This window comes from Amblyomma mixtum, chromosome 6 (assembly GCF_055824585.1).
Source record: "Amblyomma mixtum isolate Tamu chromosome 6, ASM5582458v1, whole genome shotgun sequence".
Taxonomy (NCBI): Eukaryota; Metazoa; Arthropoda; class Arachnida; order Ixodida; family Ixodidae; genus Amblyomma; species Amblyomma mixtum.
Genome location: NC_143017.1, coordinates 121,305,244 through 121,377,332, shown reverse-complemented (window position 1 = coordinate 121,377,332; position 72,089 = coordinate 121,305,244). Strand labels below are relative to the sequence as shown.

Genomic DNA, 72,089 nt, shown 5'->3' with positions numbered 1-72,089 from the left:
CTATCTATGCGTTGTTTGTCAGGTATATAAGAGTGAGTTATCTGACAGCTTTGAAAGCGATAAATAAACTCAGCATGACCGGTTAAAGTAGCGGAGTGGAAAGCTAGGCGAGTCAGAGTGTATTCATCTTCGAAGTGGCGACACACGGAAACCGGAGACGAGGCTCTCGTGTGGTGTTGCCCCTCTTCCTGGGTTCTTGTGTTCCGTGCTTCTTTGAAGATGAACTAGTTAAATCTTGTAGAGTGTATAACCGTGTTTGAGAAAACATTGTACATGTATATTTGGTGTTCTGTATTCGTTTAAAAGCATACCAGTTCTTTTGCTCCCTGTTGCTCTAGCCCAGTGATATAACAAAGAAAACCAGTCGTGAGAATCATACACATAAACCTGGGGATTTCTTCCTATGTAGTGATCTCAGAGCATGGTCTTCTCTTTGCAAATTTTAGATAAAAGGCAGTCCCTGCCGGTATGCACCGCGCCTAAGGTCGTTCCAGCAGAGGCGAAAACTTGTTAAGCGTACTCAGCACAGTCCTCCGAAGAGGTAATAATAATGATCTCCGCTCGCTATGCGCAGCTCTGGAGAAGACAGAACCAGCGACAAAACAAAGAACAAAAACCTTACCCCGACTCCCTGGTTGCTGTTGTCGGTGTTCTACTCGATTCAAATGGCATATACACACGATGATGGACCTGACAGGGCTGGTGTAGAATCTCTAAACGAACAAAAAAGTGCACGCAATATCTTCTTCTTCTTCTTCTTCTTCTTCTTCTTCTTCACCTCTTTATAATGGCACATACCCACGTGGGGGACGCAATATCTTCGGTATGGAATTCTTCTTCTTCTTCTTCTTCGTCGTCGTCTTATCCTTCTTCTTCACCATATGAAAATGGTAAAGAAGAATTCTTCCTTCCTTTCTTCTTCGTCTTCAAATAAATGGTTCCCTCGGATTGTCACTTTCGGGCCAGCATAGCGTCGCTTCGTAAACAGAGCTACCGGGTTTTGAGTTTTAGAGGCCATCAATCTGGCGGACAATAGAAGCACCACAGAGTAACGAGCACTATCAAAGCAAAAAGACATGTTGCGCCACCATTCTTTTTCCAACGTTCTTCATACATGTGCTTCGCCGCTCTGAGTTGAATCAGCGCTCGATGCGAAGTGTGCAGGACAACGAAGCAATGATTACACGGTCAAAAAGGGCCTCAGAAGAAATCACGAGAAAGCTTCCAGATTTCGCATCGCCTCCAAGAAGCGAATGGACGCCACGTATTTCCCAAGAACGCTGAACTAAATGCAGTCCTTGTTGCATGTTTGTCGCGTAATGTTAAGTGTGCAACCGCGTTCCATTCGCCGGTATTTTTCTGCCTAAAAACGAAATATCTTCATAAAATAAATAAATAATAAACTTCTTGCGAAGCATTTCTCCACAGTTTCTCACAGAAGCTCGGCCGGCTGTCCACGAACCGGTGCCAACATTCTCGACTACGCTCCGACTGAGTCCCATTCATACGCCGAACTCTTTCACTGCGTGAGTGAGGTGGCGACGTGTTATGTAAATCCACATTAGGAGAGTCGGCCCAAGCCTTGAGGAGAACTAAAGCGCCCCTTTCTTCGGCAGTCTCGTTTCTCCCGTGGGCGGCTTTCATCGGCGCGTCCGGTTGAACACAGTTCTCTAAAGAACGTGCGATATAAAAAAAAAAAAACACTGTCAGCCTGCTGCGACGATGTGTAGCGCTGCCAAGCTAACAAAAAATGAACAAATAAGCAAAAAGAAAAAAAAAGAGACGGCCGTTACTAGGAGCTTTGTCTCGGAATACGAATGAACAGCTTTCCTTATGTCGGCTTCGAAGAAGAGGCTGGGGGCACTGCTGCGGAATGCAAACACAAGCGTACAAAAGGTGGAGGAAAAGATAAGCCGCGCAGCTCTGCCCAGCTTCACTGCAGACACACACACAGACCCTCCTTCTTTGCACTGCTGTCTTGAAAATTAAGTCTGAAGAAGAAGAGAAAAACAGAACTGTAAGGAGGCTATAAAAAGTTCGTGAGGAGGCATAGCCTGTAATCTCCCCCGTCGTGGCTCCAAGGTCCGCGACGGTGGGCGGCCGGGTAAAAGTGCGAAAATAAGAGCGTCACCAAGGATAGGCAAGAATGGGGCGCGAAAGATACGGCGTACTCGAGGTGGAGAATACGAAATTGGAGCCGTTCCGCCTCACTTGGTTGCGTGAGTCGGCACCGCCCTGCCGCTTGTGTAGCGAACACGTGTGCCCAGTGCTGGATGTTGCGCGCAGCGCGAGCGGAGTGTACGAGAATAAAAACTATCGGAATCTTCGCCTCCCTGCCCGAGTTACTTGGAGGTCCTAGGTAACTAAATTTCTGTATCTCAAAAGACTCTTCATGCGCCCCTTATGTGAGCCCGTCTCTAGAGAGAGAGAAAGATGAAGCTGGAAGGCAGGGATGTTAACCAGAAGGATGTTCCGATTGGATACCCTCCACCGGGTAGGAGGGAGGGATGAGGGGATTGAAAGGGAGAAATCGGGGAGGAGCACAATCGAAGTTTGTCATTCAAGCCAGTCGCTCTCACGAATGGCGCAGTAAGCCTTGAAGACGGTCGACTGCTGTAGCCACTGTCCGAGGACCACTAGCTGTCTCTAGCGGTCACTAAAAACAGGCATGCGTGCGACTATTACGGCTGTCATCACATTGCCCATATGCGTATACAGCCCGTGAAGGTGCGAAGTGTGTAGCCCGTGAATGTGAAACGCCAAGTACCGCACGTAAGTAAAGCAAGTACTGAGGAGCAAGCACAGCACCTGCTTGGGGAGGCAGTTACAGTTCCTGCTCCGGTCGCAGCGTTTCCTTGGCGTTTCCTTTGGCCTGTTTTAAACGTGAAATGTTTTTTATCTCCCATACTCTGCAGACTCAGGCGAACGTCGTTCGGAAATCACAGCGAATCTGAAACCGAATATGATGGCGAACTTATCGAAAAACTTAGAAATTTTCCGTCAGAACGATACCAAGCAGAAAATAAATTGACAGGCGATCGATGGGCCACCATGAGGGAAATGAGCAGCATTAGACTTTCATTCCCGTTGGCATCACATGACACATCACACCCATTTCTTTAGGTCCATCCTTTATTGCACACTTCGTCTTGTTCGTAGTTCTTGACATTTGACTCTCGTTGGTCTTCTATTCCATGTCCTATCGCCAGTAGCCATCGACACTCGGTTCTGGAGGTGACTCGCACGCAACGGCTTCAACGGAAGAGTGGCATCTGGCGACCGCGCACCACTCTGCTGTCTCCGCTCCTCCGATCAGCTCACTTTCCCCCTCACCTTCCAACTTCCACGATAGCCACTCGCCGGACTGTTCCCATGGCAACCACCCTGAGATTGCGCATTTCGCCGCCCGCGTCAGAACCTCCTCTGTCCACGGTAGCCACTCTCTGGGCTCTTCCCGTCGCAGCCACTTTCCAGCCCCTCTCTCCGCCAGATGCAGCGGGGATTTCCCTGTCGCCATTTTGCCACCTACCAACCGTGGCAGGTGGTTCTCAGAGGTTTCACACAACTCCAGACGCCGGACCGTTTTAACGCGATAGCAGAAAACTTGTTCGAATTACGGGGAGTTCAATATAAGGAGAGCCCCGACCAGGTTCTTATAAGAAGTGATGTTGATCGCACCAAGCATCACTTCGAATAAACCGGAAGTTAGAATCAAGTGAGCCCATATTAGCCAGAATTCAGTTGTAGTAAGTACTTCCCGCAAGAAGTAATTTAACATTGCACTTACGCCCCGCCGCGGTGGCTCAGTGGTTACGGCTCTCGGCTGCTGACCCAGAAGACGCGGGTTCGATCCCGGCCGCGGCGGCTGAATTTCGATGAAGGCGAAATTCTAGAGGCCCGTGTGCTGTGCGATGTCAGTGCACGTTAAAGAACCCCAGGTGGTCGAAATTTCCGGAGTCCTTCACTACGGCGTCCCTCATAGCCTTAGTTGCTTTGGAACGTTAAACTCCCATAAACCATAACATTGCACTTACGTACGTGTAGGACGGAATGAAGGTGTCTTCAGGCGTATACTGCGATAAGGGCACAGTGCTACGATATTAAAGGCGCCTATCAATGAACTGCGATGTCGTCATACTCGCCCTAAAGCAGGCTAACTCCAAAACTGCAAAAATCCGAAACTCCAAAACTCCGAAACTCCAAAACTCCAAAACTCCGGCTGTTCCCACCACGGTTTCTTTTCTCCGGTAATCCCATAGGCGGCTTCCACAAATTCTGCATACAACTGGGCCCACCACGCAGCACAGAATCTATATTAATCTATATGTAAGAGCAGCGTCCCCGTGAACTGAGCTCGAAGATGCGCAGACAGCACAAGGTCTCTCCACTCGTCTTTAAAGGCCGTTCACACATCATCATCATCATCATTTTATTCCAACATCAACATTACAGATGCTGAGGACCGTGAACAAAAAGCCTCTAGCTGGGCTTGACGGGGTTCACGGCCCCTAAAAATCATGGCATTGGCAACAAAACTAGGATACAAAACACAACGCATCAGACATGGGAGGATGTGGCACAAATTCAGGACATAAGCAAAACAATTACAAGATTAGTAGAGTGTTTAATGAAGTATACAATGTACGGTGTAATACAGAAAAAGGTAGAAAGTGCAATTATTGTGGCTATGGTATATTTACAACAAAAAAAAAACAGTATTGTGGCTATGAAACAACTCGTTTGTTTAGAAGCGACGGGAGCATATTATGTAGCATCTGGTATCCATAGTTAGTGCGTGCTCGAGGTATTTCCCACAGTTCAGTACTGCGGGTATTCCGTGTTTTTCGTTTAGGTGTCAGGTTTGCTATGCCGCCTAAAATGTTTTTATTCTGTTTAATTCCGTTAGAATAACGCTTAAGGAGCATTGTTTTATAAATGTCAGGAAGTGTGATAATGTTTAGTTCCCTGAAGAGAGGTGCAGTATGACTATCGTATGCAGCGTTTGCAACTATACGAATTGCCTTTTTTTGTAGGAGGTGAAGTTTAGTAATATTTGACAAAGTAGTTGTACCCCACACTAGGTGACAGTAGTTAATATGTGAAGTAAAAAGGGCACTGAAAATAAGGCGTTTAATGCAAACAGGAGCCAAATATCGCAATTTGCACAGGATCCCTGTAATGCGACAAATTTTAGTTGCAACTGTATCTATGTGAGCATTCCAGGACATATTTTTTTCGAACAGAACACCAAGACATTTAACTTGCGACGCTATCTGAATATTTGCAGTGCCGAGATGGAGTATGGCCTCGGTCTGTATACGTTACCTCTGTTCTCGAAAACGACAAAAAAGGAAAGTCAGTGGCATCTCGCTCGAACGCGGCCAATAAGAAATCTGCGATAAGCAGGGGATGCGGAGAAGCGCGCAGGCCTTGGGCCGCCGTCTGCGCAGCTGTTGTCTTTCGCACGCGCGATCGTATCGGGAAGCTCTGTACGCGTAAGCCTGCCTCGCGCGACTAACAGCGACCTCTGGGCACCGTTCCCAGTTCACGTCGGCGCGCCGGGTGCGGAGGCGTCGCGGCGTACGTGCCCGGCTCGGCGACCGGAGATATACGGGGCGGGCCCCAACAATTGAGATGCCGGCACGACGACGAAGACTGCGAATGCGGCTCGCTGAAAGCGGCGATGCCGGGCGGTGCGCCCCTCCGACGGACGCGACGAAGAAGCTCTGCCACAGAGTTCGGAGCGAGGTGGCACCGATGGAAGAGGGGAAAAGACGAAGACGCGGATTGAGGAACAGTGTACGCAGCTGGTGCAAACGAAGCTAGGAAGAATTGATTGTGAGGACGCTACGAAGAAGCTCTGCCACAACGCTCGGAGCGAGGAGGCATCGATGGCAGAAAGACAAAGACGAAGGCGCGGATAAAGGAACAGTACGAGCGCCACGGGATTCTCGTTAAGCACTATTTGCGGCTACCTTCATGATTACATCATTGCAACTGGGCGCTTACCCTGTTAAATCCATATAAAATTCCACTGAATGTCCAAAAGCGTATTTTATTTTGTTTCCGGATGTATCTAATTTGCTTATTATTAACACTTCTAACAATTCATACATATTTTCTGATTGCAAACATTCTACTATTTTACTTAGCTTTTTTCCCGCACTCATACCTCCTTGGCGTTCACCACCGCTCCTTGGCCAATCCCCCCCGCGTGGTTATGTGCCATTTTCATATGGTGAAGAAGAAGAAGAAGAAGAAGAAGAAGAAGAAGAAGAAGAAGAAGAAGAAGAAGAAGAGAAGAAGAAGAAGAAGAAGAAGAAGAAGAAGAAGAAGAAGAAGAAGAAGAAGAAGAAGAAGAAGAAGAAGAAGAAGAAGAAGAAGAAGAAGAAGAAGAAGAAGAAGAACAGTACGCAGCTGGTGCAAACGAAGCTAGGAAGAATTGATTGTGAGGACGCAACGAAGAAACAGTCAAGGGATTGGTAGCTGCGATGCGAGGATGCAGATAAGAGTTGGATACTGAGACTGCGCCATTCAATAACGGTTTAAATGTGACAGCATTAAGGGTCATTAAGGGTCCCATGTCGTAGAAAAGGCGGCGTCGTTGGCCGTTAGCGAAAAATCCACGAAAAATGCCCCGAGAAGCAGCCTGAGTGGCCGCTAGGCCGAGTACTAGGTCACGTGACCTTGTTAAGATCTCACACCCTGCCCACCGGATTGTGATAGAACTGCCCATCGTAGCAGGTAGTAGTTAGAATAACGACTGGTCGCGAGAGATTGCTGGGGAAGAGCAACCTGTGTCTCACAAGCCCCACCGGTGGCAGCACCTGCCATCGCAGGGCAGTGGCCCACCGCTTAACCGTTTCAACACTCCGCCAGGAGAGATATGAGGACTCCCAGGGATCTATGAATGTAAAGTATAGAATGACCAACGCCACATATATGGGCATCACTCCATTAACGATACCACGTCTTACCCTTAAGGCCGAGCTTAAGTACCACCTCCAGTTTTTTAATTATATTAATTTAACTTTTTTAATGGGAACTTTATTGCGATAACAAGACTTGCACAAGTACTGATTGGAGCGATAGCTACAAAGGCTGGAGGCCGGTGCAATACAAAAATTACTGGCAGTTCAGCCGCAGAGTGCGGAAGACTAAAGAGTTAATCATGACGTACAAGGTGGATTCGATAGCAGAGATAGGTAGGTGATGGCGTATTGAATACAGAGCAATGCTGCGCTAAGATGTAGCCAAAGTTTGATAATGTGACTGGCCCTTTTCAATAATATTAATGATGTTATTTCATTATTCAAAATTCACAAAATATAGTGCGGCGCCGCCAATTCGCTTCAGCGGCCGCAGTGATGTTCGATTCGGGGAATCTTGCCTTTTTTAGAGAATTTTAGGAATACAATATGGCGAAAAGAGAATCTTGAGGGATTTCGGGGAATTTTAAGAACCGAAATTGTCTCACTTTTTCCTAATCGCTAAGTTTTCTGCTACAGGAAAAACGGTTTAAATAAGGGTTTTGGTCTGAGGGAATTTTCGGTTACAACATTGAACATCACTGAGTGGCAGAGCCCGGCGGTTGGCTGCACATCAGCTGAAACGAATACTATTGAGAAAAGAAAAATTATAGACAAAAACTGATACACTAACTTTAAATTTTTTCTATTATATTTTCTCTTTTTCTAGTTTACTTTGTTTCTTGTAGTGCAGTTCACTTGCTTACAGAGGAGAACTGGACAAAAAAAAATTCAAACATTTCCAACTGTTGCGGCGGAGGAAGACTATGCACAAAGCCAATAATAATTGTAAATATGAGGAGGCCAAACTTCATTTGATTTCTTTTCCATCTAAACAAATCATACAGCCTCTGAATTATAAAAGCTGTTTGCATACGCGAGCGTTTCGCGACTTCACTGTCGTTTTTGCGACCGCATCATCGGTCACACCTCATCTCCGTCGGCAAACACACTGCCGCCCGCCGATCACAAAGCGTTCAAACTCAGAGAAAAAGGTCAGTGAACGAGACCCTTGATTAGACGACTCCGCTTTCGTAGCCTCCATATTTGTTGGCACAGAAATGGAAGACAGCTAGCTAGAAGCAACCGAACTCCCGAAGCTGCTGTTGCGGCAGAAGGGTCCGTAAATGGCCGACTGCTTTGGTTTACATGCTCCTGGCCACAAGAATTGGCCGAAATAACGGTGGCACGAGCCAGACACAAGTCGCTTTCAAATGCGGCATGCTTTAACCCTTTAAAGAGCTTTGTATACGATTCCGCACAAAGCGGACTGGCCGCTTTTTCTGCGCGTGTGGTGCACTTATAGCAGCGATTTTTTTGTTTCAAGTGACCTTAGCATTCTTCAAGTCGCCAGTGGGATATTCCTTTATGCCACCTAGAGAATCCAGTAAATATTTCATAAAACAGGCAGTTTAGCAGCACGTAGTCTGCCATTTTCACACAGGTAAGTTTTGCCACTAGTCGGAGAATCACACTTCTTTTTTGAACTTCGACGTAAAGCGCATTTTGAGAGCAGAGGGTGATTCCACGATCCCTCCGGAATTTATTCGACAAATACTGGTATTTCGATGTTCAAACTGTTTTCCACTGTGGCACTTTGTATGGAAACGTTCATGTCCAACATTCCTGCTTTGAATATTGAAAAATTCTAAGGTAATGTTATGGAAATATTAAAGGCGATGGTCCATTCTTCCGATGTGTAGCAAAACCTTTTAAACTTTTCTCCATCGCTCCCATGGAGCAGTTAAGACTGTCACAAAAAACCAATGGGGAACGCTTTTAGCGATAGTAAAGAACTTTAATATCAAAAAAATACAAGCCTGTCGAAAGGAAATCTGCAGATATATTCTTGTTTTAGTGAAATCTTACATTATATGAAAAAAAAAATGCGTCCATTAAAGGGAAGCTGAAACACTTTTTTGAGAATTAGAGATTATTCAAGAATTCGAATCTATCATGCTTCTAGATAAAGCATGAAAAGTAATTTTGCACTGGCATTTTAATTGGCGTCATAATCGTCGATTAAAACCACGACGACGTTTAGGCTTCTCCTCACTACGCCGGAGGAGTGCGAGGAAACTCGGCAGTGACGTCATTGTTGCCGAAATTTCAGATGTCAGCTGCTTACGCCTGCATGCTGCTGTGTGTCGTCAGATGGCGCCAAACAATGCATCGTGAGCTTCACCTTCGATGGCGTCGGTTTCCTTCTGTGGAATAACCGTTTCTTCGCTGGAAACGTAGTGCCGTCATACGTGACGTCATTATCGGGGCTTCTGCCCGTCGCTGTGCACTTCAGAGAAGCCTGAACACCGACGACGACTTTATTCGGCGATTACGCCACCATTTCAAGTGCTAGAGCAAAACGATTTCATAGGCTTTACCTGCACATTTTGCACATTCGGCAACCATAAAATCATCGAATTCTAAAACCGCTTCAGTTGCCCTTTAACTCTTTTAAGTTCAAAAATGCTTTTGTCCAGAATTTTTGGGCATGTACATGTCTGTAAAAAGTAACCTGATGGTGTTTTGGGCTGGAAAATTAGCGAACCGCATTTCTTAAGGCCTGTGTGCACTATATGTGAGGAAAACGTTCGTTTTGAAACGAAATAACGACTATAGCGCCTGAAAGCATCCAGACATCGGCTGTAGTTTGCGCGCATTAGCTTTAGCTTTAACTTCTGTGCACATAAACTGTGAGGCAGATCATGGCATTTCCTGTTGGAACGATGCGTGGCGAAAACTTACCCTTTGGCATTACAAGGTTTTCGTTCTCACGCGTATTTCTCTTCTCTTTCACAAACACGCGCGTTCAGATCGAAGAGCCCACGGTGCTTTGTGAATTGCAGTGGAAGGAACAAAAAAAAAGGAATTGTCCCAAGAATAGGGACTTCTTGGACATCTACGCTGGCTCCCATTCGTAGAGAATGCTGCTGACTTCAGCGTCCATCGCACACAGAGGCTCGCATTTCAAGCGCAGACGACGGCAAAAGGGAAACCTTGTGGCGCACTCAAAAGGCCAAAGCAGCGCGAGGCCGAAAGCTTCAGTGACAGTGGAATATAGTATTGCCCGTCGCAGTTATCTCGTTTTATTTCTTCCCCATGTCGGATGCCGCCGTTTTCCCCGTCAGATGTTATCCTCTCCGCTTCTTTCGTTCTGTTTGTGTCTGACGCGTTTACGTATGGAAGTCGAGCATGTTCGCTGCTAACCCTAACGGCGCCACTTGTTTGGACAAAGAGGCCCGTCAGTACCAGCTCTGGTTTCAGCCTTTTGTGAAGTTGGACAATGGGCACGTATGTCCAACGGCGCTTACTGTTTTGCCAGCGCTTTTAGGGAAGATGCAGATGTGTTTGTGGCGTTCCGTGTAACCGCAGTACACGCATGACGCTGCAAAAAGGGGAAAAAAATTGCTGGTTTTCATTTCAGCCCTGTGGATTTGACTCCGGACGAAAGGTGACGCGAGCCATTCGCGTCTTTCAGGTTTGTCCCTGATTTTAAAGGAAAATTTCAGTTTGGCGGTTACCGGCGAACTTAGTCTATATGCCGTATAGTTAGCAGTCAAACAAAAGTTTATGTCCTCTTAGGCAACACCCTTAGCTTAAAAGCTGGAGTGAAGACAGGCCCTCATTCGGGATCTTCATTCGAAAAGGAACATTGCCGAAAATAGCAGATTGTGAACATGTATTTCCAAACGGTACGTTTGCTAAACAAGCCGCTGGACAAAGACTTGAAACAGAAACCCTTGGCAACTACAGCCACTGGAGCCCTTAAGCCAGTATAGATGATATCTTGGAATAGTTAAAAATCACGCATTAACTGCTTTCTAGTAAATCAACAAAACAACCTTGTTTTTTGTTTGTTTGTTTTTCGTAAGTGCTATTACCAAATGATACGGTGAAATAGCCTAGATTTGAACAGGAAACGGAGGAAACTAGAGAGGAAGAAGCCCATCAACGAGTTAGTGGTAAGAAGGCAAGTAGAGCGAATAGGATCTCGATGGAGAACAGATATTCGGCTTTAATGGAAGACGAGGATCTTAATTTTTCAGAAGTTTAATGATAATCTGATAAATATGATCACTGCATGTTTAAGCAATAGAAGAACGGGGATATGGTAGCTAGACAGGATACTGGCAAGCTCTCTCAGGAGGCGAAAGACCTGTTTAAGAAGCACCGAGGCATTAAACCCCGCCAACTCCATAGATACGACAGAGCTGTCAGAACTGTCAATGGCTGTCAGTAAGAGTAATGTAAGCGACGTAAGAAGTGTAGTATGCAGAGGATCGAGAAGGCTCTAAAGAAGGCAGGTAGCCGAAAAGCGTTCAATAGGAAATTAGTCATTGGCAAAAGTCATATGTACACCCTAACAGAACAGTAGCACATTGTCATCACCAGTATGGATAAGATATAATTAACATAGCTGAACAGCTCTACATAGTTCTCTTCAATAGCCGAAATAACCAGGATGATATTGATGAAGCCAGTGATGCGGACGAATTGGAAAACCCGTCAGTAACGACATAAGAAGTAAACGATGCCTTACATGCAATGCAAAGAGGGAAAGCGGCTGGTGAGGATAAGGTGACTGAATATTTGTCGAAAAACCGAGAAGAGGGGAGGGGGGGAATTCTCCTAGAAAGAGTTGCCATCCTGTATTCGCTGTACGTGCCTCACAACCTCGAGAGCACTGCATTCTTTGAAGAACGCTAACATCATCTTATTCTATAAGAAGGGCGACGTCAAACACTTTAAAAGCTGCGGCCTGCCTGATCAGCATACTGTCCGTTGTTTGCAAGATATTTACTATGGTAATCGCTAATCACATAAGATCAACCTTATATTTCAGTCAACTAAAGTACCAGGCTGCTTTCGTAAAGGCGAGTCGAAAATAGACGATATTCGCACAATCAATCTGATGATATAGAAATGCGCAGAATATAACCAAAGTCCATGTATAGCCTCTATATATTACGAGAAAACAATGAATTCAGTCGAAACTTCAACAGCCACGCAGGCGTTGTGTAACCATGGTGTAGAAAAGGCATATATAAAAGTATTCGAAAATCCCTATAGCGGCTGCTCAGCGATCAAGGTCGTTCAGAGGGAAAGTAATAAAATAACAAACAAGAAAGGTACCAGGCAGGGAGACACTATCTCTCCAGTACTATTCACTGCGTGCCTACAGGAGGTATTCAAAGAACTTGAATGAGATGAGTTGGTTATAAACTTAATGTAGAATATCTTAACAATCTCCAGTTCACTGATGATATTGCTTTGCTAAGAGAATCAGAGACCGAATTACAAAGCACGATCCAGGACCAGAAGCAGAACGGTGGGTCTAAAAATCAATGTGAAGAAATTTAAAGTAGCGTTCAGCACTCACGGAACGAAACAATTTAGGACAGGCAACGAAGCATTAAAAATGATAAGGGAATACATCAACTCAAGACAGGTAGTCACCGCAGATCCGGACTACAAAATGTAAATAACTAGGATAATATGATTAAGACTTTTTTTTAATTGCACAAATGTGCCCTGCGGCATGGCAGTCATATATATACGTGTCTGTGTCAGGTATAAATACCGACAAGGCCGGGTTCTGGGAACTTGCTTGGTATTTACAGCCGACACATAATAAGACACTTACAGAGTATATTCTTCATGGGTGTACTGGCGGACAGCAATGCACCTGTCAGTTTCAACGATGTGCTGCCGCTTTCGTCGCTGTAACAACACACGCCAACAAAAAAGATTCCTTTCTTATATCTATATATATATATATATATATATATATATATATTAAGAACGAACCGTGACAGCAGGCACATCGGGTATCGACGTGGCATTCAGAAGCCAGATGAAAGACTTGACGGAGGGGAAGGGGGAGCGAGGTTTCGAGCAATAACTACTTCCGCGTTTCAGGTAGCCACGTAAGACTCTGCATATATACACTACGCACACACACACTCCTGACCTGTCTTGTTGGCAGAGTGGTTTCCCCTCTGCTATGGGGTGCGGTTTTCCGAGCCGCTACCGACGTATTGTGTGCATTTCCTTTTCTCTTTTCTCCTTGCCCGTCCAGTACGCTTTATGTCTTCGCTTTTTATACGTCCTGATACTGACCAATAGCGTAAAACTGGGGCGCGAAGCAAGCGTAGCTCCTTTCCCAATTGAAAGTTTGCAAGGTAATTCCATCGCCTACACTCAACGGCACACCTGAATTGAGTGAGTACATGAATCTGCCACAATCTAGTTACTGTGCGGAAGCAACGCGAGAGCTAGGAAGTGGTGAGGGTAAACATGTTAATGAAATGAGAAACATACAGATTAGCATAGCTATATCATGGCCGAAAGTTATGCAAAAAAAAAAAAGGCAGAACGCCTTATTATGACTTCAGCTGAAATGAGCTCAGGATGTGTTCGGGTCCGTAACATGTTGAAAAATTCCAGTTGTTTGCGAAACGGTGTCGAAAATCGGGCTCGCGCGCATTACTAAAACGCGCTACGTTCCAGCTTCGGGCTATTACAATACTTGAACGCGCTTCTCCATAAGCTTAAGCACTCTATAGACGTCGCTACGCATTTAAAACCTACGCAAACTTCTGGTATAGTTTAACTTAGTGGCCCTCTGTCGTCGCAGGTGCCCACATTTAAGGGAATCTTGCAGGTCAGAACAAATATTGAGTGAAGAAGCGATCGGCGCCGCATATTTGCCAACATTCACCGTAAGGTCATACACGGGTGTGCGTGCACCTCCCGTGATCTAATCTCTGTTTTCGTTCGCCCCCTCCGCCCTCTCGCTTATCAGCGCCATCTTATTTTCCCGCTCGTAACAACTCCAATAATAGCATTCTGTTCGAACCGAACCTTCTGATGCTGTATCAGTGCGAGAAATCATTTAAGTGTGGCGCTTAGGTGTGGTTCAGTACGTAGTGTGTATCTAAGTGTCCAGAGAGTGCGTCAGAGTGTATGAATAATGCACCGAATCTGTATGATAGACGACGAGAGGCCATTCGGCATGGCGAAAAATAAATCTAACAAATAAGTCTCCCGACACGTCCAATAATGTCGTCCTTACACAGCATAAAGTAAGTACAAGCTATCGAGGCAGAGACGACGCGTGGAGATGGAACAGGGCTGAGCCTGTATAAAGTAACGGCTCTATTTTTCGCCTATTCCATTGTTATTCTTGGCGTCCATCTCCATTGCTTCAGTCTGCTCTGCGGCCCCGCTAGCGACGGGCTCTGCCATTCGGTAGATAAGGATGTAAGAACACAGAAGGAAAAGTGCAGATTTATTATACAGACCAATACATTTCCTTTGACACTTTTCGCACCTGCGCCTTACGGTTTCGGGAAGACGCCAAGTGGAGAGTGAGTGAAGGACGATGAAGCGCTCAATATGCTATCAAGGTCACATTTGGCGTAAAGGTACTTTATTTTTCTCCCACACACTCTTCCGACACTAAACTGGAAGCTAGAGCCGGCATCATCGTCAAACCAGAGACGAAAGCTTTAGAAGCGTTCGCACGCTGGAACTGTCCGTGACTGGCTACGCTCGGCTACGATGTTGGCTGAAGTAGCGGGATGGAGCCAAACCCGAAACATTTTGCGTGAGAAACGCTTTATAAATTCGGCACCTTACTACCTGGCGCCGGCTCTGCACTGTTCTTAAGTGCCAGCAAATTCTGGTACGGGGCATATACACGCAAGGAACGTTTCTGTAATCATGAGGGACGGTACTCTCCTACTGCAGCACCCACGGTGTTTTGAAACCCAGCTCAGTGGACAGAACCTTCCTCACAGGCTGAAAAATAAGTTCAGAATTTCTGGCGGAATTGTTGGTTTCTTACCCGTTTTGCACACCTGCGAAATGACAGTCAGTACAGTCTTTCAACTTGTAGTGATTCAAATTGAAGCCTAGTTTTGTCTGTTTTTCCTTTTTTTCTTGCTTTCTTGATCTTTATGCTGATTTTTTTTTAATATTACACCGTATTATCTTTCCCACTTGTACTCTCCTACTGTCGAATTTTATATAGAGGATGCCGGACCCCGTCAAGTTGCAACACTCACGCGGGTGTTACGTATCACCAATTTTGTGCTTCAAATACCAAATACAAATTTTATTCGGTTTGATATGACTTGATTTGTCGAAAGTGTACACCCTAAAGGGTTTGTTTCTAAGCGAAGCATATGGCGGGCTCTCTAGCATTCCTAGAAGACTCGAGCTCCGGAGGGATGAGGACCAGAGTTCCTCTCACTTGCGGTACATTTGGAACCCTGTCGATGCGAAATGATCCGCATGGCGCGGCCCAGAAAGGCAGCACTGCCTGCCCAGCTCGATAGCAACCTATTCGATCTGCTGGAAAAAGCGGCATTTCTTGGATTCGACGCCGTAAACAGTGGAAAAGTTCCTCACACAGCTACTACTCTAAAGATGGGAAGATGGACACTGACAATGGGAACTAAGGGTGAGCAAGGATGGTGGTGAGTCGATGCTGTGGCGACGTTAAAGCAAAGAGACTCTTCTTCGCTCCTTTGCCGAACCGTTGACATCGGACTGCAGCGTAACCACTTTCGTTCCCGTCCAGCTTTTCAGCACAACGTCATAATATTTTTGGATTGACCATTAATGATGGAGAGCGCACTGCTCACCTCTGATGGTATCTTTGTAACTGTAACCAAATCATGCACACCGGCAGGCGTACTAGGAACTCGAGGTTTTAAGGGCAGACGATCAAAACCATGTCCACATCAACTCATATTCATTTAGAGGCATTCTAGCCTGCTTTTAACGCGATAGCGTTACAGGCATTATTCTCCAGAAAATCCGGTGTCGGTGTTGTCCGCGTCGGCGTTGTCGGCGTCGGCGTTGTCGGCGTCGGCGTTGTCGGTGTCGGCGTTGTCGGCGTTGTGAGCAAAAAAACACGAGCATGGCTCTGGCAGGTGGTCCCCAAAGAGCAACCTAGGAGGCAGGTGGTCCACCTAGACCACGTGACCTTGCAGCGTCATCACAACCTGCTCACTGTGGCAGGTGGCCGTTAAATTAATGACTACGTCGCTCGGGAAGAGCAACCTGGGCCCCACAAGGCCCACCGCTGGGAGCACCTGCTATCGCAGGGCAGTGGCGCATCGCTTAAAGGTGCACTGAAGAGGAATCTGAACTCGTCTTTTTGCCGCGGGAACTCAATCTGCACGTTCCGAGAATTCTTAGAAACTTCGATTTATTGCCCTGTGTGGCTGATTTTCCTAATTAAATCAAATTAACGTCTGGCTCACGCCTTTTTTTTTTTTTTTTGAATTCTCCCTCGTACGGTGGGCGGAGTCGACCAACGCCTGGAGTGCCTTTCAACCAGTCCCGCGGCGGCTTGCCGCTCTGCCATCGGCGGAGTAATACGTAGTAGTCCGCAGAAGCAAATAGTCCGCGCGTATTTTTATTTCTGCGGGCTTATCTTGCGGCTATATTATTTGCGAATGAAACTATTTATTCACGGAAACCTAAAAAAACAAAATAAAGCGAAAGCAAAGCCTCCACGGAGCTGGGTGCAAGGCACTCCACGCGTTGGTCGACTCCGCCCACCGTACGAGGGAGAATTAAAAAAAAAAGGCGGGAGCCGGACGTTAATTCGATTTAGTTAGGAAAATCAGCCACACAGGGCAATAAATCGAAGTTTCTAAGAACGCTCGGAACGTGTAGACCGATTTCCCGCGGTAAAAAGACGAGTTCAGATTCCTCTTCAGTGCACCTTTAACCTCTGCACCACTGCGCCAGGAGGTGTATGAGGGCTCCCAGGCGTCTATGAATGTAGAGAATGACCGTCTGCACATACGGGAATTAACCCATTAGGCTATCGCGTCATACCCTGATACCTTAAGGCGGAGCTTAAGTTTCCACCTCTATTTTTTTTTTGGTTTTCACTTTAAAAATGGTTTCAATTAGGCTGTTTGCATCCCTCACGCTCTCAATGCGGTTGATCCCCGCCGTTTGCGGCGGACGCATTTCGATTGAGAAGCAGCGCAAAACATGCCCTTGTGGTGCGCGATGTCAGATGCACGTTAAAGAACACCACGTGTTCGAAATTAATCTGCAGCTTTCCACGGCGACGCTTATTTCCCTCTTCCTTCTTTTAATCCCTCCTTCGTCCCCTCCCTCACGGTGAGGTTCAGTGTCCACCAAAAGCGCCACATTTACCTGGTATTTCGTTTAGATATAAAAGATTGCCATTTTTGGTGGTGAGAATATTTGCGACGCCATAGCAAAGACCGTGATGAAGAGCTCAGGTGGTATTTACGCTGACACAAGCCTTCTGTACCGCTCGACTCATGCTGGCTGCCGCGCAAATTGTAGAGTGTATTGTTTATCGTCCCGAAAAGCGACACATAGGCGATGCGGAACGCTGTAGGAGAGGATTCGGGATAAGTTTAGTCCATCTGGAGTTCTTACACAGCACAAGCACAACAAACCGATGTTTTTGTATCTCGGCTCCATCAAAATATTATGTGGTCGGGGTCGAATCCGTGACCATGGGATCAGCAGCCGAACGCCAAAGCTACTCCGCCACCGGGGGGATTATGGCTACTGCACAGGTATATCAGTCAATACTGCAAGGTGGTTGTCTCAATCTGCAATTCGTTAATATAAGCAAGCAGTAAGATACGAACTCCACAGAAAAGTTTTATTTTTAAACAAGACCTCTGGAGCATGAACAGGTAACACATTAAACATACAACTTATTCTACAGCACGCAATGACAATCGAAACTCGCTTCAGTGGTCCGTTAATACAAGCCACAAGCACGAACCGTTCATCGGCGCGTTGCGTGTCCTCTACGTGCTTCCAGCCACCCAGTTTTCGCTCCGCGCTCTCGTCGGCAGTGGTCCAGAACTGCCACCGGCGGTGGCCGCGGGAACGCGACGTCCGCGCAGCCTGCAATTGCCCACGCGCACACACACCTAACCGCGTCCAGCGAAACGAACCAAGTGCGGATAGACAGAAAGAACAAGAAAAAAAGTAAAGCACGAAACGACACGAAAAACACGGGACACCACCACGGCGGTCCGCTTGCGCTTTTGTTCCTAAGTGCGGTATAATCTCGTTTCCTTGACAGGCGTCGTCACCGTTGCCGCAGTGCCGTTCCCCTGACAACAAAAGAACCGCTGCAGCCAGCAACGAGCCAAGCGGGCGCCTAGTCGAGGCGGCGAAAAAGCGCCTGCGCTGTCAACTACCGCGGGCACAGCGTGGATCGGCGGGCTCGATCTGATTGGAAAGTGATCGCCGGGAGGGGAGGCTTCGGAGGTGAGTCGACAATCTCTCGGCATGCTGAGCCACTCCTCTTCGCCACGTTATTACCGCTCTTGCGGCTACTGGTGCGGTAGAGCTCACTAGCAATTTCCCGGCAGTGGCGTGGTTCTTCGCCTGCACACAGCCGCTTTAAGAGGCTCTCCTGTGGTTGCTCGCCAAGGCACTGTCGGCAGGAAGCGCGCGTTTTCGGAAGCATGTGCGGTGACGCTGGCGCACTGGAACTCTTGTGTGGTCGTCTCCGGGACTTCCGCTTCGCGCTTGTGCGTAAGCTCATCTTAATTCAAATCCTCACTCAGCCCTCTTCTCTCTTGTACCGGCTTCTCTTTCCTTATATACTTAAAAGCGTGCCTTATCGTGCTAATCGGGACGATCTGTAACCTTAATTTCCTTCATAAAGCACCCTCTTATTTGCATATGCAGGCACGGGGGTTGATGGCAGGTGGATAATTATACTCTTCAGTGAACTATTCACTTTTCTTAGTGCTTGCAGATTAGTCGAAAGCGCAGCAAACGGGTCCATCCAGGTACACGTAAGGATTTTTGTGCGGCTAAGTCAAAAACAAAAAAGAAAACACGGAAAATTATTTATGAATAGCGCATTTGCTTCTATAAAATTGAGTGCAGTGTGTCTGCTTGCATGTTCACTTTGTTTAATGCAGGTTTAACCTGTTTTATTTAGTTTTGATTTCAGATAAAAGCAACTTTGATGAGTCCGTTCGTATTTCCCGTGCTCTAGACTCCCCGCCAGCAGGGTCTCACTTCCGCTTCCGGCGCACTAGTCTCTGCATGCGACCTTAAAAGAATTAAGGCGGTTGTTGACACCAGCGGGTACAGCATCTGACAGACAGGAACTCATGTCATCGGTCATCTGGCCGTTTCTTGAGATGAAGTAACGTTGAAAGATGCGCACCTCGCGTCCAGGCAAAGTGTCATCAGCACATTGCGCTGTTGGTGTCGCCATCAGTCGCCGTCGTTCTTCTACGAAATGAAAGAACATCCCAGGAGGGAGTGTCACGTGACAGTTTTGAAATCGAGTCACAAAAAGCAAAAGGGAGATAGCCGGCCCTCGCGTGACGTTTCCCGCTCTTCATTGACCAGGGCCAGGCCTCATCGCCCACATTGGGCCGACTTCGGGGTGTTCGGAATGAGAAAAGGGAAAAGCAGCTTTAAGGGGGCTTGGCTGGCTTGTGGAGGCCGGCAGCGGACTTAACGCTCCGCCGTCAGTTTTTGGTCTTGTTTTCCCGTTGTTCTACGACCACATGTGGAGAATACTGCGCCGTTAGCGAAAGTGTATCGCTTATTGTGAAGGCTGTCTTGAAAGGTACGGTGCTCCTAGAAGGGAGGACTTTTATTTCAATATTTTCGTGTAATAAAAGACAGTAACAGTCCAGGAGGCAGAAATTCTTGAACATCCAACACACAAGGGTCCCAGAATAGTTAGCGTAGAAAGTGGCTCAGCCGGGAATGAAGGTGCCATGGATTGTAAGCAGTCGCGATCAACCGGATAATGTATGATTGATTTTGGTTTGGTTTGGTTTATGGAGTTTAACGTCCCAAAGCGACTCAGACTATGAGAGACGCCGTAGTGAAGGGCTCCGGAAATTTCGACCACCTAGGGTTCTTTAACGTGCACTGACATCGCACAGTAAACGGACCTCTAGAATTTCTCCTCCAAAGAAATTCAACCGCCGCGGCCGGGATCGAACCCGCGTCTTTCGGGTCAGCAGCCGAGCACCATAACCACTGAGCCACCGCGCTGGCGCTAATGTATGATTGAGTCTACAGAGTAAAGCCTAAGCAAAGAGCATCAGGTATGCATTGCCGCTGTGTTAGCTCCAGCCTCCTTACTCACAAACCTGTCCTCACGTGAGATCTCTCCCTTCCTGACTGGGCGGTGCCTTTGCTGAGGTCTTATCGCCCATCGGGATTTGCCCGAGTATGGGTGCCAGCCAACTAGTCTATCTTAAGCCCTAAAGCCTACTAAAAGCTTCGGCACCAGGGCTGCAGTGTTGCACGCCATCTCCAGCTGATCGCGGCACATGGCCAGCCAAAGCGGGCTCGTTGTCTCCGCCTTGCGACAACTCGCGTCGTTGCCATTGCAAGAGCGCCCCAGTGCCCCGACTTCACTTTCACCGGCGCTTACGATTCAGACAGCGTCCCTTCGGTGGCTGTCGCGCTTGCGTTCCCGGCGTGTTATCGGCCAGGGCGCTAGCGTTGCTCCACCATGCTATCCGAATACCCCTCCCCCGAATCGAATCGCGACTGGCGCCCCAAGGACGATGACGGCGCTCCAGCGATGACAGCGACGTCACTGCAGTATCAGAACTGGACGAAGAAGGCACGCACTGCCTTCACTGTCCAGCCCAGACGTCGGCGCAAAAAAGAAAGCAGTCCACCAGGGGCGATTTACATGTGTGTGTGGGCTGCATGGCGAGTGGTAGGCCGGACGAACGCGAATCTCTCCTCCCTCCCCCCTACCCTCCTCCCCCCTCTCGGCCGCAGGAAGAGGCGCAGCAGCAGAGCGGCGGCAGACGACCCGGACCGGTGGAAGTCACGTCGATGCTCCGGGGGAAAAAGATTCTTGCGGGGCGGCCCTTATTTCTGCGGCCCTTTCCCTCTGTTTCTCAGTGAACTGCCCGCCAGCGGCGGTGCCGGTGGTGGCGGGGAGAGAAATGATTATCGCGGCGCCTGGGAGCAGGCAGCGGCAGCTTTGTCGGACGCTGGCGTGCTCCGGCTACGGCGGCGGCAGTGGTGGAGGTGGACGATGCGGATGCGCTGTCGCCGCCGGCAAGGCGCTGCTGCTTCCGTCCGTCGTCGCTAGTGGCTGGCCGACCAGCTGGGAGGACGACCGGTGCGCGCCCCGGGCGGCGGCGGCGGCTGGCCGTGCGCCGGCTGCGGAGAAGAAGCCGCCGCGAGAGTGGAATATGGGACGAGACCGCGATCGGCCGCCGATGAGCGCGGGACGCCGCGACGGTTGGCGCCAATTCCCGTCGCGCCGCCAGCTGACGGCGAGCGACGCGTTAAGCTTGGATGGTCGTTGCTGCTGCGTGCCTTCGGCAGGCGACGGGTCGCCGCCACGGCCGGATCAGCGGCGACGACGCCGTGACTCACTTGGGGCGCACGGAGGTTACGCAGGTAAGAGAGCCTATTATGTTGGAGCGTTACTACCGTTACCGCTTAGTTCCGCGCGTGCAGCGCGCGCATGCGCAGTTGCTTGCAGGGTCGCTAACGGCGCGATGGTGCGGTAGCTCTAAACTATGCGTTCTGCAAAGTCTGCGCGTGTGCTGTACACGTCGTAGGTAGCGCCTAAAGGTTGCGGTGCATGGAATAACGCTGAAGCTACTGAAGCTGCGACTGCTACTCGCCCTATGAGCGAGTTAGATGTCCAATGCAATGGGTTTGCTGTTCTGGGCGTCGACTCTGCGAGAAATGCGTGCCCGTGGAGGCTATATTATGCAGCGACGTGTAGATTCTGGAAAAAGGCTTCTAGATGTGCGTGGCTGTCTGAAGCAATCAAACGGATTCTCCGCGTTAGTGCAATGCGTTTGATATCATGCTGGAGCTCTAATAACTGCTGAAAAGTACAGCTAGACTGCGTGATGAAGCGTTGGCTTCCGGAAACCATACGATGGCAAACATGGACAGTGGGTCTTTTGTTCACGATTTCAAACAGGGACTCGCCAAACAGTGGGACGACGACCACAAGGGTCTTCACTCTTTTGGCTCAGCGATAAGTCGCTCGTACAGCGCTTTTTGTTTTCCGCATGCAACTGGATTTTAATCATCATTGTGGCCTACTCGCATCTTGCATTCGTCATCAACGATCAGGTTTATCCCACTGCTATAAGCAAAGGACTTTACTACTGCTCTCCACTCAGCACTGGCATTAGCCAGCCGTGACCACTCCATCTGAGCAGATTTCCTAGTCTTATTGCCTCACCTGCCTCTCTGTCGCCCTCGACTACATCATTTTCTTCCTACTGCACCAAGTCTGTTGCCCTGGCAGACCACTAATTACCTACTCTGGGTATTACAAGCCCTGCCCGAAGTTAATTTTCTCTTGTACGATATATCACTAACACGCCTTTTGTTCTCCAGTCCACACCAGGATTTTTCTGCCCGTTAAGGTTAGCACTGTAACTTTCCCTGCCGTAGCTGGTTAAGGTTTCTAGTCGCATTTCAAGCATTTCGTTCACCTTTAAGTTTCGGCCCCATCCCACATCTATGTTCTGCTGTTTATGACCGTTTAGTTTTTTTGCCTTATAAATCTCTGCGTGCAACGGTACGCCGTCTTGAACGACCCATCAGACATCACAGAACGATTCTTGTTTCTCTTAGATGTACCGTACCGATATTGCACTCTCCGCGTTGCCGACAGTTACAGTCAATGCCAAACGTTTGCAAACTCTCACATCTACCGCTGCGCGTCCTATTGATTTTGTTTCAGCGAGTGCGACGCCAAACGCAGATAGAAAGCTGATAAGTTACACTGCGCGGTAATGCACTGCATGCAGCCTTGCTCGCCAAAGCAGGGGAGTGATTGACTCTCAAGAAAAATAGCAGTACAGAAAAAAAAAATTGTTGGCGTGCTGCTTAGACAGCGAAGCGCTCGATCGCGTGCTGTCCGAAGCCTCGCGAGTTCCCTTAAACACCGGCGCATAGCGTGCCCTCCAGACTGTGTTATTACAGCTATTCCCGTCACCCCCCTTGTTATTATATCGCTACTGTCGCTCCCGGCGCCGGTCGGCGAGTTTCGACTGTGAGCCTTACAAGACGGCGGAAACTGCGAACGTATATACTATGGCATATCGAGGAAGCAGGAAAAGCGAACCGTACGCGGGATAAAGACGCCCGTCCATGCATGTCATGCGTGTACGCGTGTATAGATGTATACATACATATACCCACACTCAACGAAGACCCCCGTCGACCCCCCACTGGACCGGTTCACGTGCGCGCCTACGCTGATCCCGTCACGTTATACGAGAACAGGAACAAGGCGGCACTGTGCGGTAGAGGATCGCGTTCCAACACAGTTACACGGAGAGGCACAATTTACCTTACAGTTAACCTGACTCCGACCGAAGCGCGGGAATATGCGGTTGGACGATGTGATAAACCTAACGCACTCGGACGAATGAATTGGTCGACTCCTCGTGCTAGAGAGGAGTTTTTTTAAATAAGGCAGGGATGGACTTTAGAGATTGAACTCCATGCTTTCACGGATCGTACTTTGCGTCCACGCTGCACAGCTCATCTGAGTAACAGTCTAGGTACGAGCTCACCTGGACAGCAGTAAAAACAGCCCTTGCCTTGTAGCTACACTCTGTACGGACCATAGAGTTTCTTACTATTACCTAGAGGGGAAGCTGGCGGCACTGCACTTCAGCCACCATGGACGCCCAAAGCACCATGGGGCGGTGAGCTACTTGTTGCGGCACAGTCGTAGTTTTTTGGGAACATGAAGTGGCACTACTAAGACGTTTCATTCCGAAAACGCTGTTCGTGTGTGCGCAGACGACTTTCGCGCGAACGCAGTGGGCAAAACCCATAGTAGTGAAAACGCGACGACGCACGACGCCAATAAAAGGTTTCACTTTTCCGAAATGCCATTAAAAAACCTCTTATAGTAATTAAGCAACAGCATCCTTTTTGAAAACATATTTACTTTTAAAAGTGCGCCTGCTATTTACGAAATATTAGTTTTTATAGTGTTCACTACTTGGCCAATAGGAGAGCGAGTCGTCTCTTATTTTGGGCAAACTTTGCACTTAAATGCTTTTCTGCTCGTTTGTTGCAATCTTTAGACAAGATATTGAATATTAGGACGCTTGTAGTTATCAAACAGCTTTATTTTTCTATTATTTTTTGGCCAAAAGTTGCAGTTCCGCAACAAGTAGCTCACCGCCCCATGATGCTTTGAGCGCCCATGGTGGCTGAAGTGGTCTCGAGGGGTCGCCATGCAAACTCCCATAGACGGGCTGCCAGCTTTCCCTCTAGGTAATAGTAAGAAACTCTATGGTACGGGCGCATAGTCTGACGCGATTTGAAGGTCACTTTAGGCTTAATCTTCTTAGGTAACGTGCTATGACGCAGTTTATTTTCGCAAGAAGGCTGGAAGGAATGCATCAGCGTATCCAGCGGAGTGGTTTCTTTAACCTGAACCGTCATTTTTATTATAACACAAAGCGACTGTCGTGGTAGTAAAAATTTTTTAAGCCTGTTCAGCTGAAACGACTGCGATAACCTTCAAACAGCTTTAGAGACGGTACACATAGAGCGCACACTGCATACATTGCCGTGTGGATAGTAGATAGAAGGTTATATAGGTTACGCATGTTATCCAGCTAAGCATATCAAGAATGGGAAAAACTAGTAGACAAACATAGCCTCGATTTAATGCATGGGCTCCTACAGGCACGATCCGTGGGAGCGCATTTCTGGAGCAATCGCACACACCGTGGCACGTGTGTATCTGTCCTCTATTTTTCTTTTTTTTTTTAGCATAAACCTTGAAAGCGCAGCGGTTTGTTACGGTGAGAAGATACTGTTTTCTGCATTACACTTCCGCACAGCTTATCCCTGCTTGAACGAAGATGTTTATCGCCGTTCCGGATTAAACTCTTTCTTTTCTTTCGACGAGACTCCGCATCGCATGGAAGTGAAATCTCTCTGTAAATGAGCCAGTCTTGTAGCAGCAACAAGGGCGTCCGTGTCGATTATGTCCGCTGGATGGGAAACAAAAAAGTGCTCGAGCAATTGTTTCGGCGTTCGCGTAATTGTAACGTCTCAGCCGCTTTGCGCTGCTGCGTAGGCAAGCTCCGTATAGTTCGCCTCGCTGCCGACTCCAGCCTTTCGAGAATCGTGACGCAATTAAAGGCTTTAAAAATGTGCCAAAAGCTCAGGCCGGCCTCGCAGCACGCACCAGGGATAATTGGAGGGCATATTAAACCATTTAGGGTGCACAATACGCACAATACCACACCATATCTCCGCACTTCATATTCATGTCGCGTTTAGACCATCGATGTGCCTATCGCGAGCACACACTGAATAACTGTACAGTTAGCATACCTATGTGAGGTGAACCATAAGATTCCGCCGAGCTCCAATGTGGGTCGTTTTGAGGGGGGAGTCTTACTTGTCTGTACTGTCACTCCTACAAGTATTTAAGGGACGGTAGACTTGAACCCGCGGCTGCGGAGTGCTGCTGTGCTTGATGGCCGAAAGTGAAATGCATTTCTCTGAATCCAGAACAGCGGGTGTGTTTGTCCGGCGTATTCTCCTCGCGCTTCTGAACGATTAAGTGTCGCTAGCAAATATGCGTAACGCATAGAGTTTGTGCGTCCAAGTAGATAGGTGTCGCACCGTTGTCTCATCGCCGAGAAAAAAAAATAAGCGTAAGCTGGCCAAAAATGTATAAACGCGAAGCACAGTGGCAAGGACAGGTGTTTGAGTTCGCTAGCGAAAGTTTACAGCGAAAATTCGTGGCACGTTTGAGGCCTCCAGACAGAGTATACGTAATTTCCTTTCATTGTTTTCTTTCCTCTGTCTTTGTTTCTCGGCTGTTGGTAACAAAAATAAAAATATTCCCTGTGTGAAAGGCATTAAAGGTGCACTGAAGAGGAATCTGAACTCGTATTTTTACCTCTGGAACTCGATCTACACGTTCCGAGCGTTCTTGGAAACTTCGAATCATTGCCCTGTGCGGCCTATTTCCCTAATTTAAATCGAATTAACGTCTGGCTCCTGCCTTTTTTTTTTTTTTTTTTTTTGAATTCCCCATAAGCGGTGGGACGAGTCGACCAACCTTTCACCCAGTCCCGTGGCGGCTTGCCGCTCTGCCATCGGCGGAATGATACGTAGTGATCGGCGAAAGCAAAGAGTCCACGCGTATTTTTATTTCCGTGGGCCTAATTTGCAGCGATGTAGTCTGTGACTAGACCTATTTATTCAAGGAAACCTAAAAGAAACAAACTAAAAGCGAAAGCAAAGTCGCCACGCGACTGCCTGAAAGGCACTCCATGAATCGGTCGACTCCTCCCACCGTATGCGAGGAATTAAAAAAAAAAAAGGCGGGAGCCGGTCGTTAATTCGATTTAATTTGGGAAATCGGCTACAAAGGGTAATAAATCGAAGTTTCTAAGCATGCTGGGAACGTGTAGCTCGAGTTCCCGCGGCAAAAAGACAAGTTCGGATTCCTCTTCAGTGCACCTTTAAGAGGGCAAGCTTACTTATTTCCTCTGTCCGGTTGGCTAATAGGAAAAACTTTCCAACAACTCTATTTCTTGCCTGCGCCTTAATTCACTGACTCCTCTTGGCAAAGCGAAGCGCAGCGCATCCGCGACGGCGGAAAAGCGGTGGCGCGCCTGCACGATGTTCGCGGGTGGGTCGTATCGTTTTGTGCGCTGCCCGCGAATAACGTTGTCCCTTTCAGTAATGTGTTGGTTTTAACTGTCAGCTTTTGAACAAGTGCTACACAGGAAGAAAAAGGCGAACCGTTTCTTTACCCTTGCTAGTTGTCATTGCCATTGTGCCGCAACCAGATGCGGAGAAGATGATGACTGGTGTAGAAAATGAAGCTTTCTTGCGCGTGTTGACGTTTTGAAACAATAGAGGAGCTAGGCCGCCTGTTCTGCCTACTATAGTCGGATACAACTCTCTCTCTTTTTCTCGAAAATCGGCAAACTCTTACTTCCCTTACCACATTAATAACAACATATTAGGTCGGGCTACTCAATACAAATACTTAGGCGTTCACTTCTCACCGAACCTTTCTTGGACTGCTCACATAAACACCATTGCTGCCAATGCTTCACGATCATTACGTTTCCTGCGCCGCAACTTACAAAGCACTACTGCTAATGTGCGTAAACAAGCCTATTTAACTTTTGTTAGATCTCAGCTCGAGTATGCGTCTTCCATCTGGTCTCCTCACCAAAAGTACTTAATTGACATGCTAGAAGCAATCCAAAATAGGGCTAGTCGATTTATTTCACGAAATTATAGTTTTCAATCAAGCATTACCCAAATAAAGCTGGAACTTTCTTTCCTTCCATTAAGAACTCGTCGAGACATAGCCCTTTTATCTCTGTTTCACAAATTAATCCATGCCACTCAGTCACCTTTATCGCACCTGCAACGACCCTCTTATTCATCAACCAGATCGCACAATAACCTCAACTACACGCGCATTTATGGCAGTACTCACGCCTTTAACTTTTCTCCGCTCCCACGTGCTATATGTCTATGGAATGATCTTCCAAACTGCATTGCATCGCAGCGCAACCACGGCACGTTTCATAATCATCTGGTCAAACATTATATAGATAACACATAGCACGTTTTCTTTGCCCGAGTCATGCCTGTTTTTTTTTTGTTTTGTTTTTTTGTCACACCCTGTTTATCAGCCCATTTGCCTTCCTGTGTATTTGCTCATGTTCTTTTTTTTTTCCGTTACTATTATGTCGTATTTATATTCTATTTTTTTATTCAATGTTTTTCTGCATGTATTTTGTACTGTCGTGATAATTTGTAATCAGCTTTTAGAATGTAACAGTGTTTGTTTCTACGCATTTTTGGTTTCTTCTAGCTACTGTTGCACATATATATTGCTTCCCCCTTACTCAATGCCTCCCTGGAGGCCTGTAAGGTACCTGTAAATAAATAAATAAATAAATAAATAAGTCTGCAGTGGAGCTGCGCCTATATTCAGGATCGCCACACAGAATTTCCCCACGACAGAAAAGTATTCCCTAGTTGAAACTTCCCTTGTTACCTAAACAAAAAGCTAATCACGAGAAAAAGTTTTGGTGCCTGGCTTGTTTAATGTAGCCAAATATTAAAAATCTGATTTCGTTTACTATTGTGGATGGTCAGCGGACTAATAAAAGGCGCCGCGGACCATGGCCCAGTTTTAGCAATTGGTGCTTATTTTTTTTTTTTTTAAGTTGTATCCTACTATAGGAGAAAAAGAATGTTTCGAGCAGAGGAAATGGCGCAGTAACTGTCTCACTTCTCGGTCATGACAATTCAATCGCGTCATGAGGGAAGGGAAGAAGGTGGAGGTGAAACAGGAAAAGAGAGAAAGAGGCGCCATAGTGGAGGGCTCCGGAACAGTTTCGATCACCTGGGGACGTTTAATGTGCAGTGACATCGCTCAGCACACGGGCGCCTTTTGCGTTTTACTAGGAATAATTCGTAACAACTGTGCGTTTGATAGAGAGGGAGGGGAGGAGGAGCGCACGATTGTGAAAAGGAAAACGAGTACAGGTCGATAAGGAGCACCATATGAGTGATGGGTTGGACGGAGAGGTCCGGTGGAACGGTCCCGGAGCGCGTGCTATGTTGACTCTAGATACGTTTTTCTTCACGTGCGGGGCTCTGTGAAGGCCATGGCGTGGGCGCTATTTCTCGGCGTCAATAAAATATAGCCGAAAACTCAGATCATATACGTCTGTACTACGGCTGAACCGATGTGATGATGACTTCGCTCGGCGTTGACGATTGAGTTCATTGCTTGATTATCTAAGGGGGGCGGAGAAGTTTCGAGTTTCTTTTGTTTTCGTTTTCTTTCTTGTTATTCGCTTCACATCCAGTCCGCAGTCACCTTTTCCCGATATGAGTCTGGCCTCCACACAGTGGAAAATAAAGTAAATTTATATGTAGACCACGGACCCGGCGACTTGCAGCGCTGAGCGTTTTTTTTACTTGCTGCGCTAAGCAAGTTTTTTTTCCCCCCTTCAAAATGTCCTGCATTTCTCTTTTAAACTGATTTTTTTTTTATTCTTGTCGCGAGGTATTGCGACGCGAATTTTTGCGGGACAGTATGCTGAGAGCTGGCTCACGGCGCGCAGTAACAACGAACCCATCACTGTATTTCGCAAATTGGCTACCATGCTTGCGACAGAGGCCTGGCTGTTTAGCCCACCGTTTATAAAAGGATCTATAAACGATGGTTTAGCCTACATGTCGCGCGATTGCTAACGCGAAAAGGGCTAGAAACGAAGCCATCGCACTGCGTCATTATACTTTGCGCCACACATACGCGCGGCAGCTTAATGCAACCGGTGCACTGAAACTAGGCGATAAACGAGCGCGCAATCCTTCTGAGGGCGGTTAGGGGAGCTCTGGAACGTTTATGGGACATTGGGCAATAGGTGCAATCTCGTATCATAGCCTGCGACGCAATGCAAACCTGCAAGGCCTTTTTGCAGAACCAGACTAAATATCCGAAGAGGTCATTTCAACCTTTCGTAGTCGCCGCTGCACTATCCGTCAGCAGGTGAAAAAATTATTTTTACTTGCTTAACCGAAATGTTTGCTTTAGGTCTCACGCTTTTCGGCAAACTAGTCCTGCACTGCAGTAGTGAAGGCCTAAAAGTGGGCAGTTAACTTCCACTGATGCTGTTGAATGCGTTTCCTCCGCAATATGAAAAGATATGTTCGTGCAGAACGCCAGACACTAACAGTATTTAACAAATAGTCTGATTGTCTTTTAACGAATAGTCTTTAACAAATCTTTAACACTAATAGTCTTTCACAAATTGCAGTTGCATACACTGGCAGTGCTCAAAAATAAGCCGCGAACGCATTCTTCAGGAGGTGATGGGTTCGACTCCCGCTGCCGGCCGGTTGCCAACAGGTTTTCTCAAATTTGTGCAAACCAACCTATCCTGGTGCTCGGCTTCCCAGGGTTGCATGGCTTGGGAAAGGAACCCGCGCCTTTAAATCCCGTCACTGTTGTACTTGAACGGGCATACCGAGGGGGCCACAATGGGCTTCAGCGCACAAGGCGTATTTCGGTCCCTAGCTTATAGATTTTCCATCGAGGGTGGGTGAGGCGACCAAAGGCCCTTTTCCAAGCATTTCTCCTTTGAAGAGCCGAACACCAGACCGGGGCAAATCTTTTACATATAGAAAACCGGTGAGTACCCAGCGGCACTGGGGATCGAACCCAGCTCGTCCCCAATGCGAGGCGGCTGCTCTGTAACACAAGGCCACCTCTTCGGTTCAGGGCACGAGTTCTTTTGCTCGCACCTGTAAGCGTTTAGCGCATTCATCTCGAAAACACCCTGTTTTCAGCAGCCATCCCGCATTCCAGCTGTGCATTTTGCAGAGCGCGCATTGCGTAAGTAGTCTATAGGTGTCCTGTTACGTAACATTTAATGCTCTCGTATTACCAGACCGTGGTGCTGGGTTCCCCATGAAAGCGCCAACATATGGGCGCTTGCTTTCACAGGAATTCGCGATTGCACTCGCGCCGACACTTTCTCCCGCGGCAAACGAGCGGCACAAAAAAAGAAGAAAAGGAAAAAAAAAACAGAAAAAGTGCCAAGTAGGCGGTCACGGTGTTCTCGCGGCCAACCAATTTGCGCGCCGTATACGACGCGCGAGCGCTGTATGGAGCTTCGCCAAGGGCGTGAAGAAGGTATTACGTGACGCGTCGTAATTGGGTCAAAACCACGCGTTTAATGTTTTCGCCGTTTCCCCCGCCACGTGTGCCGAACACCACGCAACACCGACCGGCCGGGCGCGATGGGCAGACCTCGCGCGGAGAAGAGGGCACGGGGCGGCGGGTCTTTCCTTCGCGTCGGGACGCATCGCGGCGCTGGACCCGACGTTAGTGATGCAAAACTATCGGAAAATTGACTATCGATAGTGTAAAAAAAAACTATCGATAGTGCTACTATCGATAGTATTATCGATAGTAGTATTGATAGTCTATTATCGATAGTAATACTATCGGCAGTGTTGCTATCGATAGTATTACTAGCGATAGTACCGCTATCGATAGCAAGACTATCGATAGTGAAACTGTCGATGGTAAGACTATTGCGTAGGCCGCGATAACAGGCGAGTCCTGTCGTTACTCAAACCATCACCTCCATACCACACACTCAGGAAGCCAAGTTTAGGATGCAGTGGGTACGCGTGGTTGATTTTATAGAATCGGTAGTACTATAAATAAGAAGCAGTATTGACACGGCTATCGACAGTACTATCAACAGAATCATCTAAAGTACTATCGATAGCAATAACTATCGATAGTACTATCGATAGTACTATCGATGGTAAAAAAGACTATCGATAGTTCGATAGTGACTCAACTATCGATAGTACTATTGATAGTTTTGCATCCCTACCCGACGTCCTTCGCGCTAACTGAACTTGTATACTTTCGCCGCAAAGAACCGCCTCGCGCCAAACGAGGCGTGCGCTGTCGGAGCAAACAACGCGCCTGTTTGCTCAGCGTAACGCCGCGTAAAAGGTACGCCAAGCGAAGCAACGCTACTTTTCATAATCCCCAGCTCATATAGCTTCGAATCTGACCGCCTCCTTCCAAGCCCTCGGCGTTGATATATGCGGGCGAGCGCAGTTCGCCATTTTCTCGGTATAATCTTTGTGCGCAACAAACGCGCCACGATTGAGAACGGCATTAGGTGCGCGGTGAACCGTGATGCGTCGGTCAGGGACGCCACCGTGTACATACGGGACTGCATCCAGTGTGTGTAGTATCGGCAACGTCTACTCTTCGATGCGCTCAGATATCGACTTAAGCTGCGCAGGGAAGTTTCCCTTAGAGAGGGGGAGCTGGTATCACTGGTGTATGGTGATAGTAGCTTCCATATAGGCTTTAACATTTGCGGGACTTACGTGGCTACTGTTGTCAAACCGGTGACACAGAGCGCGGACACTTTTCAATGCCTGCAGCTAATCCTCAAACGTCATTAATCTCTGCGAATTTATGTTTATTTAGCTCCACTGTCACCGCTTAGTACACATGGTATGCTCGTTCATCACTGCCAGGTTCTCCGCAGGAACGCCGGCGACCTCTAGCGGTCGGGCATGGTGGGCACCGTTGTCGTTATGGCAAGCGATGTGTGTAAAAATGTTGCTCAAAACAGGCAGGTAGCGCTCGAATGCACAGGACAGAAGCTGTGAGTGTATTCACTGAAGGAACTGGTAGAATTAGTGAATAAAGTCTTTATTTCAAAGCGGCGACGGCTCTCTACCGCTGTTTGGGGATCAGGAGGTATGAGTGCGGAGGTTCAGAACCAGCTTCTAGTCTGTTGTTGCCATAGTCTTCATAACTGCGTGTTGTCTTGTCAGTCGACCTCTCACATACTACTCGAAGCAGGACGCTCGCCAACGTACGTCGCGATGGCTTGTGCTGTGGTGCTAGATTGTATCCGTTGTTCTAGGATGGACACGTTGTCATGTGGCATTTCCTGCCTGGTTACACTCTCTCCAGTAGGCAATCCAGTGAAGTTGTGAGATCCCGGAGTATGGTGTCGAAAACTGACAACGCCAAGTATATGGAGAAGCTGAAAGGCAAGCCGATCAATGTATCGTCTATAAACGTCTGATGAGCAGATTACATCAAAGCTTCAGGAGATGCTTGATGGCAGCTTTGTTGCTAAGAACTGATACTGGATTCAAACCTTAAGGTTCGCATTCCATCTGCCGTCAATTGCAGTTGCTAAGTGAACGACTCTCGGCACTTGGCTATGACAAGGTGATGAGGCAAGCAGTAGAAAAAAAATTGTAAAAGAATGTAAAGAACTCTCACGTGGTGTCTGCACACGTTACTGTGTAAGAGAGTATGCTCATCTAACCACACTTTGTTTCACTTTCATCACCACGCTTGGCACTTAGCGGCATACACATGTGGCAGCGACGAAATAGGAGCTGTTTAAAAAATCTAGCTTTAAAATTTTCTTGACATGTAGCCGCATTCTCATGTAGATTAGGACAACGCAACGTTTATCGTTTAGCCCTTCCTTCCCAACTGAAAGGTGTGTGTGATCAGTGGCTCAAGCACGAATTATTTTAGAACTGAAACAGAATACTAAGTGATGCGCACTTTTTCGAGTTATTTTTTTTTTCACATGCCCGTCCATCGCTGCTTAAATTTCCACTGGAATAAGTACTGAATACCTCAATTACGGGTCCTCTATATGATTTCTGTTTTGTTTTTTTCTTCAAAAATCTCGTTTTTTTGTTGTTGTTTTTTTGCCGTCTCATGCCTACAGTGATGTTGAATCCCGGGAGTCGTACGGGAGGGCTTCTTTGAAATCAAAGTCACTTCTCGCCCAGACAGGAACGCACAAAAACCTAACATCGGTGGTACAAGCGCTCTCTCACCCTCCAGCCGGAGCGAACGTCGCCATTGGTCAGGCGGTGAGTTCTCCAGAAAGTTCGAGTAGTTTCGAACTTTCTGGAGTTTTCTCCAGCCGGACGTCGCCGCTTCCGGGCTAAGTTGAGAGGCCATCGCTCAACGTGCTCAAGGCTGTGCATTCTCCGCCGGTCATCAGCAAATTTTTCTCCACTGTTCTCATACTTTCTAAGCCAGAATCGAGCATGTTGACTTTCGCGCTGCGCCTGCTTCTTAAACGTTCGCCGAATTTTGTGGCTCCCATATGTGCGTAGTTAGTCAACACTGCTTTCGGGGTCCCAATTATGCTTTCTTTGACTGATTTACAATTTATGAAGTCGTTACTTCATCAAATCAGCAGATTTTATACCTTTTAAGGCGATCACGATTCAAAAACAAGAAATGTAGAGAGCACACACTCACCGAATCTTCCGTAAAACGCGCAGAAGTCTGTCTCGAAAACGACTCTCAGCGTTCATTTCGCATGTCTGGTTTCAAATGGCTCCGCGCAGCTTGTCGCCAAAGGGTTTTAAATGTAAGCAGCAGCTATTCGTGCAGATAGCATAGCAGTAGCTGAGAATGAATCCAAACAAGTTGCGTGCTCAAGTGGATTTGCCATGCCCGAAAGATTTAAATCTAGTTTGGTATCCTTCCGAGCTTCAGTTATCAAGATACGCTCGCGAGTCAGTGCATCGGTTCGTGACGCACTTCAGCTGCTTCTTTTCAGGGGCTGCGTAGGTTTCTACGAAGACCTCCTATTGAGGCGGCTCAACAGTCTGGAGCCCCATCGCGACGAGCTGCATTCCTTCAGACGCAAGTGCGTCTCCCCTAGCAATTAAATCGGCTCCCCGATCCGTATAGTAAACAAACCTATACAAGGATATTACACAGCACGCAACTCCACCCATGCAAGACGCGCGATCGCAGCAAACGTGACTTTCCGAGTTTGACGTTATAGACTTCCAAGACAGAATCTCTTCGAATCCTCGCACTTGAAGAAGTCGAGTCTTCTCCCTATTTGTGCCGGCTGCTTCACCCGGTTAGTTACCGCACCATTGCGATCTGTTCAATTTATTATTGCTGTCTACCTCCACTTGCTATTTTCATCTCCTGTCTACGTTGAAAAAAAAGTAAGGAAAATATATGAAGGAAGGGCTTGCCGGGCCTGTTAGCCCCGGCCTCAGATCGCATTTACACTTTTTTATTGTTCTTGTTTCTTCTGATATAATTTTCCAGCTCTTTTCATAGGTGTGGTGCGCTCCTTGCGTGGACTCTGAGCCCGAGATGTGAGCCTATACTGTTTGATCCCCAGTGCGCGCTTCGTCGTTCTAAGGGCCGCACGTTAGACAGGCAGCTCCTCTCGCTTCGCACAAGGGCTTCTGGGATTCCTCGAGGTACGCTGGGAGGCGGCATTGCTGTATCAAGGACTGCGCGGCCTCATTCGCGCTGCCCCCTAGCGGAAAAGATCTCAAACGTGCCCGTTACAACTCAGGACACGCGCGCGCCGCCACTGAGAATGTGCAGTGCTTGGCGCACATTGCCATGAACGATAAGGATGACCGCTGGTCCAGTCTTGCCCAGGGGTCCCTTAATGTTTATGCATATACGTCCAGCAGCTGGGAATCGCCGGTGAGGCAGGATTAACGGGATGACTTCCCGCGAAGCCAGTCCACGGAGGGGGATGCGCCGCGACCCCAGCCTTGACATTACTGGACGCTCGGTTAAAAGAAACACATCTTTCCTTGCCAGGACGACCGCGTGTACACACGTTTTCGATTCCAGTTTACGACGAGCGTGTGTGCGTGCCAGATGCTGTTTATTTTTTCCCCCTGTCCATTCGGCATTCGACGGACGTCAGAAAAAAAAAAAAGAAAGAAGAGGTGGTCATTACTTTATCGCTGAGCCTTGTTGTTGCTAAGTGTGGACGTCTTTTTTTCTTATTCCGTCCTCCAGCCTCGTGGAACCTTTTGTAGGGCACACTGCGTGATTCTTGAGACTGCTCTTAAATGCAGCCTGTGGACGTAAGCAGACAGGATTAATGAGGCTCCTCGGGGGAAATTGTAGCCATTTATCGATGAACAGAACTGTAGAGGAATGTGTAGAGTGTGTGTGGATGCTGTAGCAATCATTGAATCCCTCCTACAGAATCTGCGCCGCCGCCACTTGTTTCCCTGTAAACTGATGGCGTTGCTGAGAAAGGAAACAAAACGGGTTCGGCTGCTACGCAGGGCACAAAGCAACACACCGAGAGAGCGGGTGCATTGCCCTGCAGCGGATAGTTCTGTTTATTTGTTTATTTGATTTGTGAGCGTCAACGATAGTCAATGAACGTCAGCTGTATAGTAACAAAAAATGCGATTTACCGTCTGCGAACTTGTCACTTCCGTGGCGCTTCTTCGTGGTGGCCGTTCTTAGAAAACTAATATTGCGGCCACATTTGAAATAATTAAAGACAGATTGATGAAGGCCATTGCTGTGCAAGCACTTTATCAATGGCCCGTGAAAAAACAGTCACTTTCTTTCCCACATACCTCTGAGATACCACGAGCATTCCACACCGCGCTGAGCTACCACCTGAACCCACTCACCTAAATCAGCGACCTGGACATAGGATGCATTATATAAATTCCTCGCTCACTCTCTTAATTTCTCTCTCACTGCTGCTGCAAATACAAATTATGTATGAAAAATTTATAAGACATACTCTTCTCCCTTATTTTCATACTGAAATCTTCCATCGGTAGAATCGGCATGCCGACAGAATGCTCATTCATCTCCGCGCCGTGCACAGGACTCCCGCACGTTCAGGAACCACAACATTCGTGAGCGCCAGTGAACCTCGGGAAAAAGTAAACTCAAGTTTAGGGAGTACGTTGAGTATTAAAAAGAAAGCGTCGATAAAAACAACCATCGCTATGCTCAACAGATGCTGCTAAACATCGCGCACTGTTCGATAACGTTCATCTTAAAATCGTCGCAGAAAGAAACCCTGTGGTTAAAACACTGAAGCACCCATCCAGTTGTCGATGCTGCAATGTTCGGCATCCCTGAAGCCATAGGGTTCAGGGATAACGAAGTATATGTGAGCTTCTCGAAATAGGTTAAAGGGAAAAAAAAACGGTTGGAGAATTCGTGGCGGAAAATCAGGAAAGCGACGTGAGGAAAGATTGTAGCTGTTCAAATTGGTATGGCCTGAATGTTGCGATTTATTATTGATGGATGGATAAATTTTGGGAGTGTAATTGTTGAATTTTCTATGTTTTTTTTTTTTCCTGAAAGTTCCGAGAAAGCACTGAGTCCGGTAGCCCCCGGACACCTCTGATCATCCACCCGTCCCTCAACGCGCAGAGAGAAGAGGATTGGTTTGGGTTAACGTCCCAAAGCGACTGAGGCTATGAGAGACGCCGTAGTGAAGGGCTCCGGAAATTTCGACCACCTGGGGCTCTCTAACGTGCACACATCGCACAGCACACAAGCCTCTAGAATTTCGCCTTCAAGAAATTCAGCCGCCGCTGCTGGGATCGAACCCGCGTCTTTCGGGTCAGCAGCCGAGTGCCGTAACCACTGAGCCACCGCGGCGGGTGCAGAGAGAAGAGGAGACTGGTGAAGGAAATGCAGGGCGGTTAACGAGAAGAATATTCCGGTTTGCTATCCTGCACTGGGAGAAGGATAATAGGGGGTGAAAGTGAAAAAAGTGAAAAACGAAGAATGCCGAGTGAAAACTTGAGTGCGGCAGCCAAAATTCCTCCCGCGAGCATAACGCCCTCCCCCAGCAGGCCTTCACAGCCGAAGACCGCAGCGGCAGGAGCACACACAGTGGTCAAACCCGTGCGTCCAAAGCGCGGGAAAATGTCTCAGGAAGTGGTTTTTCTTATCTTTCAGAGAGAGAGAGAGAGAGTGAAGTAAAACCGGTCCGATTTGGGAGCTACGAAGTTCGCACCGTACTGCCGCGCAATGCGTACTGAAATGGACAAGCTATCTGTTGCGTAATCTTCGTGTTGTGTTACAACGCTCGCGGGCCTTCTTTTCAGTTGAAATTTTATTACCGAAGGAGCCGGTTCGATTCGCAATGCCAGAGATGCGTCGCCGAAGAATTCTCGCCTCACTTTTTTTTTTCTTTTCCTTCTTGGGGTCGGGGCTGAGCGCGATCTACAGTGTTTCGAGCACAGGTTACTGATTCATTGCTAACAAATATGTAGTATAGTAGTCGCACACGTACGGAGCACACATAGTGAACATGTGGGAATGCAGACGCTTCAAAATAAAGAAAGAAGTCCTGCACCAGGAACCACCGGAAATCTCCGGAAAGCTGCACCGGAAACTATATGATACGCAACGAGAGCGGTAGTTTGCGGTAACCGTTGGCGTATAAAAAACGTGCAGCCGGGTGAAAGGTTTGCAGGAAACGACCAGCGATGATGTTTCTGGAGGCAAAGTCACGACGCAATGCGACTGGCACGCCGCGGCTGAGTAAGTTTCGCAACCCGACCCCCGACTGTTTACTACTACGCTGACCAATCCTCAAGCCGCTGAAAGCCGTGTGGTTGGTGGCTCGTTAAGGCCGGAACGAACGTAAAACCCCGCGCCCACGCGGTCTCCGGGTCATCGTAAAGCTTGCCCACGCGCGGTTATAACGACCCTGAAATTATCGCTGCGCCGGTTTTATTATGCGTTGTGCCCAGTTGAAGCTTGGCTGAAAGTAAAGCACGGTACACACGGTCGCGCTAGAGCACGATATCACCGCCGCAGTTATATACGGACTTACAACCGAATAGCTGGAATGAATACTTAGACGCCAACGCTAATTCTATTTCAAGCTTTACACCGGTGAAGCGGGAGCCATTCGCTGTAAAGCCAGCGTAAAACACGGGCAGCACACCCTAAGTACGCCTTCACAATACTCCAGCGACTTGACGGAGCAGTGTTTTCGATTCCTTCTGCAGTCGAACCTCGCTATAACGAAGCGGTTTATAACGAAATAATGGATATAACGAAGGGATGACGATTCCTCTTGGAAACTAGGTCAACACGGGTTATAACGAAGCTTCGGCTATAACGAAGCAATCTCTACGTCCCTTCAACTTCGTTATAACGATTTTTAACTGTATATGTCGGCGTGACGCTCGACACAGTAAAAACGCAGTTCCCAACAAGCTGCTGCCGAACTTTCCTATTTTTCGCTCGCTCTGTAACGGCTCTGCCACGAACGTCAACTTTCTTGGTGGTTGATTATGCGCCAAAATAGGCGAAAACCAAAGAGTGCGAGCAGCCACACCGAAGAGTTTCTACGCAGTGGTCTTTGCCACTGGCCTCCTTCGTATTGCAGTGGGCTTCACATCAATTTGACAACCTGATTTAACTTAAAAGAAGGAAATTGCGAAATGCATTTAGGCAGGGCATATACGTGTATACACAGACTAACAATTAACCGGTTGTTTGTTAGAATAAAGGAGTGCATAAAAAGAGCTAGCAACCGAAATCGACAGTGGTAGCACATGCTTCGGTGCACTGATGATGGTAGGGCGTTTGCTCGGGCACTATGGCCACGGATGGTGAAGGACAGGAATAACTAGAGACCACTGGGAGAGAGCCTGTACCGTGCACTGAACGTGAAGTTCATGATTATGGTGGCGATGAGCTTGTTTTACGAGGCAGCAGCGTGTGCGTCTCAATGCAGTATTCTCAATCCCTGCTACGTTCAGTCGCGTGCGTTCCGAGAACCGAACAGGACCGACCGAACGCAGCATCTCCGGGCCGCTGCGTGCGGCCGCCCGCGGGCAGAGAGGTCTTCCCCCGTCCAAGGACGGCTCTCTCTCGTGCGACCGACCTCGTTGCCGCGCGCGGTTGTCGCCGTAGTCTACGACGCCGGAACGGTGACGCTGGCCGCGCTGTGCGACTGCGTGCGCAAACTGCCAAGCGGCGGCGAGAGAGGCGGAAAGTCCCGTTAGATGACCGTGGCCGCTCCTCTTCCCCCTCCTCGGTGCCGCTCTTCGCCGCGGAGAGCGCCCTACGGCGCGTCGTAAAGTGTACTTGCGCTCAACGGCCCACGATCGTAATTGCGTGCAATACATTGCGAGACTCCGAGGCCGGCCGCAGATGTGAGGCTGCTCTTCTCTCGTGACCAGCGCTGGACGGAAACCAGAATCTGGCCGCTGTGTGGCCGGGCGGTATGATTTAGAGGGTAGCGGTGTAACTCTCGTTTGCTCTTCCCATAGAGTTTCTTACTATTACCTAGAGGGAAAGCTGGCGGCGCTGCACTTCAGCCACCATGGACGCCCAAAGCATCATGGGGCGGTGAGCTACTTGTTGCGCTACAGTCGTAATTTTTCGGAAACATGGAGTGGCACTACTAAAATTTTTCATTCCGAAAACGCTGTTCGTGTGTGCGCAGACGACTTTCGCGCGAACGCAGTGGGCAAAACTCATAGTAGTGAAAACGCGACGATACACGACGCCAATAAAAGGTTTCACTTTTCCGAAATGCCATTAAAAAACCTCTTATAATATTTAAGCAACAACATCTTTTTTGAAAACATATTTACTTTTAAAAGTGCGCCTGTTAAGTACGAAATATTAGTTTTTATAGTGTTCATTACTAGGCCAATTGGAGAGCGAGTCGTCTCTAATTTTGGGCAAACTTTGCACTTAAATGCTTTTCTGCTCGTTTGTTGCAATCATTAGACAAGATTTTCAATGTTAGGACGTTTGTAGTTATCAAACAGCTTTATTTCTTGATTATTTTTTGGCCAAAAGTTGCAGTTCCGCAACAAGTAGCTCACCGCCCCATGATGCTTTCAGCGCCCATGGTGACTGAAGTGGTCTCGAGGGGTCGCCATGCAAACTCCCGTAGACGGGCTGCCAGCTTTCCCTCTAGGTAGTAGTAAGAAACTCTATGGCTCTTCCCGCCCCTTCTTCCGCGAATCCTTCCAGGGCGCCGCGCTCTCAATTACTCCGTGAAGTTTTTGTCGAGTTGGTTAGAGATACGCTATTCTCGCGCAGGCACAGCACAGGACGTAAAGACCAGGAGACACACACAAGCACTAAATTTAACTTAGCTTTATTCAGATTACGGGTTGCATATATACACTGCAGCGAGTGTGTATATGTATACAGCCCCCGTCAAAAGTATACAGCCCAAGGGGTTTGCTTCTATGCTGTTTAGCGGGGCCTCCTAGCACGTCTAACAGTCCAAGGCTTGGGAAAATTAAGGACGCACAGCCATTCCTCTTTCGAGGGATTACGGTCGCTGAGGATGCATAATGAGGCATCCAAGCAAACCCCTTGGGCTGCATACTTTTGACGGGGGGTGTACATATATACATTTATAATCAGGATTATTGTAAATTCATTGTAAGTGGTTTGGTTACGCGTGCCAGTAACCAAACGCGACCTGTTTCATACCATCTCTACTCTCAAGAATTTAAATACTTTTCATGCATTCCATATCACGCGTAGCTTGTACTCGCTTCCTTCATGTCGGTCATGCTAATAGTAAATGTACAGGTGTGGACATAAGTACATAAGTAAAGGGAGCATCCTATTCTGCTCCAACAGCAATCACGCCTTCCCTAACGAAAACGAGGATACGCTGTTTGTTCATTAGAAAGCGCACTATAGCTTCCACCAACCAGCATGCACGCACCATAGCCGGCAATTTCAATTAGGCAACCCGTGAAGAGTATTATGAGGCAATAGCGTGCTCCGTTTACTTGTGTCCGCATCTCCACATATGTACCATGCGATGCATGATACAGTATTTAAATCCTCCAGGGTGGAGATGGTATGAGGCAGGTCGCATTTGGTTACCTGCACGCGTGGTTTGTACTTACTTTCTTCATATCATTCATCCTAATTGTAAGTGTACGCATGCAACAAGTAATCAGAATTAAGCTCTAGTGAAGTTATCGATCGTGTGTGTGTGCTCGCCATTACGTACCGTGCTGTGTCTGCGCCAAAAAAGTGCCAATGGCCGTGCTTCAGTTTGCTGAGTAAGATAACGCCTTACAATACCCGATTTCAGATAAGAGTAAAGCAAGCAAAATAACGGCGCTTTTTCAGGCATCCATGGCACGAAAACTCATTATGGGATAAGCAGCGTGTTCCGAGAGAACCGAAACATCGTGCAGCAGTGCGAAAGGTAATGGGGCTTGTTACGAGCACTTTAAGCTGTCCGTCAGCCGCTGGGCATGCGGTTCGGGATTAAATCCGCAGTCCAGCTTACCATATTCAGCACTCATAGCATACCATGTGCTTTAAGGCGAGGAACCATCCTGTGACCCGCCGCTGTGGCTCAGTGGTTACGGCGCTCGGCTGCTGGCCCGAAAGACGCGGGTTCGATCCCGGTCGCGGCGGCTGAATTTCGATGGAGGCGAAGTTCTAGAGGCCCGTGTACTGTGCAATGTCAGTGCACGTTAAAGAACCCCAGGTGGTCGAAATTTCCGGAGCCCTTCACTACGGCGTCCCTCATAGCCTGAGTCGCTTTGGGACGCTAAACCCCATAAACCAAACAATCCTGTGACGCTCTTAGCAGCTTGGCCAACGCTTGACGGGGGAAGAAAGGGCCATCAAATTCATTAAGACGTTTCGAAGGAAAGTTTTTTATTATTTACTAGTATTCCGTGTGGTGGCGAAGTAGTCCAGAAGACACCACCACTTACGCCTCACCATATGCACTCTAAACAGATAGGATTAAGCTGTCCCCTAACGCACTCAATTTTATAAAAGAGTGTGCGCCAGAGGACAGCTTAATCCCTTTTTACTCCCATGTAGGCGTATTCGTGTTTAGAGTGTTGGTGTCTGCTGCTATACGATAGGGTACACTCCCACATACAACGAAAGGACAGTACTCGCACTCGCAGAGAGCTCTTTTTCCGGGACAACATCAGATGGCGCAACCGTACTTCACTGACCGCGTTGACCTCCTGGCGGAGCCAGTACCCTACCCTCCATGCGACCACGAACGCACACTCTGCGAGTCAAACGGTGCACTCGCATGCACGACAAGACAGCTGCTTCCTGTCGCGCCGTCATCACCGCTCTGCCAAAGTCCACGCAATCATCGACAGTGCTTGAGTGCTTTTCTCTTCGTGCGCATACGCAAGCATGCTGAATACCGCGTGCACCTTCCTCGCTGTACAAGCGCCCTGATTTCTTGCTGCGCCGCACGGCACTAGCCGGCGGTGGCACACCAGTAGTTGCGGCCACCGTCGCAGATGCACGCCAGGCACGCACTCGGTGGAGACGGGGGGAGACGTCCGCCAACGGTCGTATTATGTACACACGCTAACACACGCAGCGGCGCGCACTGCTCTTACGTGAATCAAAAAAAAGAGTTCCCGCCTCCTTCCCGTGGCTACGTGAATGCGGGAGCTCTCTCTCCCTCTCGCGTGCTCGTCTCTGTGCACAGTCGTGCTTCGGAATACTTAAGCGAGACACTCGAGACAAGGGGTTCGCGCGGAGCGCAGTGAAAGGACATAAAAGCGGGCAACGTTTACAGAATGACGACGACCGCAAAGTGGAAGAAAGATGAGGAGGGGGGGGGGGCTAACCAGGCAGCGGCGGGAGATCAAGAGCGAGAGATAGGAGCGTTGCAGTAGCGGCAAGAAAAGAAAAAGAGAAAAGTAAAGGGAGGAAAACGAGAGCGTTGTTAGGCGCGGTACTGGGCAAACAGGGAAGAACCAGTCTCGGCTCGGCGAAAGAACTAGGTATTGTTGGAAGTGGGCCCACACACCCACCGCTGGAACCAGGGTTAAAGATGGGGCTTCTATCCCACCGCTGGAACCAGACTTGAAGACGGAGGGGTCCTGGAGATGACTAACTCGTTTAGCCCCGCAGGTACCGGCTCCGAATGACGATGTCGGACTGCGTTGTCGAGGAAACTGTACAAAAGGGTTTATTCTACATATTTACACATGAGAATCGAATGCAATGCAATGCGAACCAATAACATCCCGTTAAATACGGTTCGCGTTCCCTAGATCCCTGACTGGGGAACTTGGTTCGAATAACGTTGTCCAATCGGATGGGCCATTGATGACGCTGGCGGTACCACCCACGGCACGGGGCGGTGCTGAAGCTCTCTCGCTCTCTCACAGCTCGGGGGATGAGAAGGGGAAGACAGTCATCAAACACAGATGCGTCACCTTGACCACTGCCGCAAGTGTTCTGTGCGTTGCCTCCGTGGGAAAGCAGAATCCCGCAGACTCCTCGCAGGTGGTTGAACCTTCTCGAACTCCCCCGCCGGATGGCCGAAGCACGAGACTCCTTCGACACAGCGTCTTTCAATTAGCAGCCTCGCTCAGCGTGACCTTGCGTAGCATCGTCCCGTCCGGTGACCCGAAGGCCGACTCGGCCAACGTATACCGCTGTCCGCCGTGCTTCATGTGCATCTCTGCTTCCAGCGTTGCTGCGGCTGTCCCAAGTTCTCGCCGCATCGTTGCCTAACGACGACACTCGTTTGACAGTAATTTCTCCCAGGCCCGTGGGAGACAGCGTCCTTCGATCGGTTCGGAGGTTCGGTGATTTGGAGTGCAACAGCCCCGGCCGTCGTCGTCTATGCTTCTGCCGCCGGCGCCAGGCCTCGTCATATCCCTTGCTTTGCGATGAGACACACCCGGCTCTCAGGACCACGTTGTCCACTCTTAACAGCTCGTCCGCGGCCCGAAAAATCTCGAATGGCCAGCGTTCACGACCGCTGGGCAGGAAGAGATGAGGCCGGAGTCGGGTGGAAGGGCTGGTTTCCAGAAATGGCATCCAAGCTCGAACATTCAACAAAGAATGGCATCAGTGGACTGTTCCACGAGACAGGGCACTGACCCACAAGCAAGCGCTCGGAATTTGCCCAAGACCCACCAGGCTTCCCACATTGACAACAAATGTTTACTAAAACATGACTGAATTTTGGCGTAATTTTGGTGCCAAGAAAGCGCGAAATATCCCCTTTGAAATTGCCAAAGACGGACTGCTTGGACCAAGGTTAAAATCAAAAACCCACACACAGTAGGTGGTCCTACCAAGTACTCCTGTCTACAACAATCGGCTGAATCCATCAGCATTTCCGTGCGGTTTTCCGTTCCTGAAACGCATCGAGAAATTCTGTTTTTGGAGAGCAGGACTCCGTCTAAGCAAGCGACCATTTTTGGGGGGACAAAACTGTCATAAGCACGTTTGAGACGATGATCAGTCTCAAATATGAACTTTGCGCCGTTCAAGTAGCTCTGGTAACCCGACAACATCTGTGCCGCCTAAACCAAACGCGCGCTCTTTGTCTAAAGCGCTTAACGCTTCTCTACATGTCAGCCTGCTGCTGACGTACTGAACATGGTGCTCTTCGTGGCCGTCGCCAACTTGACTTAAAATAGCACCCAGTCCTCTATCACTGGCGTCACACTGAACATAACTCTTCACCATAGTAAGTGGTCCGAAGCAAAGGTCTGGACACGAGCGCATCTCTCAGGCTCCTTAAAGAGTTCTCTCTTAGGTCATCTCAGTATACGTCAGTGGGGCTCCCTTTGGTAAGGTGTCAGACAATTAAGAGATCAAATCTCCGTCTACGCGACTCTAAGCGTAGTTCTACGCGAGCTGCACTCCTGTGAGTGCCGTTATCTCTTGGTAGCATGGGAAATCGACACCTGTGATTTCTAACTCAGTGACGCCCTAGCCTTTGTCTAAGGTAAGGAAAAAAAAAACTAACTTCCGATCAACTCGTTTTACCTCAAAAGTAGCCTTTCCCTGCCTGATTTCATAAACACACACATAAAAAAAGAGGAATAAAAAAATAAAGAAACAGCTACTTCGAATCGCCACGCGGGGGGGAAAGCTGACTCCCCGCCGCCGAGTTGAAAGGATTAGTCTTTCAGACGCGCCCGCCGGGGTCGCGCTTTGACTGATTGTACTGCGGTCAACTCGTGACAAAAGGCTGCAGAAAAAAAACGTCCCTGACTTCCGCTTTCGCATCCGCGCCCCCTCGACGTGCTCGGATAGCCTTGGCAGTGCATGCAATGTCGATGACCGACTCTGGACGACAAGCAGTGACCAGCGCGAGAAGCTGCTCCCTGTTCTCGCCACAAGCACGAAGCTCGGCCACCCTTTCGTCCTGCGCGATTCCTAGAATGGGGTGCCAAAAGTGAAGGACGAATCCCCCTCAAGTGCGCCCGCCGAACCCGCCTGCCTGCGTCGTCTCGGTTGTTCGACGCCTGCGTTTGCATGCGCTGAGTACCGTGCAACCTGGCGCCTCCTGTTTTGTCGGGCCGCCTTGCCCTTTCTCTTACGGGCCCTTTGTCAGGACGACGCGGTCTAGGTTTTCCTGCAGGCCGATGCCCCTTGATGCACTTCGCGCCTGTTTTGCTTGGAAGACGCGCTCTCCCCTTTTCATTACTGCGGTCAGCCTTTGACTTGCGTGCCGCCTGACCAGTAACTGCAAGCCTAAGTCTACGAGGCGCAACGCGGGAAGGCTTCGCCTTTCTTTCCACCGCATTTCTTTCTTTCGCACCTGTCCGCGCGTCCGAATTTAGGGCTTTGAATTTTATCCGTTTCCTCTTGGTTCTTGCCCTTTTTCTCTTTCTGCGCCTAGACTGTACCGCGTGCGTTTCTTGATCACAACTAGCTATCTCTAGTTTTTCCGTCGCACCTCGGAAATTTTCATGAAATTCCAAACTGGCCTCTCCGGCTTTGCAGCAGAGTGCCAGCTCCACGCAGCTGACAGACGGACATGAAACTGCCCCTGAGATCCCTAGCTCATTCCTTTGGGGGTTGTCCTCTCCAGCTTGCCTGTCGCTCTGCGCGCCATTCTCTGCATTGCTGCGCTCAGCTACAACTGAGCCCGCCTGGCTGTCGCTCTGTGCGTCATGCTCTACATCGCAGTGCTGAGCCACAACTGAGCCCGCTTGCCTGTCGCTCTGTGCGTCTTTGTCTACATTGCAGTGCTCAGCTACAACTGAGCCCGCCTGGCTGTCGCTCTGCGCGCCATTCTCTACTCTGCAGTGCTCAGCTACAACTGAGCCCGCCTGGCTGTCGCTCCGCGCGCCATTCTCTCTACTGCAGTGCTCAGCTACAACTGAGCCCGCCTGGCTGTCGCTCTGCGCGCCATTCTCTCTACTGCGGTTGTTACTCTCAAAGGGGGTTTCCGCTGTTTCTACCTCGAAACCTTTTTCGATAGGTAAACCTCCCTTTTCGCGGTTCTGCCGGTTTGACGCCTCTATCGATTCTACTGAAAGTGTCGCGCTCGCAACTGTCCCGACAAAGTTGTCCGTTGCCACCCCTACCTCACTTGGAGGAGAATCCTCGCACTCGTGTAGTTTAGACGCTATCTCGGAATGCTCTCTCTTAGCATTACGTCCAACTTCTCCGGACACGGTCTCGGATTCTGCGGCTTTCCTTGGACTACCGTACCGATTGCACACGTTCTCTGCCACTTCCCTCGTGGTGTCGCGATTTACCAACTCGGCTACGGTCACAGACTTTGCGGGTCTTGTCTGCGGACCTAGTTCATAAGCATCGCTTGCTCTTTCAGGAGTTCCGGCTCTCACAATACCGCCTTTTCTTCGCAGTTCGTTTTCAAGCTGTCTAAGCTTTAGATCCCTTTCAGCGTTTTCAGCTTCCCATTTTTTCCTTTCTTTCTCTTTTTCGCACTCCCGATCAGCTTCCTCCTTACGTGCTTTTTGTTTCTCCCGATCGGCTTTCTCTTTAGCCTCCTGGTCGGCTTTCTCTCTAGCCTCCTGGTCGGATTTTACTTTGCGGGCTTTTTCCCCTTGTACCAAATTCCACGTATCTACCAGCAACTGATCGTTATGCTTGACTTGTTTAAGAATGAATTCGCCCAATTCAAGTTTGGTTAATTTGCTAGGCACTTCAACCGACAGTTCCTCGCATATCAACAGCAAGTCCGACTTATACAATTCCATCAGTTCCATGACAACGCCTTCTCCGCTCTGGCTCTGCTAACTCCACAATGCCTTGAGAATAACCCCTCTCAAACGACAAAGCCCTGATTCCCAGTCAAGATTATTCTCTGAAACTTACAGCCTGGTGAATCCCTTAGCAAAAGCCAAAACGCTCACCCGTGGAGAAAGTACGATGTCGCACGGTCCATCCCAGCTGCTGCCAACCAGTGTTGGAAGTGGGCCCACACACCCACCGCTGGAACCAGGGTTAAAGATGGGGCTTCTATCCCACCGCTGGAACCAGACTTGAAGACGGAGGGGTCCTGGAGATGACTAACTCGTTTAGCCCCGCAGGTACCGGCTCCGAATGACGATGTCGGACTGCGTTGTCGAGGAAACTGTACAAAAGGGTTTATTCTACATATTTACACATGAGAATCGAATGCAATGCAATGCGAACCAATAACATCCCGTTAAATACGGTTCGCGTTCCCTAGATCCCTGACTGGGGAACTTGGTTCGAATAACGTTGTCCAATCGGATGGGCCATTGATGACGCTGGCGGTACCACCCACGGCACGGGGCGGTGCTGAAGCTCTCTCGCTCTCTCACAGCTCGGGGGATGAGAAGGGGAAGACAGTCATCAAACACAGATGCGTCACCTTGACCACTGCCGCAAGTGTTCTGTGCGTTGCCTCCGTGGGAAAGCAGAATCCCGCAGACTCCTCGCAGGTGGTTGAACCTTCTCGAACTCCCCCGCCGGATGGCCGAAGCACGAGACTCCTTCGACACAGCGTCTTTCAATTAGCAGCCTCGCTCAGCGTGACCTTGCGTAGCATCGTCCCGTCCGGTGACCCGAAGGCCGACTCGGCCAACGTATACCGCTGTCCGCCGTGCTTCATGTGCATCTCTGCTTCCAGCGTTGCTGCGGCTGTCCCAAGTTCTCGCCGCATCGTTGCCTAACGACGACACTCGTTTGACAGTAATTTCTCCCAGGCCCGTGGGAGACAGCGTCCTTCGATCGGTTCGGAGGTTCGGTGATTTGGAGTGCAACAGCCCCGGCCGTCGTCGTCTATGCTTCTGCCGCCGGCGCCAGGCCTCGTCATATCCCTTGCTTTGCGATGAGACACACCCGGCTCTCAGGACCACGTTGTCCACTCTTAACAGTATGCACCGCGGGAGAACGGAAATGCCTACCACGCACTGCGTCCGGAAGCACGGAGGCTGAGGCCGTCGTGGCGAGGTCGCGCACAGTGCTGCACTCAACCCTTTCGCGAGCGTGCAGTGTCAATAAAGGTTGTAGTAAAAACGATAGGCAACAGACGGCAGTACCGATTCCAACAGCGTGGCATCATTTTTAATTTCCCAAGTGTGTGCGTCGCGGTACGAAGGAATTCTAGCTGATTCAAGTACCTGGGATACTCAAACTGTAGGCTTCGTTTAGCAATACGTTGTTTTACGGTAATATGAAGTCGTGTGAATGGTGATAAACAGATTCGCGTCACATACACATATTCAATTTCGCTGAGCATGCATATTTTGAACGGCATTAGTTATACCCTCCTTTATACAATAAGCACAGCATGCATTGAGCTCCTTGCCGCGCAACAATGGCAAATCATCTACAGGGTGATTTTCTATAACCTTTACAGATTTTAATTATAGAAACTGTGAGAGATATGCCGGTGCGGTCTGTTGCGCTGGACTGTACAGCAAGGCGGACATTATATGCCTTATATGGATCAATAATTACACGATTAATTAACTTATGTTAACTAATACACTTTTTGTATTTTTTATTTTAGCGAGCAAGGTTATTTTGCAAAATTGATGACCGTCACTTCCGAAGGTGACCACTGTTTTTAAATTTTCTTAATCGTCAATTTGGTTCGCAATCGAACGTCAGAAATATCAATTTGAAAGCTTGTTGAGTTGGCTTTCCGACATTACCTAATCATACAACAGGGTTGCTGCAGGTGCTATCGTCGCCGAAATCGTCAAGTTTTTCTCCGTGATAAATAAGAAGCGCGGGAGGCTCCGTTTTATAAATTTGCAAGGCTAGAAAGCCAACTCAACGATACATCGAACATGGTGCACATTGTCGATTAATGCGGTTTAAGAAACAGGGCTCACCTTCGATGTTGTCGGCCATCAATTTCGCAATCTGGGCAAGTAAAATAAAAAAATAAAAATGTGTCAGTTATTTTATTAATTAATCATTCAATTATTTATTTGTATTAGGTACATACTTTCCGTCTTGCTGCACTATCGAGCTCGACAGACCGCACACACGTAACTACAGTAGTTTTTTTTTTTTTAATGAAAATCTGTAAATGCTAAAAAAAATCACAGTTTAGAGACCGGCACTGTGAATCGTATATCGAGCGGCAGTTTTTTCGTGGCCATGAAGACGTTTGTATGCTGCTTTCTTAAAGCAACGTGACTCTGTGAAGTCACAGTACTAGCTTACTCAAATAGCTTGTTCCTGGCCGTGCAAGTCAACATCATACCTTTATTTTGTTTTTGTCATCGTTCTGTGGGAAAAAGGGTTCACGCTGTCAAACAGAGTTGGTTTGATGACGTGATCCCCTTTTCGCTGGAGCAAGGATGGCCCTTTAAGGTTGCACGTTATGAAATCGAGTTATGAAATCCTTGTTCATTGAATGCAAAAGATTTGGGAGATTAAGTAAGCAGGCTCTGTAGACGAAGAAGAGGCATTATTCATTACTTTGCCATTTCTCAAGGGCACAAACAAACTTAGCGTTATGAGGGGCGCCCTGTTAAAGGTGCCCATTGAAGATGAGTAGAAGCTGAAATGGTTTTTTGAGAATTCGAGGTTATTCAAAATTCAAATCTGTGAAGCTTCTAGGTAAAGCATGCAAAGTGTTTTTGCACTAACATTTAAAATGGCGACGTAATCGTCGATTGAAACCACGAAAATGTTCAGGCTTGTCTTCACTACGTTTGGGAACGCGGGGAAACTCCTACTGACGTCATTGTCGCCGAAATTTCAAAGACCGCTGCCTTCGCCTGCATGCTGCTTGCTGTGCGTCGTCCGATGTCTCCAAACAAAGTTCGTGAGCTTCACCTTCGATGGCGTTGGTTTTCTTCCATGAGGCAACCGTTTCTTCGCTGGAAACGTAGCGGCGTCGTACGTGACGTCATTAACGGGGCCTCTGCCTGCTGCTATGCACTGCAGAGAAGCCTGAACTTCGATGCCGCTGTATTCGGCGATTACGCCACCATTGCATATGCTAGCGCAAAACGATTCGGCAGGATTTACCAGCCTGTTTCACACATTCGGCCCTTTTAAACTCATCGAATTCTAAAACCTCTTTAGTTGCACATTAAGCAGGATCTAGTAGCTTTATCGCATAAATTAGTGTGACTCAAGTTTTTTCTCAGCGTTAAGTGAACGCTATCTTCTCCAGCACCGCTCGAAATTATTTAGAATGAACTGTCTGTCCAAACTGGCTGCCGCACTTTCCAGTGGTCCACCCCAATACACAGGGAGTTTCAAAATCAAGCTTTCGAGATTTTGTAAAAAAAACAAGCAGCGAGTAGTTTACAAAGTATGTATTTCCATGTAGACTCTGCAGGCGGACACAACGTGACAAGGCAACCGCCGTAGTCAATCTCTTATCTAAAATCAATCAAGAAAGCTTTCTGCCACTGCAGTTAGCTTATATGTTTATTCCGGACGCTTGAAGGCGGTTGTATTCCTGAACTGATATATCATTTGGTAGAATTCTAAAAGCGCGATCGTGTTCCGAGATATCAGCCTCCATATTTCCAAATCAATCAACGTAATTACTCATGCAGAACCGTGACGAGCTATGCAAAAGTCCTCTCTGGCATCATGCGGCTGTAGATTATACAGGTGACTTCAGGTAAATGCATCAACAGTGTATGATCTATCAATTTGCAGACGCTTAGATTCATATGACTCTTCGTTAAAGCGATGTCATCGCGCTAACTTCAAGAAAACACAGAACAATGGAAGCTTCTGAGGACAGTAAAGAAAACATTTTTGATACCTTTAAACATTGTACACACATTCTCCTCTATATCAGCTTTCACAATCAGTAAAAAACATGTTGCATAATTGTGTTGCTTAGAAATTACGACCCCCCCCCCCCCCAATGTGACCCTTGCGCAAGGCTCAGCACGCCGTGCAGATCTGAAGAGTCTAATACATTTGTGAAAAGCGTACGATTTTTCAATTTTTGTACGGTATTGAATGTAGTCTTTTATGTCCCAACGTGGCAAATCAGCTATGAGAGACGCGGCCTAGTAGCTCGGGCGTCCGCCTCGGCTGCGGGAGGTGGTTGGTTCGAAACCCATCGCCGGAGGACGCCCACCGGTGAAAATATGGGCACAAAGCGTCCCCCAGCCTGGCGCCCGGCTTCCTCAGAGGTGTGCGCTTGGAAGAGTCTTTGCCCGCTGCGTCCTTACGTGGGCAAAACCAGTTTCGATCACCATCAGCCTTCAAAGGTGGTTCGTGATTCAATATGAGAGGTTTCAAGAGCTCACGAGTTTGTTCTAGAGAGTTCAGTGGATGCGAGTCTCAACCGTCGAAGCAAAGTTCGAGAGTTGGTCATCGCGTCAGCCAAAAAAAAAAAAGGCGACAGTGTGCTTTACCGCACAAGGCGGATTTCGGTCACTCGCGTATAGATATTTTATCGAGATGGGGTGAAGTGACGAAAGACCCTTGTTCCAAGTATTTCACCCTAAAAGAACCGAGCACCGGGCCGGGGGAAATCTTGTACCCATTAGAAAAAGGGTGGGTATACCAGGCGCGGCACTGAGGATCAAACCCAGTACTTCCCAAATGCGAGATGGATACTCTACCACAAGGCCGCCGCTTGTGAAGAATCTGACAGTGAAAGACTCGGGATTAGTTTTGTCCGCCTCGAGTTCCTTGATGCGCTGTGGCACCAAGGAACCCGAGGAGCATCAAGGAGTTGACAACATTCCCGGGATGTCATAGATGCCGCATAGGCTTGCCGAAAGCTCTCGGTCCACTGCGCGCACAGGGAGCACCTTTCTTCGGCTGAATTTCCTGATGCGTCACTTTGGCTGTTCGCCCTGCTTATCTTGCAGCGAACGTTTTCGGTTACCGCCTTATGCACCTCATTTTGTTTCCTCTTGATGTAAGCAGGCCTGTCCCGACTTCTCACTGCGTCTGGCGGTTTCAACACATCGGTAGTTGCAGTGCTCCGGTTGATGACGTCGATTTCTTCTGGAGGGGGCATAAAAATAGCATAACTCAATTGCACGTTCCGTGAAAATCATTCATTTCAGAGGTATACCGAAAGCACGGGCAGCCCAAGTCCGTCTCATTGACAGTCACCCATCATTCGAATATTCGACGTTGCTTCAAAACGTTGATGTCTAGGTCGGTAACGGTGCAAAAATGTCGCCTCTTTGCAATGACTTTCTTGTGTTTGAAGGTAATCTGCGCAAAACACTCGCTCAGAGCTATACTTTGTCGCTATGAGACGCGCGTGAGCAGTGCAGTAACAGCAAAACGCAACTACGTCTCTCGCTCATCTGCGACGGAAATGAACATCCGACAACTGCTCAGGAGTGTTTTTGCCAGGTTCTCCGCCAGCCTAAATGAACTAGAACACGGATTCCATCGTCTGGCGTAGCCGTGGCGGCGGCGGAGGTCTCCTCTGGAATCAGAAAGCACACCGTTGCCAACACACCCTCTCTCTACTTCACAAAAATTTCTCCTAAGGCCTGCCATAATGGACCACCCGGAGGGAACCCGGTTGTCATCTGCCTCTAATCACCGTCCTGGGCCGCGTCACAGTGCGGCCGTTACCAACCGAAAAGAACGTGTCGCTGAACGCAGAGAACAAAAGGCCTCGTTTTCGGTGGTTCTTCGGCGTGCCGAGCACCGTGGCGGCGGCAAGGCGTGCATAAAGCCTCTCAAACTTCGTAAAGTTAGGCGTGCATTATCCCCATCCATCGCGACCATGTCTGGAGACAAAGGTCCAGTTTACGGTGGTGTCCTCTACCCCGCGTGCCTGTCTGGACGCGAAAACGAACTCTCACGGCGGCGCCTCTTAAAAAGAGCGTGTGGGGTTCGCGCGCGCCTGCTCGGTAGCCCCGCCCTCATGGCCGCTCCGGAGCACAAATCGCCTCGAAATTGACGTCATCTGTGCCGCCAACATGTTTTTGCTACTCCAGGCTTTTTCTAAGAAGCTCACATCCAATACTGCCTGCATCCTATAAACGTAGCGGGCAAGAAAGATCTACATCATTTGCCAATTTTTGAGCAATTAAGGGTCTCACTGGAAGAGCCGCAACTACTACTGCGACAAAATTATGCACCATCCTTTTAATGATTATTGATATAGAGGAGATTATGTAGACAAAGTTTAAAAAATGCCAATTTTTTTTTTTTTTTGCTGTCATCAGGATTTTCCATTGTGCCATGTTTTCTTCAAGTTAGCGCGATCATATCTCTTTATCGAAAAGTCTTATAGATATGAACTTCAAAAGTTTCATGGGTCAGTTTGTATAGAACATAACGTTTAATTACTGCCGCTCTGCCACAAGTTTTTTTTTTAGATAAAAGCTTGCAAAGTAGACAGAAAAACGTTCCCTACGCGGATTTTGACAAGCTTTGACAGAAAAAATAACTTGTCACAAATAAAAACACCCATATATATACTCAAACAATTTTCAGATATCTAACATTAACATATTTTATGCAATTCATAACCAAAGTTCTCCAAAACAGCAGAGCACGTAAGCGCGGAACTCCATTTCTTCGTTATTGATAATTCCCGGTGCTTCGAAAAAAACTATTGGCGGCAAAACCAATTGCGGATCTCTTCTCAGTCATCAGGCAACAAATATAAAAATTTCAACTAAATTTAAAAGGTCGACCAGCCACTCTTTGTTCGAGCCAGCTATATACAAGAAGCGTTGACACATCTGCCACTTGCGGACTAAAGCGGCGATGTGCTTTTTTGAAAGATGTTAAGCTGACCTCACAGCAATACTGCGTGACAATAAACGGCGCAACAGCTCATTTTTAAAATAGTATATACAGGTCCAGTCCATGTGTTTTAAAACGTAAAAGGCGTTGACGTTGTTCCCATAGCAACAACACCCACTGCTGCCAAGCACCAGCAAACAATATGAGCCCTGCGTCTTCATCTCGCTGTCGATCGACCAGGCTCGCCATTCGTTGATCGATGTACAACGGGGCAAAGCCAACTTATAAAAATAGACTTTTGTAAAGGGTCGATTGTTTGACTCCAAGACGGCACAACGCCACGAGACACGCGAAGCGCCCTATCGGCCATCCTTCCGGCACGAATACCTCACTCCGGCGAAAGGCACGCGCACACGGTATACACGCGTACGCGGCACGGTATTCGTGCCTCTTCCGGACCGCAGCAGCAACTCGGCACCGAAGTCGAAACATGCCCCGGCGCATCCCCTTGTCGACCGTTCGATCCCTTCCACAATCAGCCGCCGACGATCACGCGCGCGCTCGAAGCCGCCCGTTACCCGCTCAGCGTGGAAGGCACGCCGGTCGGTCAACCACTTTGAGCGCGCAATGCTCATCGGCGGCAATTCGAAGGCGCACGCGCGATGCGGGCGCAAGTGGGCAGCCGGAAGTATATAGTCGGAGAGAGCTGAGCAGCGGTACTTCCTGCCACCCCCACCCCGCTCCCCTGACGGCACGTGTCCACTATGTGAAGAAGAGGAAAGGAGGCCAGGAAAGAAGGGGAAGGGGAGTCGACCTTTGACCCCCGACCCTGGCCTCGGCAGGCTTCTATCATGCGGCCCCCCTCGTACTGGCCCCATTCCCGTCAACGCGCGGCGGCCATTTGGCGGCGAGGAGGAAGAGGGCGGAACCACTTTCTCACCTCGGAGCACGTGCCGCGTAGGGTTGGCACGTGTGCGTATAGCTGCGCGGTTTAATGACGTAAAAATGCGCGGCCGCCATTCTGATTAATTAATAACGGATGCTTTACGCGTCGAAGCCTGCGAAGAGGCTGTGAGGCACGCCATAATGGAGGGCTCGGGATTAGTTTCGACCGCCGTAACACCATGGGTTCAGAGGACTTTTGACACTAAGCCTTTATCGCGATGCTGCCTCCGCGACCCGGTTCCAACCAGCGACCTCGTGTTCAGTTGCAGAACGCCATAACCGCTCCGAACCGCTACTATTTTCTTTCTTTCGAAAACGAGAGAGGGAATGAAAAGGAATAGGGGAGGGGGGGGGGGGGGCATTTCCTTTAGTTCGATGTTACCTCATTGAAAACTGTGTCCTAAGCCTTCTAGTGCCGCCGCCGCGGTGGCTCAGTGGCTATGGTGCTCGGCTGCTGACCCAAAAGACGCGGGTTCGATCCCGGCCGCGGCGGCTGGAATTTCTTTGGAGGAGAAATTCTAGAGGCCCGTGTACTGTGCGATGTCAGTGCACGTTAAAGAACCCCAGGTGGTCGAAATTTCCGGAGCCCTTCACTACGGCGTCTCTCATAGCCTTAGTCGCTTTGGGACGTTAAACCCAATAAACCAAACCAACCTTCTAGTGCGCATTGGTTCCCAAGCGCCTCTCATAGCACATGTCCTCAATTCAAAGTCTTTCTTCGTTGTCACCACTACGAAAACCCGAGGCTTTTAAACGCTCCTGAAAACTTCCGTGTGAGAATAATAAAAAGCATCATTATCGCGCGGACATTTAAAGTCTAAGGCAACAAACATAACGAGCAAACAGCAGGAATGCTTGGAAAGAGCGGAAACCCCACGGGGTACACACCAAGGCTCGCGAAATCTTCTCCGCAGTACCTTTCTTTTCTAAAGACCGTCTTCTTTAACACCCTTCAGAAGACGGCACCCGTCTGCGGGTTCGCGCAACCGTCAGCAAAAGCGTTAACAGTATACAGTCGCACGTATTCCTCGCCGTAACGAGCCCTGGAGCCTTTCGCGCTCTACTTCCTGCCAGGCCGGGACAAAACGGCCCGTGAAGAAAGGAAACGACGAAGGAAAGAAAACGACGGGAAGTGCGAGGACGATCGTCATGAATCATCCCAGCTGTCGAGAGCCGGTATTCATTACCGCTGCGCGGCGCGTACGCGAAACCGCGCCGTCTAACGGCGTTCCCTGTGGAATGCGTCTGGAGCCGGCGTCTGTATGCAAATGCGGGGAATTACTGCGTGAGCTCGCACAAGTGGCTGGGGCAAAAACGACGTCCGCCGAGTCTTGGCTGCTGACGCCGGACTGCGAAGAAAAAATGGTGAATGCGAAAACAGCACACGGTGTAAAGGGCAGAGGAGAAAAGAGGAGAGACACGTTCCGAGATCGAGGCTATGGCGGTCGGCGGCCGTGCCCGTATGAACGTTCTTGTAGTAAGGAATGCAAGAGAGCGTGCTGAAGTCTTGAGGAGCTTCATTTGAAGCGCGCGCACAGTGTCCTTGTCGCGACTGTCGCCACGGAGGTTCAAGAATGCGGGGCGGTCTCAGCGATGTGCGACATTCACGTCACGTCGATCGAGCTCCCAGCGGTCTTTGAACTATATACGAACAACTAGTGCCATAGGAAGACATGGATGTGATCAAGCTGGTTGGACGTGCGTGTTGGTCGTTAAGAGCAGCTGTGTTTAATTTTCTGAACGCTATAGGGTTATCTGTCTTCCAAAGTTTCTATTCTCGTTTCTAACTGCATGTCCAGAAATTTGCATATAGCGCAAATGACATGCAGGAAAGCACAGGCCTCTGTCAAGATCCATTCCATATTGCTTTGTGACTATTTCGTCTGTGCTTGCGGAATGCACGGGCCTTAGCGTTGGCTTAGCTAGGTCTATAAACGCCGTCTGCTGAAGCCCCTTTCGTGCGACGCTGCAGATATGCCAGGTCTTCTGTGTTAAGACCCATGGTCTGCATGCCTGTAGAATGGGGACGTCTGAAGAAGTGAAAAAAAAAATTAAAAATACAAAGAACTGTACCATTGGAAGCTTATAGCCTGTTTTGCCCACAATGGCCGCTGCGTGTGCGCACTGACGCCTGATATGGTGCTCGATAGAGCTGTGGGAAGCGATGGATGGGCGACGGAAGCCTTCAAGGGCCCAGCGCACCGTCGACCGCTTTCCCGAAACACGCCGTAGCCTGAAGTGCGCAGCGGGCGATCGCGCCTGATGCACGGTTGCTGACGGCGCTGCCGATCGACGGCCGTAGCCCCCTTGACACGGCGGCAGACAGTGACGGATGACCGCGTTTGCTAAGGAGCAGTGAGAGCGGTGGCTCCTTAACGACTCCAGGAAGGCCCGATAATGCACGATCGCGGTCTGCCGTTTTCTTTGGCTGCGTCTCGTCGATTGGCCGGCTGCGGCAACGGTGCTCCGAGGCGCCTGCCTGCCACAGCTGTGAGCGCTGCAGATGAACGGGGACAGTGCGTGATTTCATGGGAAGTAGCCAAAAGAATGGCTTAGCTTAGGACGTCAAGGAGAAGCCACTCTGCTTTTATTGCGTGGGTCGATTTGCGGAAGTAAACTACCGTGGTATTTAGTGGATGCGTTGCAGTGCCACGAATAGAACGTCCATATGTTGAGCTTTCATTGCTCGTTGAAGAATCGCAGATGGTCTAAATTAACCCGAAGACCTCAGCTACGGCCTGCTTCACAGCCCAGAGCACTGCTCTGGCAAGTACAATCAATTAATCGAACGATTTGTGGAAGCAAGGAAGACTGTACTGTATAGGGCGTCCCTCGTACCGTAAACACACACGGTTGAAAAAAAAAGGAATTGGTACATGTTGTCAGAATGAAATTTGTGCTGTGATGGCGATCGTGCAGAGCGAGCTGAAGAATATTCTGCTACCAACTCACCTTAATAAATATTCCAAGTGGACAATTCAACATTGAAGGCGCTGGGATGCTCAGAAGTTGCCATTAGCGAGTTGTAGAGGGTGGAAAGAAACCGCATATGCCGCGACTTTTGAAAAGCTAGTCTTATATACTGAAGGTATTTTTTTTGTGTGCGTGCTCTGGAAGAAGCGCGAGAAACTCTAGCAGAATAACCAAACACCCCCCCCCCCCCCCCCCCCCCCCCCAAAGAACACAACTTCGGACGCTTGCGCATGTGTCTACCCGCTACGGCTACGCTGAATTTTCAACCTTGTCATCTTCTCCAGCCAACTCACCCAGCCGGCCAACTCTTCCAAAGACCGAACCTTTTCCAACCTGCCAACTTTTCTAACCTAATTCAACTTCATCTTTTCCCACTTCTACGGCTCTTCTAACTTCTCCAATTCTACCAACCTGCCAATTCTAACCTACCAACTTTTCAAAAACGCTAACCTTTCAACAAAATGCCGCGACAACTCAGAGCACGCCGCGCCCAAGGCCAGCAGAGGCATGTAGTACGCGGTGTTCAAAACGCGCCTTCCTGTTACGGGTCTTCCACGCTTCCCGTGCTATATTGACGCGCGCCGAAACCATTTTCGCAGCAACGCTCCTATTACGAAAATTATGCGCCTAAAAATTTTGATGTTTTCACATTTTGCAGCTTTTTTGTTTAAACGTTTTGGATATCCTCAGCAGTTGGAAAGTTGATTATTATGTCAGTAACTAAGCGCATCGAACTTGCACTCGGCGACCGTCAGAAACACTGCTTCAATTCTAAGCCCACCGAGTGTACCTGGTTTCTTTTGTTTTTACCCTTGCATCAAGTTAAGCGGGTCACCGTGCACACATTTTAACCAGTCAACGTCCGCCATTGAAAATTTTGCACCCCGCGTTTAGCCTACGTGAAAAAGGATTGGCAGGGAGCTTGTCGAAACGTTGGCTTGTGGAATGAGGCTCCCCCTCAACCCACGTTTACTTTGTTTTGCGTTACCAAGAGTCCCATCTTCCTGCCCTCTCTCTGTACAATTTAGCCTACGTAGTGCGTCAGCACTTCTCGATTACTTCATTCGAATCTGTGCAGCTATTCAATAAAGAGGCCGACCCATATAAAGTGTCCGGTCACTGACCTTACTGTATGCAAACCGCAGCCACAGAAATCGACGGGCCCGGCTTCAATAGGTGCTGTGACGCGCAAGCACCTCAAGGATGTCGAATGCTAGAGTTTTTCGCGTATTAGTAATAGGCCGTACACGATGATTCGACTCTCGTAGAGCTCCTAACACGAGCACCCATAACAGGCGGTGCTGATGTCATTAACTCACCACTGCACTGCCTTTTTCCTCGCAGGTGCGTTACCATGGCTCCCGGCGCTATGGCTGTGCATTCTCCTTTTCGCCACTTCCACTACAGGTAAGGCTTCAAAGACCACGGCCGCTCGATCTCCAAAGATAAACGTTTCTACACAGCCTTCGCACTAACTGCAACCTTTCTTTGTGTGTGATCAGGAGAGGAAGTAGCTAGAGCTACAGTATATACACTGTGTTGATCCGTGGGATAAATTTGTCTTGCGTCCGAATTCTTGCCCAAGATTTCTGACAATTGAGGGGCATGTGAGCATGCTCGCAGTTATACTAAAATTACTAAAATAGAGCATATATACTAGCGCATTCTATGTTAGCAAAAATCTGTTATTTGTATCGTTTGTTTGCGTGACTTGTACTGGGGAAAAATGCACCCCCCCCCCCCCCCCCGTAATATTTTAGGGATAACTGAAAATTGCCATTACCACTTTTAGCATGGTGTGATAGGGCATCTACGCCAATAATTAGAATTCCGTCCTCCTCAACCACTTTGCCGCCGAGTTTTGCAGGGCATTTGCTGCCGTGTCCAGGACCGAAGATAACGGTACAGTACAGGGGAAAATTACTGCATTATATTTCCACATTAGAGGCTGTTGACGCCCCCCTGCCAGGGCCCATAACTGGGCCTGAAGTATATTACAAATAAATTCTTAACTATAAAATCTCACTCTTGATAAACAGCATAATAAACACTAGCTCTCCCCTTCCGTTAAGCCTTTTTGCCCTACCTTCCCGTAATACAAGACAAGCATCCAAGTGTAAATTTAACCTTCCAAAATGTAGCAATGTATACGGTAAACGCCGGATAGAGTTCAATGGAGCAAAAATATGGAACGGATTGCCCATCGAGGTAAAAGTAGCCAGAAATTTTAAAATGACTTGTAAACTGCATTACAAGTCTAATCAAATTTTGCCTGAAACTCTTGTTTTGTGAATTCTTGACACCTCATTTTTCATGGTGCTTGGTTTTGGTATGTTTTTTCTTTGTATTCTGTGTATTTTTTCTTTATTTTTGTGTTTTTTTTTATTTTGTATTCTTTGCATTCTTCTTGCAGTCTCCTATCTCATTCTTGGTTTTTTGCAGCGTGTTTTTTGTAACCTGCACTATTGTGTATATCACGCGCTCTGTGGCTGAGCTGCAAGTAATTTTTGTATTGAACCGACCACTAGCTTTGTAGCTTAGGTTCAAACAGTGTTTGTGCGTATCACTTCTTTTCGGATTAAAGTTTCCATTTAAAACAAAATTTTTTTTTTTTTCCGAGCGTAACGTTCAAATTCGAACACAAGAAAAAGGAGGAGTGCTAAAGACGCTCTTAATATCACCAGTGCAATATTCATTTGGCTTAAAAGATTTAAAAGACGTTTATTTCTCTCTCCGGATTCGGTAGAGCTTTAGGACACTAGATATACGGCGGCAGTGCTTCATAATCCCATAACGTCAGGCACCACCTATGTTTCAGCGCGGCCTGCAGCTGCAGAGCTGGAGAAGTGTTTATCGCCAGGATACACAGCGTTTACAACTATGAGACATTGGCCAAGTTGATTGTCTTCCTTTCTTCGCAGGGGACCCTGACCGGTACTCGCAGGTGAAGGAGACCACCAATGGCACCTACCTGTCCCAGTACGAATGGCGTGTGCACGACATGTACGCGCTACTGCAGCGTTCGTCCGCCATGCACGGTGTCAACCTGGCCGGTCCCGACTTCTACACGGGCAAACCCGGCTACCGGGTGCGTCTCGGCCTCTCCTTCGGCCGCATCAACCCGGCCAACGGGATCCCCTACATGGGCGTCTGGTTCACCATCCTGCGCGGCCGCTACGACGACGCGCTCGAATGGCCCTTCCAGTACCGCTTCAACATCACCGTGGTCGACCCGTCGGGCTCGGGACAAGACGCCCACGTCTCCATGAACCCGATGACGGCCATCTGCCGGCTGAGAAAGCAGTTCCAGCGACCCACCGAGCGCAGGACCGACGGCGTCGAAGGCTGCGGGAAATCTTTCCTAATACCCCACAGCAAACTGCTTGGATACGTGGCAGACGACAGCCTCCTGGTGCGACTGAGCATATTCCTCGAGGACAAGGGCGCGATTCCCAAGAGGGCCAAGGCCTACATGCGAGGGCACCAGCTCGTCTCTGAGTTCCAGTGGGCAGTCGACGACGTTGACTCCAAGTTAAAACAAGCCCGTAAGGGAGAGCTGCAGCCTCTGACCAGCGACCTCTTTTACATAAACAGCGAGAGCTACCTAATGGTGCTTCAGCTGACGTTCCATCCGGAGGACGAACACCTGGGACTGTTCGCCGTCGTCGTCCCTGGAGAGTTTGACGACTCGCTGGAGTGGCCACTCTCATACAGCTTCGAACTGTCCATAGTGGATCAGTCGGCCGGCTTCCTCACCGCCGACCGCAAAGGAGTCATCGATCCTACATCTGGCGTGTGCCCGCTCAGTGCGTTCACCAAGCCGCAGTACCAGCCCAACACTCCGTGTGGCTTCCGCAAACTCGTCTCGTTCAGTGCCCTCGAGAGGAGTAACTTCAAGAAGGACGGCAAAATCCTCCTCCGCTTCACGGCGATCCTCGACCAGATGCCAAACTTCGCTTCCGTGTCGGTGAAAGATCGTCACCTAGTGGCCGAGTACGTCTGGAAGGTGCCCAACGTAGAAAGAAAGATTGCTTTGGCTACTTCGGGCAGGCCTTCGAACCTACTTAGCGAGCGCTTCTACACGAGGCACCAAGGATACCTTATGCAGATGCAACTCAAGTTTCAGAACTACACCAACGGCAGCATCGGTGTCTTCCTCACGTTGCTGGAAGGCGGCTACGACTCGCTGGCGCAGTGGCCCTTCGTGAAGCGGTTCGACCTCATCGTCATCGATCAGCAGCACGGCAAGAGGGGTAACGACGTAGTGGTAGCCGTAGACCCAAACAACCCATACATTAAGAACGAGGCTTGCGTAGGGTCCTTTTGGAGGCCTTTCGGTCGCAACGACGCGTGCGGATCTTCGAGTGCCATCTCTTATGACGAAGTTTATAATCGAAAGTACATCCGCTATGGGAGCCTTCTGGTCAAGGTTGTCGTCTACATGGAGGAAATCGAGCCACCCAATATGGCTAGGCTTGTGTTCCGTGATGACAGCGTAGTCGCAGAGTACGACTGGCTAGTCCCGGATATCAAGCAAAAGGTGGTCCAGGCAAAGCTGGGCAACGCCCAGTTCGTAGACAGTGACAAGTTCTACCTGACTAATGGAGGCTACCGGGTGATGTTGCGTCTGTACCCGGAGAAAGCGCCTGGATACGTTGGCCTGTACGTAGTCTTCACACGGGGTGCCTACGACGACGTGCTCGAGTGGCCCTTCACGCACAAGTACGAAATGGTCATTGCCGACCAGAAGGACGACTCCTCGGCGGACATCGTGCACACGACGTTCGCGGCGTCCGGCTGCCCAGACATTGCGCTTCAAAAGCCTACCCAGGAACTGGCCGAATGGAGCTGCGGCGAAAGCCGCATGGCAAGCCACGCGGCGCTACTGAACGGCGGCTACGTCCGCGACGGCGCCATTCGAGTGCGCTTCCGCGTGTTCCTCAAGGAGTACGCCAGTCACGTGGCCTCCGTGGCTGTACGGAACAACGCACTCGTCTCCGAATACCTGTGGGAGCTAAAGGACGCTCCGGCTAAGATGAACCTGCTCAAGAACGGCGGTTTCTCGAAGGTCGAGAGCCCGATCTTCTACACAGGGAACCAGGGATACGCCTTGAGGATAAGCCTTGTCCTCAACAGAGTGACGACGCCACTGCAGAGTCTGGCTAGCAACGATGACCAGAGTGTTCTGGGCATCTACTTCACCATCTGGAAGGGCAGGCACGACGGTGTGCTGAAGTGGCCCTTTCCCCACGTCATCACGCTAGCCATCGTCGACACGGCGAGCGGGCGGGCGGACCTGTCCAAAACGGTAGACCCGACGCACGCGCGGTGTCCGCTTGAGGCCTTCCACAAGCCGAAGGCGATGCGCAACGAGCATGCCTGCGGATTCTCGGCCTTCATGGCGGTCGACAGACTCGGGGACTACATGCGCGACGGCTCGCTGGTGATAAGGGCCACGATCGACATGAGGAGCTGACGGCCGCGGTGAACTAGGCTCGCACTTGTTAACTGTGTGCCATATACCAACACTCTTTGTAGATCTCTTACGTACACCAGCGGATGAACCGACGGACATAGCGTGTACTGCCGACCATGCAGACAACGGTAGCGAATCGTCATGTGCGTGCGCTGCCCGTGAACGTTAGCGCTTCCTTGAAAGGCATGCTGCTTTCACTGTCCAATGTTCTGCGCCTTGAAAGCCGGGCATGTTTACTGGACTGCCTTATACCGCTGAGACGCTTAGCGCACTTGCTTTGCTGGCAGGAGAGAACGGTAGAGCACGCATCGACCCTCTCTTGCGCCACGCCTTGTAGACACCGGACCTCCCGAATCAACAACTGCCAGTCAGTCTTGCGACGGTTCGTACTTTTAGAGAAACGGTGGATATTCTCCCTCTCCACACAACAGACATAAGTTAATTCCCGCTTGCGGGTCGTTGTGTGATGTTATCACAAGAGGATGCGCTACGCTGAAGCGTTGGCTGTACAACGTCCGCACTGAACTTGACAGCACTGCAATTTGCGAAGGTTCTGAAAAGCTTCCAGACACTCAGAGCCCGTTTCGCAGCGCTTACGTAAGCGTCAAATGGGCGCGTTCGCACCGTCAAAGCATAACACATTCCAATACACAGTCACGAAATCTCTCTGAGCTAATGTGCAGCTTGCCAGGAATTTCAAGCAGCCGCAAGCGCGTAGTTCTGCATCGCACGTTAGCACTCCACGGAATGCGAACACAGATAGCAAGAAAAGCTCGAACTGCTCTGGCGCAATAAAGGACGACCGACGGCAGAATAAATCCTGTGCAAAGAAAATGAAACAAAAATAATAAATAATACGCCAGAATGCCTGAGGCGCAAGAAAAAGGAGCTGCAAAGAAAACTGTTCAGAAAGTTAACGCAGCATTTTTCTAATACTTTATTTTCTTTAGGCAAAGAGATGTGCAAAGTAGACAGACGCCTTGACGACAGCTTTGTGTATTACGTCATCAAATGATGCAGGCTAAGAATTACTTATTCTTTCACCAAAGCTGGGAGCCGGATTATATGGACTGTTTACTATCCAGAGTTCACACTTTAAGGCCATTGATCGCGTATCGCTAAAAAAAAGGAAACCAGACAGAAGAGATTTCAAATTGCTGCTTTTGCATTCAAACGTCGCAGCAGCCATATCTGTCATATGAACCAATTTATCATGTGATGAAAGAACGTTCGCCTTTCGTCTTAGATCATAACATCAAGACCCAAATGTGCGGCAAGAGTAAAGAATTTTCCATCAAGAATGAGAAGCGTTCTCTATCCAGCCTCACTGAGCCCATCAAAGAACGGTTTCAAAAGAAAGCGACTGGGCGAGTTTGTGGCGTTCGCGTTCCCTTGGCAACGAAGTTTTCACGCCAGAAGAAAGGTGTGGTCTCGGCAACGCAGGAACAGTACATGCACGCAATGGCCAAAACCGGACTGCGGTCGCAGATCACTAAAAATGGCATTGCATATCTGCTCAAAGTAAGTTTGTCCTTCACTCCATAAGCCGCAGTAGAACTTGGTGCTGGGCTAGTTGGTCACTCATCCTTTGAAATTGAAGGTATCACTAAAAGGAAGACCACAGAAAAAGGACGACAAAGCGTTAGCGTTCTTCTTTGCTGTGTCTCGTCCTCTTTGTGTGGTATTCTTTTTAACGGTGACTTCAGTTTGAAAGTACAAACCGAGTGTTTTCGAAGAGCTCGATTTTCTCCCCGTTCGTAACATAGTACTACACCCTAAACTGAAAGGAAAGGGTGTGCGCTAGAGGTCAGCTTACTCCCCATTTACTCCCATATCGGTGCATTTGTGTTTAGAGTGTACAATCGCTTCAACCCGGTATTTTGCTGCACCCTGATGCGATTAGAAGAATGCAAATAAATGAGCACTCACTCTACTTTATTCGAGCTAGAAACCATACTAATTAACATCAGTTAATGTAGTAATAAACGAGGCAAGGCGCCTACCCTCTGCAAGATAAACATATGAAGGAAGCCAAGTCACTGAAACGAAGGAAAACATCGCGGAATATTTCTGTTTTGCTTAAACTGTGGTGTTAATCAATGGGAAATCAATCATTTTATGGTTGTAAAATGAGTGATCTGAACGTACAAGAAAAAACAACCACATGCCTCCGGTGGGATCCGAAACCACGACGACCGAACTTCGTGTCTGGTGTTCTACCAACTGAGCTACGACAATAGCTGTCCAGTTTTCTACTCTTCGGAGACGCGTGCGTGCGTGCGTGCGTGCGTGCGTGCGTGCGTGCGCGCGCGCGTGTGTGTGTGTGTGTGTGTGTGTGTGTGTGTGTGTGTGTGTGTGTGTGTGTGTGTGTGTGTGTGTGTGTGTGTGTGTGTGTGTGTGTGTGTGTGTGTGTGTGTGTGTGTGTGTGTGTGTGTGTGTGTGTGTGTGTGTGTGTGTGTGTGTGTGTGTGTGTGTGTGTTGGGGGGAGAGCATTTATTTTGCTTGTAACCTGACCTAACGACGACGTTGAACATGCGTTAGCCCTGAACCTTCGCCTAAGAGGCTAGCGCCGTGGAAGACTCACTCCATTCTGATGCTGTTCACTTAACGCAGCGGTTCAAAACTGACGTCGCGATGCATGTGAGGACGTTGCCCTGTTCGTTGCCCTGTTTAAGGTTAGGAAAGCGTAGTCGTGCGTGGCTGACAGTCAGGCGGGGAAATGATGTGACTGGAGATCGAGAAGCCTTTGTACAACTTTGTCCTGCAGTAGGCGTCACGGGGGTAAAGCGCGGAGACGTTTTGCATTGTGTGGCTCTCTCGTATACCGGTATCTGGTGCCATGCTATACCGTTAACAATGCTTGTGCACAGAGAGATGCAAAGCTAACTACTCATTGCTTCAAGAAGCGTTTAAATCCATTTGAAGAGAATACTGTTGCGCTTCTGAGCACCTTGAACTTGAAAGCTTTACGAGAATGCTAAGCTTCAGGCAGTGCCGACGCCAAGAGAAAGAGAAGGTGGCGGCCTCCACCCTGAATATTTTCCGGAACACGCTACCGTAAAATTTTTTGCGAAGCGCCTGATGCTTTTTGTTCGGTGTGTTAGTTTTATATCGATTAGGAGCAGTGCCATGCCACAGATACGTCTATTACCCACCGAAAGTTCGACTGGCCTCTCCCCAACTCCCTCCCCCAAATCTTGGCGTCACCCCACAATGAATATCCTGGCACCGTCCGTCGTTTCAGGTTCATGAGGTGATGGCGGCCATCATGTTGCCACTTCGAGTGACGTGATCTAAAAAGCTTGTCTTGCTAATTATACGTGAATTAAGGTAATAAAATGGCAAAATGACTGCCACCACAATTAGAAAGTGGTATGCCTTGTAATGCGGCCTCCGATTTCTCTTTAAAGTTAGTTATTAATGCTATAGCATTGAAAGCCTCATCGGGAAAAAAAAAACGTCGCCGGTTACTAAATTCGCCCGTTGGTTGGAGGAATTGACGTCGCTAGACCGGATAATTCCCATTGGCTGGAGAAAATGACGTCACCAGAGAATAAAATTTCAATCAGTTGAAAGTGACGTCACGTCTAGTCTGGTGAAGTCACTTCCGGTGAAGACATCAACAGCTTCTACTGCTATCGCCAACACATAAGGTAATCAGGTGTGCTTCCGAATTTATAACTCCATTATAGCCTTCCATATAGTAACATGATAACCTCCCACGGCTCCATAGCACGCGTAGTCTGGCTGATGCCCACGAAGGTACAGTCTTTGTCAAAAGTAACCAGGCTTCATGGTTTGCTTCTCATTCGTATAACTGAGTCCTCACGGCTTCCCTAAAGATTAAAAAGTTATTTGAAGGTGAGAGTAAGGGTTCTTCTTACCATGCAAAGATTTAGAGCTTGAGGGCTAGCATAATAGCTTTAATATACGACTGAGAAGTAAAACGTGCAGCCTGGTTACTTTTGACAAAGACTGTACATCGAATACTTCACTATAGTCGGATACAACTTAATTCTGCAGTGAAGCTCCGCCCGCATTCAGCCTCCGAGCACAGAATTCCTACGCGACAAAAAATTAGTCCGCTGCTTAAACGTTTCTTGTTACGTAAACAAGAAGCTTATCACAAGAAAAAAATTATCAGCTCTAGGATTTTGACACGTGGATTGCTTGATATAGTCAAGCATTAAAAAGCTGATTTCGTTTACAGTTGCGGTTGGCCAGTGGAGTAATACAAGACGCCGCGGATCACGGCCCAGTGTTAGCAACTGTTGTTTTTTTAAGTTGTATCCTACTGTAGTGTGATGTTCGCATCGGTAGCGTTCCTGCACAGTGTTTGTTGTTGTTTTGTTCATTGCTCTCAACAAAACCTGCGAACTGCGTGGCACATGGCATCGAAGAGTGCGCGGGAAAGCTGATTCTCCAATAATTACGCCATTTTGCGGATCATATTCCAAGCGCCACAACTTTCTCATTAAAACTTCACACATATGTGTGCAGCGGCTCGAGAGAGAGAGGGAGAGAAATGGACGTAAAGGCAGGGAGGTTAACCAGGCGATGCCCAGTTGTCTACCCTACACTTGGGGAGGGGAACAAAGGGGAAAAAAGGAAAAAGAGCGGCAATGAAATGACTTTTCTAAGTGTCCAGCGACCACTGTGTCACGGGGACAGAGGGCGCGCACTGAAAACTTAAAGATTATAGACGGGACTATAGACAACCCCGAGTCCCTTAAGAATCTCAGAAGCGCTTTCACCGCCTTCCTTTGAGAGGAAGGTTGTGTCCAAGGCACCAGAACGAGTGTTTATTTTACAATACTATACATGAGGTGAGAACTGGTCGTCATACTTGCGCTGGGAGCAACCAGCAAGAATGCCAGATCAATTCTGTTCTCGCGACACGTACCAGTTTTTGTCTGTTTTTTATCCTAGCCTCGCGCGCTAATTCAGTATTTTTGAGGTTATTAAATCATGTGTGTAAATTCACGAACTGGAAACGACAGTCATAAGAATTACATTTCCGGAAGCTTAAAACATGTTTGCTACAATAGAAAACATTTTCATTTTCAGTGCAAGCTAAATGTTAAGAAAGACCAGGAGAGGATTCGCCACCCGTCTAGGTAATGCCGCTCAGCATACCATGCCAAGACCAGCTCTTGCTTTTGATGCTGGACTTCCCTACTTAATGCTTCCCGAACAGGCTGCATGGTAAAACGTTAAGCCGCTATCATCTATTCACTGCCTTCATAACTTCTACCACTGCTGAAAAGTGTTCTGCCAGCTCAGCAGCTTGGCTCGGTTGACATCGACATAGTACGCTTATGTCCGACAAGTATAGTTGAAGTGTACCCCGCGGGGTACACTGAGAGGAGTCCCCCAAAGGACAGAAAATTTGCCAGTGGCAGTCACGGAACTAGTGTTGTTCTGAAAAGCATGCTCGGTACGTAGCTTGCTGCTGCCGGTTGTTAAAGGCTACACAATAAAATATCGTTACTTTTCGCCAATTCACTGACTCACTTTTTCGATTTAAAGCGAAAGCTGTCACATGGAGCATATCCAGACGAATTCCGCGCGCGGATTCATGGTCACTTGATGACACGTCACCGGCTCCATAGCACGTGACCGTGTGCCTGTTGAGGTCGCTGTGGTAGCCGAGGTTGCCACAAAGCCTGTCTGAGACTTTACTGTATACCTTAGCCAGAGACAGACGGAAAAAGACAACAGCACATTCGTTTAACATCTAACGCTGCCGTACGCTCCGGGCATTTCCTGACCCAGTCAAAAAAAAACCATTGCAACCAATTGGATTTCCAACTGGTTCCAAATGGTTCCAATTGGACTATAGTTGAGTTTCCAACTGGTTTCAATTGGAATGGTACTCCAATTGGATGGTCCAATTGGACTATCCAATGGTCTAATTGGACTATCGAATTGGACCATTTGGGTTTCCAATTGGTGGGCCCAATTGGTCTTACCCATTACATCCAATTGGACCGCCCAACTGCACCCAAGTTTTCAAATGAATGTTTGCATTTTTGACAAGGTAGAACCAATATGGTTCCTATAATAAGAGCTATCAGCAGCTTAACCTACTATATTGTACTCATCATCTGCACCACCACTGCAGCTGAAATTAAATTAAATAACTGCGCTCAGTGGGCAAGCGTCACTGGCCCCAGCATGAGAGCCTCACAAATGGGGTATATAAGTTAGAGCAGAAGTATGTTCTCTGGATGTACATATTGAGCTAATATATGCTACTAGTGACTGAATGTTGCTTGCGTGTGATGTATTTGTGCCTGTTGACTTTGATTTCCATAAAAACATGTTAATCTCAATTCCGTAGAACAATGTTGGTTGGCACTAGGCACGACATCTCCCTGCAGTCCTCAAATTTTGCATATTATAATATGTTCAGTTGTAGAAATATTTGTCCAAGATTCTAGAGCGTATTATTCACAAACATCTAGCTACCTCTCTCAATGAACATACCATATTTTGTGAATATTTTCTGGGTGAAATAACTGTCTGGCCTAATGGGTCCAATTGGCTAGTCCAGTTGGGTCCAATTGGTCGGGTGTCCAAAAACACCACTGGAACCAATTGGTTCCAATTGGGAAATCCAATTGGAACCAATGGAAATGTCCACTTGGTTCCATTTGGAATGTCCAATTGGTTCCAATGGTTTTTTTTCGACTGAGGAGGCCAGCTGGAACAGGGCCGGGTCGCTTTCCCCAGCTTCCCCATATCCCTCGTGTGATTGCCGACCATGCGGATGCGCGATGACTATTCTTGCGGTAACAGCAACGGAAAAGGGATTAAACTGATCGATAGCGGGCATGCGACCGACGTCGAAAATGTGAGTGCCGACCTATTTGGCGTACGCGCGATATACTTGCCGCAGACTAATGTCGCACAACCTGGCATCGATGTGGCGCTGATCATGACATCGCCTTTTTTAACGCCGTTCTGCAGAAAATTCGGCGTCGTCGGCTACCCTGCTTTTAGGTGCCAGGTGCACCACCAGCTCCCGTGACCTTGTGACGTCATCACAACTTGTCCACAGAATTGTGAGCAAACTGCCGACCATGGCAGGTGGCAGTTCAAATAATTATTGGTAGCGAGAGTTTGCTCTGAAAGAGCAACCGGGGTCTCACAAGGCAGCAGTTGCCATATCGCAAGGCAGTGGCGCATCGCTTAACCGCTGCGCCAGGAGTGGTATGATCGAGGACTCCCAACGGTTATGAATGCAGAGAATAACCAATTCCGCACATATGGGCGTTATCCCAAACGCTATTGCGTCATACCTTTAACTTTCTTAATGAGGCAGCATGTAGGCTGCCCTCTCACAAGAAATTTCCGGCTTCTTCGTAACGAAATGCTCCCATTGGTCAATTCCCAGATGACATCGTCAGGGTCGCGTCACTCCAATTAACCAATCAGAACTCACTGCGAAATTTGAAATTCGCTACGAAATTGCCTAATAGGTCAAGATAGGTCACGTTACCTTGTGACGCCATTATAACGCCCGCCGTGGAAGGTACGTGGCAATCTGCCCACCAGATTGTAAGCAAACTGCCCGCCGTTGCCATATGCAATTCAATTGCCACCTGCCCAACGTGGCTCGGCACATGAGCCCTGCGGGAACTCCGGATTCCGGAAGAGCAGCCCGGGTCTCACAAGCCCCACCGGTGGCCTGCCAGAGGGGGCAGTGGCGCATCGCTGCACCACTGAGCCAGAGGGGTTATGAGGACTCCCCCACGACCTATGAATGCGACTGAGAGGGTTGTGACGTCATCAACACCACGTGACCACCCTTGGACCAATCTTAGGGCATCATCAAAGCTTTAAATGTGAAGATCACCAAAATTTGGAAATTGGCCGACACCCCAAAATTTATGAAGCAGGACCACCCCCAAAATGGATTAAGGTTGATTAGTAGACCATATTAGTATATTCCCATATGATAATACAATGCAAGGTACTCGGAACATTCTAGAATGTGATGACTTTAGGACAATTGTGTCTGTTCAAACCAAAGTTTTGGCGGGAAAATCGCAGAACAACATTAGACACTAATTTTGTTTTTGTTTGACCATAATGCCAGGGGTAGGAAACTTCCTGTATATACCACTGTCCAGCTAATCCAGACGTCAGTGCCAATTACTCCTGTAGCGGCCAGAGGAAAGCCAACTGTAGCGTCGTATCGTTGTCATGGCAACAGTATCCAGATGAAAAAAGCATCCTTGAGCAGGATTCGAACCACCGCCATGATAACAAAGCTTTGTTTACCGATGCCTCAGACAATGCAGTCATCGCCACAGCCTGTCGCGCTGCGTGTATGTCCATGATTCATTAATTTTTTTTAAACATGAGGTCT

At 48.6% G+C, this 72,089-nt stretch overlaps 1 protein-coding gene across 1 annotated transcript; it reads left to right on the top strand.

Annotated features, from left to right (window-relative positions):
* Positions 1 to 18,186: 18,186 nt before the first annotated feature.
* Positions 18,187 to 65,283, top strand: LOC149340221 (uncharacterized). The gene is made up of 4 exons (XM_089549005.1): positions 18,187 to 18,320; positions 20,829 to 21,461; positions 59,581 to 59,643; positions 61,158 to 65,283. The coding sequence occupies exons 2-4, from the start codon at positions 20,999 to 21,001 to the stop codon at positions 63,710 to 63,712; spliced, it is 3,081 nt and encodes a 1,026-aa protein (XP_089405131.1). The 5' UTR covers positions 18,187 to 18,320; positions 20,829 to 20,998; the 3' UTR covers positions 63,713 to 65,283.
* The last annotated feature ends 6,806 nt before the right edge of the window (positions 65,284 to 72,089 follow it).

Excerpts from the sequence above, each read along its gene's own strand:
- LOC149340221 (XM_089549005.1), top strand. The coding sequence starts at position 20,999 with ATGATTATCGCGGCGCCTGGGAGCAGGCAGCGGCAGCTTTGTCGGACG. Across the intron at positions 21,462-59,580 it reads GGCGCACGGAGGTTACGCAG|GTGCGTTACCATGGCTCCCG; the intron begins GTAAGAGAGCCT and ends TTTTCCTCGCAG. Across the intron at positions 59,644-61,157 it reads TTTCGCCACTTCCACTACAG|GGGACCCTGACCGGTACTCG; the intron begins GTAAGGCTTCAA and ends CTTTCTTCGCAG.